The sequence below is a fragment of the Folsomia candida genome, unplaced genomic scaffold (assembly GCF_002217175.1).
Source record: "Folsomia candida strain VU population unplaced genomic scaffold, ASM221717v1 Fcan01_Sc032, whole genome shotgun sequence".
Classification (NCBI taxonomy): domain Eukaryota; kingdom Metazoa; phylum Arthropoda; class Collembola; order Entomobryomorpha; family Isotomidae; genus Folsomia; species Folsomia candida.
Genome location: NW_019091224.1, coordinates 1,592,316 through 1,664,404, shown reverse-complemented (window position 1 = coordinate 1,664,404; position 72,089 = coordinate 1,592,316). Strand labels below are relative to the sequence as shown.

At 35.5% G+C, this 72,089-nt stretch overlaps 1 protein-coding gene and 3 long non-coding RNA genes across 5 annotated transcripts; 3 read left to right on the top strand and 1 right to left on the bottom strand.

Moving 5' to 3' along the window:
- The first annotated feature begins 42,996 nt into the window (after positions 1–42,996).
- Positions 42,997–44,722, top strand: LOC118439225. Its single transcript, XM_035860344.1, has 4 exons — positions 42,997–43,375; positions 43,443–43,973; positions 44,046–44,528; positions 44,610–44,722. The coding sequence occupies exons 1-4, from the start codon at positions 43,075–43,077 to the stop codon at positions 44,720–44,722; spliced, it is 1,428 nt and encodes a 475-aa protein (XP_035716237.1). The 5' UTR covers positions 42,997–43,074.
- A 5,402-nt stretch (positions 44,723–50,124) lies between these two features.
- Positions 50,125–53,727, bottom strand: LOC118439243. The gene is made up of 5 exons (XR_004837305.1): positions 53,496–53,727; positions 52,773–52,986; positions 52,679–52,710; positions 51,446–51,512; positions 50,125–51,327 (listed from the first exon to the last, which is right to left on the bottom strand). It is a non-coding gene; the product is annotated as an uncharacterized LOC118439243 (long non-coding RNA).
- Positions 53,728–60,096: 6,369 nt separating this feature from the next.
- LOC110860384 lies at positions 60,097–64,303 on the top strand. 2 transcript variants are annotated; one of them, XR_004837322.1, is made up of 10 exons: positions 60,097–60,803; positions 61,165–61,285; positions 61,406–61,494; positions 61,645–61,724; positions 61,869–61,953; positions 62,030–62,376; positions 62,727–62,920; positions 63,595–63,716; positions 63,801–63,893; positions 63,966–64,303. It is a non-coding gene; the product is annotated as an uncharacterized LOC110860384 (long non-coding RNA). The 2 variants fall into 2 exon arrangements; XR_002548960.2 differs by lacking the exon at positions 60,097–60,803 and having other exon boundaries at positions 61,051–61,285; positions 63,966–64,301.
- A 1,892-nt stretch (positions 64,304–66,195) lies between these two features.
- LOC118439265 lies at positions 66,196–68,493 on the top strand. Its single transcript, XR_004837318.1, has 4 exons — positions 66,196–66,354; positions 67,267–67,355; positions 67,904–68,024; positions 68,116–68,493. It is a non-coding gene; the product is annotated as an uncharacterized LOC118439265 (long non-coding RNA).
- The last annotated feature ends 3,596 nt before the right edge of the window (positions 68,494–72,089 follow it).

Sequence of the window (72,089 nt, the reverse complement as noted above, 5' to 3'; positions counted from 1 at the left end):
GGGTATTGCGGGTTTTGGTAGGTTTTGGGGTAGCAAGTTTGAGCAATACCCACGGGTAGTCGGGGTAGTCGGGGTTTTCAAATTTTACAAAATATGATAACAGGGCATTGCTAGCAATTCTACAAATTAATTACTTATTAAAATATAATTAATAAGCAGTTTTATTGCGAAATTACTGAAAAACTGATTTTTTTCAGTCATTTCTGAACTTAATAGATGAGACACTGACTCAGTTTGCCCCCAAAACCCCGACTACCCCGACTACCCCGACTACCCGCAAAACCCATGTAAAACCTCGGGGTATGGGTTTTCAGTAGCAAAACCCCGGGGTTTTCTTTACCCTGCCTCAATTCGCTTTCCAATCTTCGGGCTACGTTTTCCCAACCTTTCAGCAAAAATTAAGACATAAATTGTACACATTTTGCCTGACTTAGGGACCGTTCATAAATTATGTAACGAAAAAAAAGGATTTTATATATCCCCCCAGTCCCCCACATAATTTTTGAACCACTCATTTCCCCACGTACCATGATCAAAGCGCTTGCCACGGGTAGGAAGAACGTGTAGTAGCAAGTCTTATAGTGTACAATTTTCTTGTAGTTATGAATTGTGAACCTGCAAAAAAATGGGGTTAATGAATTTTCATTTTTTTAATTTGAATGAATTTTATTTTATATGAATTTCATAGGAATGAATTTTTGAATTAACCTGCAAAAAATGTGGCTAATGAATTTTATTGTTTAATTTTAATCAATTTCATAATGAATCAGTTTTACCTTATATGAATTTTATACGAATGAATTTTATATTCTTTGAAAGGAAACACAATTTAATTTGATTTTAAAAGGATTTTAAAGTATATGTACAAATTTACATGAAAAAGCTTCCTGTCAATTTCCAATTCGGTTTTATAATTGAAGAAGTCTCATTATTTTCGAATCCATAAAATTTCCCGCATCTATCCACGTCGATAAGCAAGTCTTATCAAGATATACACCTTAAATAGTCCCATTATATTTAATAACTCATTTTCACTTACTCTTCAAACGAGTCCCCTTTACTACACTTGATATCCATCGCTTATCCTAAAATTGTCTTGAGATAAACGTCATGGAAAAGCCACACTAAATCCGAGTAGTATCGCTTATCGAAGAAATGCTTATCCAAAAAAATCGTGATAAGCCCGGACAGCAGGAAGGAATCATTAATCGCGAGGTCACTATTATTATCCACCAAATACCAGCATGGCTTTCCTCGCCGAGTTTCGGAATTATCCATGAGATCGTCCGACATCAAAAAGGCGGCTAGCAACTTTACAAAATTTTGCAAAAAAAATTCTTTAAAAACTTTTTTCAAGTTCAAAATTTTTCCAAAAAAACACTAACAATTTCGATACACCATCCAACAATGTAGCGGAGGTTGGTATCTTCTGGTTCTGGTTTCAACCAAGGCCCGAAACGCAGGAATGACACCACGCCCTCTAAAATTTCGGGGCAATTACTTGTTAACCAGTGTAACGTTCCTAGTAAAACATCCGATTTTCTAAAACCTGTTTCCCATTTACCCGAAAATCGGTTTCAAATTTTACCAATTTGGTAAAAAGTGGTTATGTATAGGTTTTCGTTTTTTTATATAAATTTCTCCGCATATTTTTTTGTCTCATGTAAAAATTAATTCTTCTGAAATATTTTTTTTTCTAAATAATCCCTAAACTTTTAATTTTATCAGATCATATTTACAATATTTTTTTTTTTGAATTAGGTGTAACCCGGTTTTGGACAAAACCGAAAGCCGATTTTGCAAAATTTCCAAAATGCGGCTTTGCCAAAATCGTCGAAATCCCGTTCTTCGTGTCTTAGCTGTTGCACTCATACATGTTCAAAAAATATTTATTCATTCATTCAAATGCTTGAAAAATATATTCCTTCCTTATGGTTTCATAATTTTCATTCATAATTTGTAAAAAAAAATATTCATTAATTATTCAACATTTATGCATTATTCACCATTCCTTCATTATTCAATTTATTCAAAATTCACAGCATTGAGCATTACATGAATTTCTCACCTTTCCCTATGTATGAAGCATTGAGCAAAAAATAAATGATGAAAAAAGTGTATTCTTTCATTAATCATTCAGACGAATTCAGTACATATATATATTCATTCAATATTCATTTATTAAAAAATCAGAATAAAATATTCAAAAATTGAATGAATATTGAATGATAAATGAATAAATGTGAACTTGTATGGTTGCACTAGTAAAAATCATGTCCCCAGCCCCGCCCCCTTACCGGATTTGCTTCCCACCCGGGACATTGTACGTCACGACGCGTCTCACCACGGCCCCCGCGATATCGTCATATTCCCCCCCGGACGTAATTTCCTCCACCATTTCGTCAAATTTTTGCAGGAAAGCGTCCTCCTCCGCGACGCTCATGGACTTCCGGCGCACCCCACGTGACATTTTTTCGAACAATAAAAATAGTCTAAATATGAAACTGATTATGAAATAGTCTATGTAATTGATGATCTAATTAATTAATTGGAATAAATTCGTGCGTTATTTAAAAAAAAATAAAAAATTGTCTAAAATTGGTGGTAAGTTTACCAAATTTGGTGTCGCTTTCTTGCACTTCCTCGACGAGCAAAGTGACCCAGTTTATGTATGTACGCGGAAGATAAACTACGTCACCAAGACGAAATAAGAGTGTTTTGGGTGCGAGTATTGACCACGTGGGAGAAATGATGAGGAGAAGAAATTGGTTTATTTCTTGCAGGTGAATATTTTGACCTGGGAGAAATTTACGCCGCAATAAATACTTCATTCAGATGGTGTATATTTCTCCCACTTTCTCCCAGTTTCTTGCACTGTTTATTTTCCAGTGCAAGAAATGTAACAAACCAGCAATAAATAAAAACATTGTGTGCAACAAATGACGGGGAGAAGGAATTAGTTTATTTCTTGCAGGTGAATATTTTGACCTGGGAGAAATGCACGGCGCAAGAAACTACGCCTCGGCGCAATAAATACTTCATTCAGATGGTGTATATCCGTATTTCTCCCAATTTCTTGCATTGTTTGTTTTCCAGTGCAAGAAATGTAGCAAACCCGCAATAAATTAATCATTAAGTGCATGAAATAACGGGGAGAACAAAGTAGTATTTTTTTTGCAGGTAAATATTTTGACCTGGGAGTAATACACGGCGCTAAAAACCCGCCGCTGTAAATACGTATTTCTAGATAGTGCATATTTCTCCCAGTTTCGTGCACCTTGATGTCCAGTGCAAGAAATGCATGTGACAAACTCGGAAGAAACGAAACACTTGCAATGCAGGTTTATCCTCACCAGGAACTAAATTCTGTAAATGGTTAAATTGTCTAGGTCAAAATTTCAGATGGACAATTTCACCTGACTGAGTGATGAGCCATAATTTCACACTCAAATTATGCCTCATTACACAAAACGCCTTATTTGTGTCAAAAGAGTAGCGTGATGCTTATTGCACACAATAAAACCTCGCTATACGTCATGTGATGCAATGCCCTCAAAACAAGTGTTAACATCAAAATTCAGATCATATTCACTCCATACTCCATACCTGTTCAAAAACTTAGTTTTCATTCAAAAGTCAGTCATCCCAAGTACTGACTGATGATTTTCATTCATTTTCGTACACATTTATTTCGCCATATATTTACCTGTGATTATTATTCAAAATGTATTTTACCGTGTGAAATTAAAATTCTGATAGGATCAAGTAATTTGTAAAAGATTTCTTAAAATGTTCACCTAAATCGATCTGCTTCTGCTTTTTTTGGCACAAATCCGCAGAAAAAATTGCGCACGAACCCACTTGTTCATGTCACTCCGTAAATCGTCTCAATTTCTAGACAAAAAGTGACTATGAAATCTGTCATAATCATGCCTGTTCACGTTCATTCGTGTGACTGATTGTTATACAGAATGATGGTGAATTTCCTGTGATTTGAGTGAAAATGACCTGTTCAGTTTCATTCCTGTGACTGATTAGTGATTATGATGATGAATGATGGTGATTTGAATGAAAATGAGTGAAAGATTCGGTCATTTCAGATCAATGAGTGTGAATGAAATTTGGATTTTTGAAATGTGGATTTCATACTCCTTTCATTTTTCATAGTATGTTTAATACATGGAGCGAAGTGAGAAGTCAGATGAAGTGGAATGAAATGAGTTTGATGATAATGAATGAATGTGAATGAAAATCATTAGTCAAAAATCGGGATGATTGAACTTTGAGTGAAAAGTGTTTTCTAACAGGTATGGTCATATGGTCATAATTTATTACTGATTTCTAAATTATGTTTTAAAAATGTACACTTCATATTTTGACACTTTTTGAAGTAGGAGATCTCACGTTTAAGAAGCCTTCAGAAAAATTGGAGCTCGTCGAAACTAGCTCAAAAATCTCGTCGCAATTAGATCAATCAAGTCATGAACTCATTGAATGCAAATTTTTGTCCAGAATTTTAAATTAAATAAGTTCCCAGAGCTGAGTCTTTCGATTGGCAGTTATGCTAAGCATTTGAAAATGGTCGATAAATAAATCTGAGGAGACTGCTGGAATCTGCTGACATCCATCCAAGCCCCTCTGTAAATACGGTTGAAATTTTGGTGACCTGTGACTGTTGACCTTGAATGACGTTACCTATGCTATTTAAATTATGACCGCTCCCACTGCTCTTGACGAAGGGTTGAAATGCGCTATCATACGTTGTTGCATGTAGTCTGGCGCCTGAGTTAGCCTTTGACCGTTATTCTAGGTCACGGTGAGGTCACAGACCCCAAGTGTCTTAAATATTCTGGAAGGTATTTGTGCGACCTTTCCAATGATATCCCACTTGTTGGGGGTTATCAGGTGAAATTTGGTGACCATTGACCTTGAATCGCATGACCTACATTATTCAGACTATGACGGCTCAAACCTTCTTGGGCTAAGCTTTCGAATGCGCTATCATACGTTGCTGTAATGACGGAGTATATACTGCCGACGAACAAATCGGCCGTGCCGAATTAAGTAATAGGATAATTTAATATTTCTTGAGATGAAAATAAATTTTTCTGAAATACCTTTGTCCCAAACTTATATTTAATTGTAATTTTGTTTTCAATTTTTACTTACAAGAATATTTGCAAACTTTTGTTAAATTTGTACTAAAACCGGTTTTGCACAAATTTGAAAATCGGGTTTCCAAAGTTTTAAAATAATATTAAATTTAAAAATACGTATTTCATTAGGGCATCCAAAACCGGTTTTTTCGATTTTGTAAAACCGGTTAAAAACCGGTTTTCGATTTACCCGAAAACCGGTTTTATAATTTTCTGAAAAAACGATTTTGTAAAAAACCGGTTTTATCACACTCGAAAACCGGTTTACGATTTTTGATAAAAATTGTTTTAGAACTACAAAATATTAGTGATTTCTCGTTTTTCATGCAAAAATCAATTGTTCTGAAATATTTGTCTCCAAATTAATGCCAAAAGTGTGTTCAACTTTTAATTTTACCACGTTATATTTAACACGTTTAAAAAATTTTGTAGAAAACCGGTTTGAAAACCGGTTTAAAACCGGTTTTGAAAGAAAATCGAAAACCGGTTCTACAAAAATTTAAAAAACCGGTTTTACGAAAGTTTTCCAAAATCGGAAAAAATCTAAAACCGGTTTTTGAAAATTTTCCGATTCTGGATGCCCTAATTTCAATACAAGTGCTTTATTGAAAATGCATTTTGTAAAAGGTTTCAGAATTTTTGATTTTTAATCGAAATAGAAAATATGAGAATTTGCAACTTAAAATGTACCTAATTTGCATAATTTGTGCATGCATGAATTAATTGATTTATTTTATAAATATAGAGCGTACTCAACCTTCGCATAGGCCTTTTTTCATTAGTTATGTACGAGAATGGGGGAACGCTCCAATAATATCGTGACCATACATACCTGTTCACTTTCATTCATTTCACTGATTATGGTGGTCAACGATGGTGAATTGAAATGAAATTTCTGCCATCTGAATTAAAATGATTGAAGGATTCCGTCATTTTAGATGAAATACTGTGAATGAAAGACTTTTTTAATTCTTTTGATAGTTCACCTTATTATTAATACAGATGGCGAAATAAGAGATTAAGCCGGATGGAGTGAAATGAATTGAATTTGAGCGAAAATGACTGAGTGTGAATGAAAATCTAGATGTGAAAGCTACCCCGCAGCCCGCATCAATCTATCCCGCTGGTCGGTCACGCTATTCCGCACCCCGCGTTAAGCTACCGCGCAACGAGCTAATAAAGCTACCGCACCACCCCCACAAATTACTCCCAAGGAGATGTAGTCAGAGTAGGTGGCTGGAGTAGGTAAACAAATAAATCCCCTGATGAATCATTTTTTATTGATGATTTAAAATCCTTCCCGTTACTAGACCTTATCAACTCCCCCCATTTAATTTATCATTTTCTTTTTTGCAATGGGGTCTTCCACCTTTTCACATGGGGACATTCCTGCCGAAGACAAGTTGAACCTTTGGACCGTCCGGAAGGAGAGGGGGTTTTAAAGACGGCTTATTGGTGCACGTCCATGCAGGACATGGAGGGATTCGTTGTCACCAACATGGACGAAACGTATCACTTCACTCAAGAAGAGCCTGGCGATATGAAAATTACCCGAATTCCTTGATTGTGCCAAAGGTAGTACTAATTTTGAGGAAGATACTAATGAAAAATATTTGTCTAATTTTTGTGACTGTTATAGACTTTGTCATTGGACCAATTAACCTCGCAATTACGGAGAACGGACACCTCTACTCTTGGTGAAGTGAATTCCGCACAACCAAAACCGATACGCCAATTAAAAAGCAAATGGAATAGTTGGGACGCTCCTTTTAGTTCGAGAAGGAAGGGTGCACGCCAATGCAAGTGGTGGGTCTGAGGAAAAGGAAAGTACGAGAGGTGACGTAACAAACGGTGAAGATGTGTATCACAGGGGTACAATTGGAGGCAATGTTGAGGGACAAGGAACAATGGAATTTTAAAATGGACAAGGATTTCTGGAAGGTTATCTCGGTGGGCTGTAGTTTTGTGGTAAATTTGGAGAAATTAATATAATTTGAATTTTAATATAATAATAAATAATAATATGAATAATATATTATAGTAATAATAATAAATTTATTGCATGTTAGCCAAAAGCCTTTGCACATCATGAATGATTATATAATATCGATAATCATAAAGTCGTTAATCGTTACAGAGGTCGACGCCGACAAATTTTCGGCGGCGGCGGCGCCAGTTTTTGGTGATTTTTCGGCGGCGTCGGCGGCGCGGCGTGGCGTCGCAATGTTAAAGGAATAGGAAATCAAATTTTTCGGCGGCGGCGGCGCGGAAAAATCATCGGCGTATGGCGGCGCGGCGGCGTGAGATCGGCGGCGTCGACCTCTGAATCGTTATAATACAGTATGCTATAATATAAATATAAATAAATAATAATACAACTAATATAATATAATATAGTAAAGTATAGTATACGAAAAATAAATAAAAATAAAAATATATATCAAAATAATAATATAATTTGTAAAACTTAAGGCTACAAAAACTTGAAATAGTCTTCTGAATTATTATATATCTTCCTTACTAAATTTTTATCTGGAACTATGATTATTAATAATCTCACCATAGGTTCTCATATTGGTTACCAGCATTAAACTGATACGGAATAAAGTAAAACTGATGATGATCTTTCGGCAAATTTGTCCTAATCAACTTCTCGCAAGTTAGGGGTCAATTTTGATGCAATGCCATGGGGGTTCATGAGTTCGAAATATAATTCTGTTTGGAGTAGAGAGACTGCTACATACATATTCTATTCAATAATTGACAAACCAGATGCATGGTTTTCACAGGGTAACCGCGTTTAGTTTGAAATATTTGAATTATCTGGTAAAAATAATAAAACCGTTGCATAGTTATTTCTTGGAGATATTCCTTGTTTTTATTTATTCGAGGTTCTTCCAAATTGGCCTCTTAAATATTAAAAGAGTTGATAGATATGTAGTACATAAGCGGATCATGGCGTTGTTAAAAACTGCACAGTATACTTTTCAACAAAATTAAAATTACTACAATTCGTTTTAACAAAAATTTAACAATGACTTCTTCACATCTCAAATTAAATTAAATCCGGTAGCAGCAAACTATCGGTGACTTGCTGCTGCTATCACAAATTTGTGGAATGTTTCCTTGCAAAGTAAATCGAGCATTGCAGTGAGGTCTTCAACTGAGGTTTTATCGATGAGCCGATTGTCCAAAATTAATTTGATCACCTCCCCCTCCAAATACTTAAGTGATAATAGAAATACGAATTATACTTTTGATAACATATGAACGGAAACTACAACAGAAAAACATGTACCGAAGCGTTTGCTAACGCAGCCTTTTGCATCAAAACGAATGCATTGTCCGCGCTGATATTCCGCATCAGAATCTCCTCACAGGAACTCTGAGCTTCCTCGTCGCAAAAACAATTCGCCTACTTCATAAGGTCCAAAAAATAATTCTGCACATTTAATACTTCAATTTTTAAAATATTTTAAAGATTTTTGTTTTTGAATGAATGTGATTAAGACAAACATTGTCGTTCTCATACACGGAAAAGGTGACCCTTCCGTGGTAAATGTAGAAAAGGAGAGCTTCAAATATGTCATACTTTGTGTCCTTGATTTCAATCACGCGATTAAATTACGCCGTAAATTAATTAACTTTAATTAACAGGAGCAAGTATTTATTATGAAAAGTACTCACGATCCTTCCGTTTCATTTCAGTTGCCGGTAAAAATTTTTTCGAAATATTCATCAAAATCCATTTATGCGCAGAAATGATTTTCCCATGCAAGGAAAATGTAACGTCCATATCTTCCTGTAAAGTACGATAGTAAAAATCATTACCAATATTTAAGCGCAACTTGAGAAATTTAATTAAAAGTAGCCTTGCCTTTCCATACATCATCGTAAACGTGACATTCCTTCCTTCTTCAATTAGACGAGCCATTGCAATGGTCTGGTAGCTGTTTTGGTAAATTTTAGCATAATTTTTGCCCCAAAGCTACACCCCACCGATGTAACCGTCCAGAAATCTCTGCCAATTTCGAAGTTCCATTGTTCCTTGTCCATTAACCTAATCGCTAGGATGGTAATGTCGCCAATTGTACCCCAGTGGTACACATCACCTCCCACCGCTAACGCCACGACCCGCCCCTTTCCCACCCCTTGCAACGCCACCTTCCGTACTTTCCTTTTCCGCAGACCCACCACTAGCAATGGCGTGCACCCATCCTTCGCAAAATATGAGAACCGTCCTAATTGCTTCATTTGGTTATCAATTGGTGTATCGGAATTTACTGCACCACGAGTAGAGGAGTCCGGTCTCCGTAATTGCGAGGGTAATTGTTCCAATAATAAATTCTGTAACATTTACAAAATTTGGTATATATTTTCTACCAGTATCTTTAGCAAAATGTGTACCTTTAACCCGAACACCGCACAATTCGGGAATTCGGGTAGTTTTCGTAACGCCCAGCTTTTGACTGAATACGTTTGTCCGTTTTGGTGACGACGAATCCTTCCTTGTCGTGGACATGGACCAATTTCGCCGTCTTCAAAATCTCCTCTCCTCCCGCTCTCACGTTGCGAAAGACGGTCCAAAGCTTCAACTTGTCTTCGGCAGGAATGACCACATTCGATAAGGTGGAAGATCCCATTGCAAAAGTTGTTGTAACTGCTGATAAGTTATAAATTAAATGAGGAGAGTTGATAAGGTGTAGTAACGGGAAGGATTATGAATCATCAACAAAAAATAATCCAGCAGGTGATTTATTTTTTTTTACCAACTCTAGCCACCTACTCTGACCGCACCTCCTTGGGAGTGGGGGTCAAATTGTGGGGGTTGTACGGTAGATTTTTTGCGCTGAGCGGGAGCTTGATGCGTGGTGTAGGGTAGCTTGATGCGGGCTGCCGGTAGGCTTGATTGCGGCTGCAGGGTAGCTTTATTCACATAAATTTGGAGGCGTTGGGTACGTTCAATTGATGGTACTAATTTTTTTATATGTGTCACCACGAATTAAATGATATTAATTTATATATTAATTTGATTTTTAGAACTAGATTATGATTTCATTTGAACGTGTGCAACTGCATGCAAATAAAAGTCATGACAAAAATTCGTAAAATTGACAAAGTCGTAAAATTTTTGCAATAAAAGCAATAATTGAATGAAATTCGAAAAAGGGGATTTCTTTTTTCCACTTTATGTAAGCTACCTACGTATATGCGTACTATGCTAGTACGGAGTACAGAAAAATCCAATAAATTTTGAAAATTCTGAAACAAAGTTACAATTATTATTTCATTTAAGCACGTTGAACAAATTTATACAATTTCCTGAATAAAGTTTATAATTGTAGATTTTTTCCCGTGATTTAAACTGATTTGCATTGTGGAATCGAGAATTCAATGAAATTCAGAAATGAAAACATACCTTTTGAGGAACAGTGATAAAATCAGTACAGAATTGTTAATTACAGCGTGGTTAAAATGTCACGGTACAATGTAAAATTTTCCGACGGGAAAAACTCGTAAATTTCCATTAGTTACCGAAATTCTGTCTCTAAAATTCAACATTTTAAGACTCAACAATTTTATTGTTATCTGTTTCATCATTTCCTTATAATAATTATAAAAATCTCAATTCAAAATTTTGATAACCGATTAAAATTTACGAATTTTTGGGATTGAAAGATTTTCCAATCCAACTAGTCCCTTTTTTACATTACCGACAAGGGAAGTTTGCCTACTGCTCGCTGTAGCCAGGGTACCTACCCACCAGCCATGTTTTTTAGAATCGACTATAAGGCCCCAGATGAAGGACTCATTCATATTTACGTGTAAAACTCATATTTGCCGCAGTACTATGGCGCCACATTTGGAGGTTTTTATTTGTTAAATTTCAAAATTTTCAAATCGTCTTAAGTAAATGAACAATAATGCGCTTTTGCACTATTTTTTGGAACAAATATCAATATTCAAACGACTCGGAGTCAATAATTTTTTAGAAAGAGTTAAGTACGAAGTACGATTTCCACGAAATTAAATTAAATTTCATTTCATTAATTTAATTTGGATCTGTTCATTAATTTAATAAATTAATGTACGGATCCAAGCTGGAGTCTATTAAATCTGTAAATAATCAACTTCCAGCGTGAAAATATAGAATATGTGACTCAATTTCTGAGCATATCACCCTCTTCTCTGTTGAATTTTGATGGATAACTATTCAACTATCCTATTTTTCCCAGTTTCCTACTCATTTCATTACGAGACAAATTAATTACCTATTTATTTATTAATTAAGGAATTCATCAAATTTATTACCAGATTTATATAATATGTACATTATTAAATTTTATAACAAAATATTCATTAATTATTCAACATTTATGCATTATTCACCATTCCTTCATTACTCCTTTTATTCAAAATTCACAGCATTAGATGAATTTCTCAACTTTCCCTATGCATTAAGCATTGAGACAAAAATGAATGATGAAAAATGTATTCATTCATTATTCATTCACACGATTTGAATAGATATTCATTCAATATTCATTTATTAAAAAATCTGAATAAAATATTCATTCAATAGAATATTATATTCATTCATCATTAATTGAATGAATGTGAACTTGTATGAATATGTAGTTGGAGATAAGTATGTACATGCATAAACTTTAGCTCTGGATAAAAACGTCATGAAATTTACAAGCGTGCCTAATTTCTCTGATTCAAAATTAATATATTAAAATATGTATGTACAAACAATGTCATTGGCCGCGGAAGCTGTGGGGACATTAATATTGTAGGAAAAGAGGCATAGGGGCATTATCCGTGGTCACTGGTCCGTATACGTACATACATTCAAAATAAGTTAATAAAAATTTACCTTTCATAACTTTGATGCTCATTTAATAACTATGCCGTATGTACCTATGTATTTCATTCCCATATGCACCCAGTGGCCGCGGAAGCTTGAGGGGACATCGTTCCCACGGTTATTCGATGTCCCCATCTTAAACAAACCACTCTCTCTCTGCCAACGTCCCCACATGTCCCCTCTTGGCTTCCGCGGCCACTGTACATACGCATGTACATAAATTGAAAACAACACGATCAAATTTCACTTGGCTGCATAATATTTTATCCCCCAACTGAAATCCCAACCCCGATCTAAATTTCTTACAATGGTTAATAATGGTATTGCAAAAATTGATTGCAAAAATTTTTCATATTAAAAAAAAATCAAAAATGTGATATTAAAATAAATAAATATTTAATTATTTTATACATCTTTACGTGAAATTGACCCAATAAAATTTGTGTATGAACATATTTATAGCATCTGTTAAATAAAGTGAGGTAATATCCGTCCAGCTACACTGTTAAAAATATGGTAGAGTCAGATATCTACTTCGTGCTGGTACTGATTTGGTAATAATTTCTTACCGGATTGGTAGTAAATTGTTCGTGAGTGGTAAATTTTTCATTACCACAACATTACCGAAGGGTAATTTCCGTTAATACCGGTGCCGGCAGAGTCACACATGTATTCCGATCGGTAATGATTTAATACCAGTTTTCTAAGAGTGTAAGAAGTGTGCTGACACGACGAATATTATTCAGTTAGCCAAGTAAGATTCTTACTTAAATAGGATTTCAACTCTTCACAAAGTCAGAATTTTTTACTCAGAAATTCTTCCAGTGATTCAGAATTCTACAACAATTTTGAGATAAATTTTTACTTTTGAAATTTCCTAGTAAAGGTAAATACAGTTCTCAAATTTTTGCTATAAATCATTGCTAAATTATGTACATATTTATATAAATATTTAGATTTTAAATAGGTTAAAGAGGAGATTTTACAGGTTATCTCTTAATAATTGTATAATTTTAGGACTTTAACGCCTCACAAAATCAGAATTTTTTACTCGGAAATTCCTCCAGTGATTCAAAAATCTACACACATTTTGAGATAAATTTTAAATCTTGAAATTTCCTATTAAGGTAAATAAGTTTTAAAATTATTGCTTCATTTTCCCCTCAGTTTATGTACATATTTGCATATTTAGATATGTATGTATAATATTCTTTTATGAGTTTAAGAGAAAATTTTTTACACGTTATCTTATCAATAATTATATAATTTTTGTGAATTTTTTTTCGTAAAAATCTGATCTATATGTAGATAATGCAAAATTAGCAGCCTCGTACGACTTAATATGTCGATTTTTCTAGTCGTATCAACCTTATAACAATTAATTTATTCAATTTTTTATACGCAGATTAATAATCCGAGGATATCTGGAAATTTGGCATGAGATAACTTTGTGCCAAATCATTTTCATTGGATAATTGCCAGTATTTTTGCCACCAGGTAAAATGATAAATATGTAACTTGACTAACCCAAATTCGGTTCGGAGTGAGCTTCAACAATTTTCGGCGGAGGTAATACTATGCAATTCTATACCGCATGGTAACAAGTTGTCTTCTAAGGGTAAGAAATTGCCTCCGGTGTGGGTAATAGTTTTATTGCTAGAGCGTTAGCATTGGGGATTGAGTCTTTAAGACTACTCTTCGGTAATGAATTATAACCGAAACGGTAAAATTGCAAAGTATTTCCGCCAGCAACAATCTTATAAAAAATATTGAGATTTTCATGCTCTGAAATTTGATATATGAATTTATTTACAGTTTCTTTGGCACACCAATTTCAATATTTCCACATTACAAACTAACTCAAAATCTGCTACGTATGTAGGTCAGTTATTATTATTTATTTTGAATTAATTTATTTACTAAAATTCATTTACACTTATACATCAGCTAAAATTTAACTAAATAATAGGTACAATTTGAAGCAAGGGAAAAAGAAAACCCTGCATATTAAATTATTCGATTTGATTTTCCGAAATGATTCGCACCATTTGCGTCATGAATTAATCGATACCAATGGTGCGACTAAGTTATTTCATAATTGACATGTGGATTTATAATTGGCATCAATTGATGCAAAAAAAAAGTCGTTAACAGACGGACAGACAGCTTACAAGCTTGTTTTTGAGGAAATTATTTCGTTGGAAATTTTAATGAAAATTGTAGTAAATTAAATCAATTAGTTGCACATGTCATGATTGGCGAATTTATTAATTTTGGTTGGAATACACCATATCTTCGTTGGATGGTATAAAATAAATCCATTATTGGATTCGGAGTAAGCTTGTGCAATATTACATGTTCAGAAATTTGATATATGTATTTATAGTTTCTACGGTATAGTCCACGTTTTAAACTTTCCATGAACCCAAAAGAGCTTCGGGGCCAGCACGTCGACGTCAAAAAAGGCGTCCAGGCACGACGCCCAAAAAATATATTACTCGAGTCAGCCGAATTATCCTATTATTTAACACTAATTTATTTTATTTTGGCCTTCAAATTATTCAATTCGTGTCAAAAACTTGGGTAATTGAATGACTTCTACGCCAAACTAGAATAAACTGGTGTTAAATTATAGGATAATTAGGCTGACTCGATTAACATATTTTTTGGACGTCGTGCCTGGACGCCTTTTTTTGACGTTGACGTGCTCGCCCCGAAGTTCTTTTGGGTGCATGGAAAGTTTAAAAAGAGGATTACCAATTGCATTATTTCAATATTACTATTTCAATATTAAACATCAAAATCTGCTCCATACAAATAGTGCAGTTGTTATTACTTATTTTGAATTTATTTATGTATTGTATGCAAAATTCATTTGCATTTACAAATATGTAAATAACCTAAATCTGAAGTAAATAATGTATACTACAGGGTGTTAATAAAGTCCGATCCCATTTTTCCTGTAAAAAAGTGAAGGCTAGTATAAAAAAAAACTACCCGTGATACTTACAAAAAATGTTCGACATATTTACCTTAGTATTTGGTCTTGTTACCATTTACTTTAACCTTGCCCTCAACTCTTTGTTTAAGGCTCTGTGCTAATTTTTCCAATGTGCCTCTGGAAATCGAATTCCATACATCTTGAACTTTTTTTTACTAGCTCTTCCCTCGTCCGGGGTTGTGGCTCTTTGTATACATTTTCCTTAAGTATGGACCACTGGTTCTTCAGGGGATTCAAATCTGGGCCGTTAGCGGCCCACACCCCCTTGCTCCAGACCGTTGAAACTTGCGTCTTGATGAGACTCAAACTCGCTTTTGCTGTATGGGCTATAGCACCATCCTGCATGAAAACTATTTTTCTTTCATTCGGAAATATTTCCTTGTTCCCCATGCTATCGAAATAGATAGGTAATATTTTTTCCATATAATGCTTTGCATTGACTGATTGGCCTTTTGGTATGATATGTAGAGGGGTCACGCAACGTGCACAAAATCCACCCGCTACCATAACTTTAAGCCCGAATTTTGGGATCGCTCTTGATGGTACATCCGATTTGTTTTCTGTCCTGTAACGAACATTTTGTTGGTTCAATTTTGGATATAGTTCAATAATAGATTCGTCAGTCCAAAGGATGTGACTGCGCAATTCTTCACCAAGTCTTTTTTCACTCAAATGGGCACTTTTCTGAAGGAGTTCTTCAAATTTCAGACGGTCATCGATATATTTTTGTGACATGAGAGGTTTTTTTGGTTAGTTTGTAAGCTGTGTGACCCCACTTCGTAGTTTTCACAAATTTTTGCACGGTCACACAGTTAATTTGCTTCTTCTTCTCTTTATAGCGTTTTGAGTCATTTAACTCCCTTGCTCAATTACGTAATGAACTACCGGTTTTCTTGCAAAGTCTGTTTTTAATCATTCTTTTTGTGGTAGGTGACACCTTTCTGGGTCGCCCTGGTCGCTTTTTGTCGTGGACAAAATTTTTATTCTTCCATTTCCAAACAGTTCTGCGGCTGCAGCCCAATTTTTGCACAATTTCTGTAGGTTTAAGCCCCTGCTGATGCAATGTTTGTATCTCAACTCTAAGATGCTCATGACTTACACGTTTAGTTGTTCCTCCCATGGTAAAAATTTGAAATAAATAACTTCACTGGTTCAAAAGTTCCAGCTGAATTTGTAACAACCACGCTCCAAAAAATGCATGGGATCGGACTTTATTAACACCCTTTAAAAATTTGAAATGAGTATACAATTAGGCTACATAATTATTTGGTAATTAGGATATCGCTTTCCACATGATGCTGGACTTACGCATCAACCACAAATGAAGTCTCAATTAACCGGAGAAGCCATCCCCAAAGGAAAGGTCGATCAAGGACAATATGACTGAATTATTTTGGCATCGTTCCCATGTAACTAAGGTGAATTTTATATAGAACACAATGTCCTAGAAAATTTCGAATTAAAAAATTTTATTATTCAGGCCTTGCGACTTGATTACTCCTTCGTTCGACGGAAGATCGTCGACATACTTGGTATAGAAACATCAAATATAGAAGAAAGCTAAGACCTAGCACTTTGCAAATTTCGTTTATGGATTGAAATTTAGAAAACTTTCGTCTGAACCAATCTGCAGATTTTTAAGTTGAAGAGTAATTCATATTTATATAGTTACGTTAGAGATGCATGTCACACTCTAAATAAAAATGAGTAAAATTACTCCAGGTTGAGTTAGAAACACGATGACACAACCAAAAGGTAAAATTTGTCCAACCTTGTGCGAAATTTGTCCAAAGTTGTGTAAAATTTGCTCAACGTTGGGTAAATTTTACCTTTTGGTTATGTCATCCTCTTTTTTTACCAGACCTTGAGTAAATTTTACTTTTTTTTATTTAGAGTGCATTTTGTTTCGAATGCACATGTTAGTTGATTTACTGCAAAATGGTGCGCTGAATGTTTACTATATCGGTTTATTGTAAAAGCCATATTCTGCATATGATCTACATATATCTAAAATTTAAATGCATGTGTCAAGTATGACACTAATGACGCTGACGCGTAAGGAAGAAGTCAATTGCACGCACAGTTGATTTTCCAGGTTGCCATATCCTTCGTCATGCAGCCATGGACTTGTTTTGAAACAACCCGAAATTTGGTTAGCTGTTAAGAATTTTACTAGTTGACTTGTGTAATGCACAAAGGAAAGTTTAAAAGTTTCATAGCAAAACTAGAGTAGGGTTGATATAATTACCAACACTGGTAATTATCCGCGGTTCTGGAAATTAGCCGATTTAATTTAAACCTTTCCGCAACATAGTGTAATTAACACGTGTAAGTCCGACAAGCACTTACTACTGGTGGAAGTTACACCGGCAATATGTTCTTGAAATTTTAACATCTCCTTTCGTTTCTCTGACAAGGCCGAGTAGTCGAGTTTCTGTGTACAGCCATTCTGGTCACTTCAAAATCACTAGTAAGTTTGAAAATTCGTTAAATAAACGGTTACAGATTCCGGGTTTTCTGAACAACCCTAACTTTGTTAATAATTCGGAATTTTGGTGATAAGGCGTCGACTTGTGTAATATACAAAGTTCAAGAGTAGTGTGGAAAAAAGACGACCGTGGAAAGGGTGATCGTTTGTATGAAAGCCAAAACTGGTAATTATCAACTCCACTCAGGTGCTAGAAATTATCTTGTTTCATTTTAGCGATTTCGCGACATGGGTGAACTGAGTTGGGAATGTGTGGTAATTACGACAATCACTTTCTGGCCAGTGGACCGGCAACATTGTCGACAAATTTTGGCATTTTGTTTTGTTCCTATAAAAAGTCCGGAGTGGTCGATCGATTAGTTTAATTCGTCTTCTCGTAGTTGAGGTGCAGTATCAGGGATGAATATTTCGAAATGACTTGGAACCACTAAAGATTTAAATGCTTCCAATTTAGCCTCCATTATTTTGTGTTATTCAGTCTGTGTAATTTTGCTTTTGTAATTTTGCCGCGGTTTTTAATAGAGGGACACTATTATCAGCCCTTCATCCGCATTATTGGATGAATTTGTAGTGGAATTTCCTGAAGAATTTGAGCTTGAAATTGTACTTGATTGGTCTGAGTCACTTTTCCGAGGAAGTACATTTGGCCCCTGTTCAATTGGACCCTTCCTTAGAATTATCGGCGTAAAGGGCCCTTAATGGTACATGGAGCCTGCTGTGTTGATATTAAGGTGATTTGGCTGAGCATTATTTTTGCTGTTGATGTCATGCTGAAGGAATTTGGACTTCAGAATTTTTTTCAAGAAACCATCTTTTCATTAGTCCTTTTGCACATATCTAATATAAATGTTTATAATACTCGGCATGGCGGATTTTGAACAAGTATGTAACGTTGCATCAAAATCTTTATCTAAAAATCGTCGTTTAATATGTTAAGCGAAACGTTTACCGTTTAAGGAGTCTCAGGCGGATTGGCTCCAGGCATTGGTCGATTTTAGGAAAATGCCCTGATCTCTTCTTCAACACTTCCTCCAATATGACCTTTTGTAGTAACAGAAGGGTGTCGCTCATCCGGGGAAGAATCAGAAGAGAGAACTTGCCTCCTATTACGATGTGCACCACTAGTGGGTGGCTCATATGGAGCAGTGTTTGGAACATTTTCGACAGTAGGCGCATGGTACGTCCGGTATTCCACACCTCGGGAGCGTCGCCGTGTTGCTGCGTAGGTCGATATCCACCATAAATTTTGAATGGGAAAGGCCATCTTTCGCAGCCAGCCCTTGTAGACATAAGAGTGAACATCATCATTTTATCGAGTTTTTGACATTGTGCCAAACGATCGATGGATATTGGTGTGAGTTTTTTCCTTAGTCTTGTCCACGATTTCAAAATTTTGGTCGGTATAGGAGGAGGAAGAGTGGAGTTTAACGACAGAATCCAGTCGTCATAAGTTGTGGATTTAATTGATTTGCAGAACGACATTCCCGTAGCAGATTTTGATCTAGACCTAAAAAACTGGTGATAATTCGTTGGTTCTATATGAATGCTTTCTTTCGTTTGATACGAATGGAATGAAGTGAGTATTTGTTGGAAGAGTAGGTATTGTTTTTGATTGAAATTTCGAACATTATAGAATTTATTAATTTTATACATAATACAGAGAAGTCTATAATTATTCATACTTTTTGGAAATATCCATCCTATGTCACCCTAGATGTCACTTGCCACACTATCATACTTGTATTATGTATGTATGTGTAAGTTATATTACTGAACTTCTTTAGGCGCAACGCCCATAAAGTTACATGATAAAAAGTTTATCTTATCGGGGTCGTTCTCACCATATACCCAGATTGAGTTCATCGTCCATTACTAGTGACCTAATCCAATAAATTTTCTTTAAAAATCAGCGATTCAATTCTTTTATCTTTTAGCCACATTTTTTTTACTTCATTTACACATGTCGTGTCTAACAGAAATGTTTGTCATAATCAGTATGACGGATTTTAAACAAATAGGTAACATTGTATCAAAATCTTTGTTTGAATTAATAATTTTATTCTTTGTACTTATGACAAAGGGAGATACCACAGATTTAAGGAGGCTCATACGCCATCAGATAAAATATTTCCATTTTTGATGGATTCAACATTATCCAGAGTGAAGTAAATGCTATCTTTGTTTGCAATCAATAAGTGGGTCCCTCGAATTGGGATTAATCCTTTTGCGTATTCATGTGACGAGTGTTTTGGTGCATTGGGAGTTGGAGTCGCTCGTACAGATTTTGTCGAATTTGCAATGGTTTCGTTTGGTTAAGAACTGCGTGATGAGTCACTGGACACCTGGCATTATGGCGAAACTAACACTGTCTTAAACGGCGACACATTTTCCAAATTTTTAATCTCCAAATAATTCCACTTGTTTGAATGAGTGCATTGGCATCTACTTTAGTCACTTCGTCTTGAGACATTATGCCAATGTCACTAATCGTAGCTGACCGGTCCAGATTCTCCCGGTATATTTCGATTAACGATTAACGATTTCGAATCGATTAACGCCTTTGGCCCGGAATAAAAGCATATCATCTGACGTTAACCTCGTCGCAAAATCTTCTCTGTGTAGGTAAACCGAGTCGAAGTTGTACAAAACGTGGAGACCGCAATCATAAATGTTTGTCTGCTTTGGAAAATTATCCAAAATAACAAGTTTCCATCTCCTTTTCCCAATCTCGAATTCCACTGCTGTTAAAATTGTCTTAATTTAATTTCTTACTCGTTTTAGTCTTTCCTCGTCATAGCCAATGCTGTCAAATAAATAGCATGGCGGATTTTGAACAAGTAAGTAACATTGTATCAAAATATTAATCGTTAAATTGATAATTTTAGTCTTTGTACCTATAACAAAGGGAGATACCGCAGATTCAAAGGGGACAATTTTGTAAATTAAATCAGGGTATAAGAGTGAAATTAAAATGTTTTCGAGGCCGAGGCGGTCCATAGTGCTATATAATTTAATAATTTTTTATTAACTAATCCAATTTAATTTAAATAAGCTTGTCATCTTAACTACTAAATTGTACATTTGACATTAATCTTAATTTTAGTTCTGATTACAGATATTAGAGACATTCATGAGCATTACCTGGCTATAATTTTAAAAAGAAGGGTTAATAAGTTAAATATTATATTATTGAATAATAAAATAATGTTTTTTATTATTTGACGAAAATTAGTTTTATGGCAAGTTCGCCATTTCCACAATTTAACGCTAATCATTGTGATCGGCAGCAATAATCTATCTTTTATAGCTAGATGGGATAATTTATCATTTAATTTTTTTTATGCTAAAATATTTAAATCAGGTTTGCAAAGCTAGGAGGCTAGAATTTTCATTTAATTCCTGCATGAAAATGGTAAAAACAGATTTAATATGTGCTCATGGGAATCAAAATTATAACCTCCAAACTTTATAAACCTAAATTATGGATGTTTAGATGCATTAAAATCTTCATTTTTTAAAAAACACACGGAAATGAACATTTATCAAAATACGCATTTATACATTTGCAAAAAAAATCAAGATATCACAAACATTTCGCTTACTACGGTATATTTTGAAGAGCGTTTAATAAATTTTGGATTTGACTCACGATATAGTATAATTAATAATAAGACACATTTATGTAAGATAAAATGAACAAAAATGTATTATGATGAATAATTTTTTCCCGTTTTTAAATTAAATGAAGAAATATTTTGTGAAAGAAGTTGTATCTGGTCGCATCATAATTAAATAATTAAGTAATTAAACCTGTAATCCGGCATGGTCAAAATATTTTGTTAAAATACATTGGGCGTACTCACAACGAGAACCCAGACATGCAAAAAATCTCATAAAATTAAAAGAAAACTCTACTACTCAATCATCCCATCTCAACTAAAAATCAACTCTTGTTCTACACTCTTAGAAATCTTGTATTGAATCGTTACACTCACAATGCGATGGTGTGAAGTGTAACCGTCCGATTTGATTGAAATTTTGAAATTAAGTGGTCCATGTCAGTACAATCAACGTTTTTTCAGGTTGTTTGTGCGATGGTGGGAATTTTGCCAAATATTTGAAGGCAAAGTCGAAAAACGGGCGATTTTTACAAGGCGGAGGAAGCAAACTCAACTTTCATTCTCTTCCCGTGCTAAAAATCACATATTTTTCAACTTTAACCTCCAATATTTTGGCAAATTCTCACCATCGCACAAACTGCCTCCAGAAACGTTGGTTGTGTTGACATGGACCACATAATTCCAAAATTTCAACCAAATCCGAAGGTTACACTTCAGACCATCGCATTGTGTTGTGAGCTCAAAAAATACTGTATTATTTTGGCAAAGTAATTTGATCATCCGAGGTCACTGACCTTGGGCGAAGATGCGTCATAAATTTCGACGCGTCTTGTCCTTCTGCAGGTGGGAGCAGTGGCGGCGGAAGCACGAGGACATTCTCCCCGCAGAAAGTCATGCAAATCCTATTAATAAGCCCCTCCTCTTCCTATTTCAGAATGCTAATGTCCCCATATGCCCCCCCCCACAAAAAAACAACAAGCTCCTCTCCGCGACGACCCGTGTGCCAATCCACCAATCCCACGTTTCTGGAAAAGTGTGACAACCACGTGGTCAGTCCGTCGAGTTCCAGACCAGATTTTTTTTGTGGGTGAGAGAGGACGCTTCTTTGAGGTCAAGACGATGTTACAAAATTACATAAAATCTGTTTTCTCTTTTGTAGCATACAAGACAAAATTCCGGGCATAAGGATAGATGGAAATTTTCCGCAAGCAGTAAATTGTACATATTTCCTGATCATGTTCTTTTTTTACGCGAACGAGTTTTCGGCTAATTTGCAACCGGTCAAAATCACCAGTGGTGACTTTGACCTTCACCAGGGTTTGGAAAACCCCGGGGTTTTAGTAGAAAAACCCAACCCCGTGGGTTTTTGGGTTTTTTGTGGGTTTTTAAAGATTTTGGGGCAAGTTGAACTAGAATTCATAAAATTATATATTGGAGAAAAACTAATTTAATATACGAAAGCATCCAATTTTTACCGTTATCATTGACTTGTACTGTTACATCGAAAATTCATGTTTAACCTGGAAATATGCAATGATATTTGGAAATTTAAGTCGCACATGATAATTCTCAAAATTTTATGATAAAGCAGAAAATGAAGTTTAGCATTGATCTAGGTTGTGGTTTAAGGGATTTTGTTTCAATCTGCCTCAAAATTTTACAAAAACGGCGGAAAAACCCACAAAAACTTGCAAAAACTCCATTAAGCATTAGGGTTTTTTCGGAGATTTGATCCCCACAAAAACCCACAAAAACCCCAAAAACCCCAACCCACAAAAACCCGGCTGGTCACCACGTGACTTGGAACTGCACACGTGCCATGCCATGTGCCAAGGCAGAAACGCGTACGGACACGCAAGGTTTTTGCAGAACTTGCAAGAAGATGTCAAGCATCAACCAGATTGAATCCTTTACTCACCAGGGCTTGTTCCTTGGGAAAGTATGCAATTGCACAAATACATACATAAATATCCCAAATTTGCTCGAAAATAAACAAATTTTTGCTTTTAAAAATGACATGCAATTCTAATCCTCAATTTTTTTAGTTTAAGAACGGCCAAACTGTTCGTCAGAGGATTTTCGAACCTCCCTCAGCCTCAGAGGATCACTTTCTCGCCACAATATTTCAAGTATATAAAATATAACATTTCGCTAAGATATGGTGCTTTAAATTGCACAATAACCTACATACATATGCGAATTTTAATCGCAATAAATCTAATTTTTGATAAAAATGACGTATATAATTCGGATCCCAAATTATTTTTTTTCAGTTTTTTAGAACGGTCAAACTGTTCGAAGGAGGAATCTCCAATGTCTCCTACAATGCAAGTCTTTTACGTGTACAACTCAGATCTGGTTGGGACCAATTCTATTTTGTTCACTACAAAAAATAAGCATACCCGTATTTTTTCATTTTTCATAATGCGCTAATTTGAGCGGTAATTTTAAACCATTGGTCAGCCAAAACCTCGGTTTTTAAAAATTCTGTAAATTTTTGAATTTTAGCGCGAATCCAAAAATTCGAAAACGTGTGTCTTCAGAATGACTTACTTGACTAATAAAAAATTCAAATGCATTACTTTTTGAAAAATTAAAAATTTGAACGAGTTTATCATTTTAATAAATTTCAAAAACTGGAAAAAAATTTTGAAAATCAAATTTCGAGACAATTGGATTTTTCATAAGTCAGGTAAGTCATTCTGAAGAGACATGTTTTCGAATTTTTAAATTCGGGCGAAAATTTGAAAATTTACAAAATTGTAAAAAAATAGGTTTTGGCTGAATAATGTTTTAAAATTCTCGCCCCGCGCTCAAATTAGCGCATTATGAAAAATGAAAAAATACGGGTATGCTTATTCTTTGTGCTGAACAAAATAAAATTGGTCCCAACCAGATCTGAGTTGTACACGTAAAAGACTTGCATTGTTAGTCTCAAAGGATCACTTCCGCCACCATATTTCCCCAAGTATAATAATAATTGATTAATTGCATCATAGCCAACAGCCTTTGCACATCATGAATGGTTACATATTGAATATCGTAAAGTTAAATAAAATTAAAATAAGTAATTATTGATCAGAACATAGGTCAAAATATTTGGCAACTTTGTGCCAAAAAAGAAATAAGTTATTCAGTACTCTATCACTATAGGCCGAAGAAAAAAGAGCAATATAAAGTTGCATATTAGTAAATTCAGTTGGATTAAAATTGGGAATTAATGGAAAAATTAATGATTGTCGTTCAGATCTTAGAGAAGTACAAGAAAACATAAGGTGTTCAACAGAACAAGTGTCACTACATAGGGGGCAATTTGAATTTAGGGGGACATAGGATTCTCCAATTTTAATGCTAAATTTATTTAGGCGCAATTGGGTCATCAAACTGCATTTTTGGATCGAGTGGTTCATGTTGAAATATCCTTCTGTAGTAGATTTCAGTTTGATGAGTTTGTAGTGTGGAATGAAGCTGGAGTTTTGCATCCTCGAGACGTCCTGATTCTTAATATGCAGTTCATAGTTAATTAGGAGGGTTTTACGCATAGTCACAAGGGACGTCAAAGTTGATGGGAGGTTTTCACATTTTGCGACCTTGAGGAGATTAAGAAAATCTTCGCCCCAGCAATGGTTTCTTTGCATTGGTGTCGAGTTTAAACGTGTCCATTTCATTTGTATGATCATACATTGCCTTACGGGGGAGTCTTCTTTTTTTCTTGATATTCTTTCCCAGAAACCCAATGTGTCAGCAAGATGTTGCAGTCTTGTGTCCCGCGCACCTGTTTTCAATCGAACAAAGTAATCAGGGGTAGATGGAGGAAGTCTGAGTAGTTTCTTCAGGAAACGGATTTGCAGTTTATCGATGTCGTCCACGAATTTCATTGCCCATATGGATGAGCCATAAAGAAGAGTTGCCCCTGCGATGGAGTTAAATAGTTTGAATTGCGTAGATAAGGGCGGAACACCAGATCTTCGTGTAATATTGAGGACTTTCATCACTGCAGCAGTCGCTTTCTCTTTAAATTCCTTGTGAGCTCGATTGAAAGTCCCATTTCTGTGCACTGTCACTCCTAGATAGGTGTAAGAATCCACAATGTCAATAGCATCATCGTTCCATTTGAAAGGTGGGAGGTCACTGGATCTTCTCTTGGCGAAGATAACAATTTTCGTCTTAGAAATGTTGCACTGTAATCCACGGTCTTTAAAAAACTTTGCAGCAACATTGATTTTTCCCTGAAGGCTATCCGCAGAATTAGCAACGATAACGACGTCATCAGCAAACATTAGAATGTGGAAATCGGTTGATCCAATTTTGACTGGCGAGATGCCACTTTTTTTCAGTCGTCGCGCAAGACCATCTATGAAAAAGTTGAAGAGGCATGATGATTGCGGTTCCCCTTGCAGAACTCCTTTTTGAAAACGGAAGGATGTTGTAAGCCCATTTGGGGTAAGGATTTGTCCACTAGCTTTGCGGTAAAGTGATGTAAGAACCTTCAGGTATTTAGAACTTACTCCTCGCTTGCTTAGAACTTTCCACATTCTATCGTGCAGGCAGGAATCGAAAGCCATTCTCGCATCGATAAATATCGCGAATAGTTTCCCACGTGGATGTCGGAGTTTAGATTGAATGAGGGTAAGGAGACAGAATATTTGTTCTAAGGTTTCCATATTCTTCCTAAACCCAGCCTGGAAAGGTGAGAAGTGTCCATATTTTTCAGCCCAAGTCTGAAGGCGATTTGATAGGATTGTGGTAAAGATTTTTAGGATTGTAGAAGCTAGAGCAATGGGACGGTAGTTGGAGGGAAGTTGTGGGTCACCTTTCTTGAATATCGGGCGAAGCATTATTAGAGTCCAGTCATCAGGGACAACTCCAGTCGTATAAATATCGTTGAATTTTGCTGCAAGTTGGTTTATTGCTGTTGGTGTTAGCCACTTCCATACCTCGTTTGGGATGCCGTCTTTTCCTGATGCTTTCTTTAACTTCAGCTTTTTAAGAATGAGAGATACTTCGAATGTAGAGATTTCATGATCAAGTTCTTCCACTACCCTTGGTTCAAATTGGAGAGGAAAACTATTACTCTGAAATATGGAAGAGTAGAACGAGTGCCATTCCATCGGTTCAATCGGGTAACTGACTGAAGAGTGTTGTCTAAATTCTCGAACAGCTGTCCAGAATGTCGAAGAGTTCTTGTGATTTAGTAAATTTTTGATTTGGTCTTGCTTTATTGACTGCTTTTTTTCTTTCTTTAACTTGGTATATTCTGCCCTCAGTGAGTGGTATTGTTCTAGATCTTGCTCCTCGTTCGATTTCCTTGCTACTCGTAGCATCTTGCTTACCGCGGATTTGCTTGCCTTGCATTCATCGTTAAACCACTTCGGTTTTTTGCGGTATATTGCTGGAAGTTGGATGGTTTGTGACATTCCGAGGCAGTCTAGAGTATTCTTTACATTTGATAAAATGTCACTGCTTTCGCTACACTTTTCATTCAGCGTCTTTCTAAATTCAGCGCACTGCTCGGGTTTCCACTTGGTTTTATTTATAACACAAGTTTCAATTCCTTCGTTACGAGATGGCGATGTTGATTGGATTTGAGTGAAAAGGTTGATATTAATTGGTTGGTGGATTGAGACAATTGATTGTTTGACATGGAAGTGATTAATGTGTTCGAGTACTGAATCCGATGATATACAGAGATCAACTGAGCTACGACCATTTGCATTCTGAAAAGTAATATCACCGCTCAGATCTCCTTTCCAAAAACCGTTAAGGACAACCAGGTTCGCAGATCTGGCGGTTCTAATCAGTTTCTTCCCACGATCGTTCAGTTGTAGGTCTTTTGATTGTCTGGGATAATATTCTCCATCAATTAGGTTGAGAAGTAGGCCAATCCGCGCATTAAGATCACCGATTATAATCGTGTGCTCGGATGTGTTTGCAATTTTCTCTATAAGGTCGCTGAATTTAGTGTCTCCATCAATATTAGGTGCGAGATAAGATCCGATAATTGTGAGGGAGTCCGGATCGAGGTGTTGAAGCAAGCAGAAGTTCCCAACCCACCTTAGTGAAAAGTGCCTTTGTTCAAAATTGGATTTTTGTATCTAATATATCGTGGGGTCTAGTCATCAGCAAATCCGCCAGCCAACCCGTTAACCACTGCGGGAAAAATTTTCCAACCCAAGGGAGGGAACGGAAAGGGAACGGAAGCCGTCGCCTTCGATAGTCACAGTAGTCAGAACCTTCCGCAAGAAGGGAACGGAAAGGGAACGGAATCCGTTGCCATTGCCAGTCACAGCAGTCAGAATCTTCGCCCCAAGGAAACGGAAAGGGAACGGAATCCGTTGCCATTGCCAGTCACAGCAGTCAGAATCTTCGCCCCAAGGAAACGGAAAGGGAACGGAATCCGTTGCCATTGCCAGTCACATCAGTCAGAACCTTCGCCCCAAGGAAACGGAAAGGGAACGGAATCCCTTTACCTTCATTCGCACAACATGAGTGACGATGAAATGAAGAGTCCTTCGAAAGGATCAAAACTACGTCATAACTTAACCCCATTCACGACTCCAAAAGGACGAGGTGCTAAACGGCTCAAGGAAGACTATGAAGAAAATGACGACATCGAGCAACCCTCCAGTAGAGATCTCCTTCTTGCCCTCGCGAAAGATATCAGAGAAATAAAAACCGACGTGGCCGAGGTCAAGGCGCGAACAAAGGATTGGGGCAAACAGATCTTGGTTCTTAACTCTCAAGTCTCAGCTCAAGCGAAAATAATTCAACACCAAAACACTAAGATTGACTCCCTGGAAAAAATAGTGGATGACCTTTACAATCAAGTCAACGCCTATCATCTTATCTTTAAAGGAATTAATGCCAAAGGTCCACAAGACGCTAGGGATCAGCTAAACAAAATCTACAACAACATAGGTGGCGCCACTCCCAACATTACTGACCTCCGAAAACTTGGAAAAAGCAACAAGATTCTTGTGAAATTCAACTCTTCAAAGGATAAAAACTTTCTGTTTACCAATGCCTTGAAGCTTCGCACCCTTGGAATCTCAATCGAAAACGATCTCTCGCCTTCACAAAGAGAAACCAAAAATGTACTTCTGCGACAACGACGGGAACTACTTGACAATCGAGTGGCTTCATCTGTAAAGGTGTATGCGAAATCTCTACTGGTGGATGGTAAAGATTGGTACGATTATAACAAAGCGACGGGAATTGTTGAAAAACGCAAAAGTGTCAACAACAAAACCCGACCCACCCAACAACAATGAGAACACAGCCCGCCTTTCGCACAACTACGCCAACAAAATCTCTGGACATTGAACATTACTGCGTGGAATATCGACGGACTAATCAATAAGGATCATGACTTTTTTGAATATATGACGAAGGAAACCCCGGATATTTTTATTTTTCTCGAGACTTGGTGCACCGAAAAGGAAGCATGTGCTAAGCTCTCGAATTTTAACATCACGCATACACTAGTGTGTCAAGACGCGGAAAATTCGAAGAGAGGAAGAAGGAAAGGAGGAATAGTTATAGGAATTCAAAAGCAACTACAATATGCTGTAATTACTAAACGACGCGGCTGGATTGAAGTTACTATAGAAAATGTAATACAAAATGAAGCACTTACAATTATTTCCCCAAGTATATAAAATATATCATTTCGATCTTATATAGCCGAGTCCTTAAATTAATTCAAGCCTTCATTTTCTTAAAGGTGACCACGGTGCAGCAGATTTATTGACGTCTACCCAGAGGTGGGCAAGATCAAAGTTTTCGAAGATCAAGATAAAAGATCAAGATCAATTTTTGCGCCCCACAAGATAAAGATCAAGATAAAGATAAATCTGCCGAATACTAAAGATAAAAGATAAAAGTTCAAGATCAAATCCCAGATCAAAATCAAGATCACAAGATCAAATAAATTCCAGATATGTTGCAAATATTTTTTTATACATAAACCGATACATACAACTAGGTGTAATGTACCTAGTGTGCACTGTGCACATTACAAATACTAGATAAGTAACGAAAATTGGTTGTCTGACCAATTTTAGTTATTCAAAGCTGACAGCGTCAAGGTTGTCATAATTTCGTATAGTTATATAATACATAACCAAACGTTTTAAGTTGCCCTTATACTTCATTTCTTGGTAAATTACCTAAGTAATAGTTGAAGTATCCGGTCGACGGGCTAACAATATTCGCATTTAGGAAATAGATCGCCGTTTGAAGAACTGGGTCCATTAATCAGTAAAAAAAAATTAAATCCCGTCCGAGTGTTTTTCGTTTCCATGAATGTACTTTGAGTAATCGAACAAGGTGCTATTTTTAAAAATATCAATGTTTCAAAATGCTACTTTTCATATTTGGGATTTGATCTTGAACTTGAAGATCAAGATAGAAGATCTTACAGAGCTAGATCAAGATCAAGATCAAGATCAAAAGCTCCAGCCGAAGATCAAAGATCAAGATAATATCTTGATCTTTGATCTTGATCTGCTATCTGAGATAATGATCTTGCCCACCTCTGCGTCTACCACGCTATAATTTGACAGAGAACGCTGCCATCCACCGCTTCATGATCCGTCCAAACAGTGTCCGCGGAAGGTGGGGACAGAGGGACAATGTCCGCATGATTATTCGATACCCGTATCATTATCAGAGTCCGGGTAAATATGTTCTTAAAAACCCCGAAATATTTATGTAAAATGTTTAATCAAATCGCCAAAATATGTATATAAAACATATTTTTAATTCGCTTAAAATTGCATCAAATTTAGCTTATTTGACTGCAGAAACGCGAAAAAAAGCTTTTACATCTCAAAGTGAAAACTAACAACGTTTCCACTTCCACATGCTTTGGTATGATTTCCACGATTATCTGAATTAGTAATGCATTGTAAATTTCTTAGGTTTTTCTAAAAGAATATATACTTTTGGCAAAAACCGCCGAAATATGTAAAAACATATTTATGTATATCAAAAAATGCTCGTTTTCAACAAAATCCCCGATATATGTAAGAACATATTTATATTATGAAAACGTCGAAATATGTAAAATATGTGAAAACTTTTTTTTGACCGTGTGACCTATGCATGACCACAAGCAAGATCCCAAAGTTTCAATTCGATCGGGCTGTTATTGAAAAAGTTTCAAATACATACATAGCCGGACTCTGGTCATTATACATAAACCCCTTCCTCCCCTATCCCAAAATGTTTATGTCCCCGGGGACGACTTCCGCGGCCACTTTGTCCAAAACCGATGTTGTTTTTCACTACTGTACCGAACTTCCAGTGGAAAGAGACGGGTTTTTGCAGGTTAGAAAATTAATTAATGTATTATCATTAACATAAAAAGATTTATAAATATTTTAACAACTACATATTTTAATAAAATATTTAAATTTTTTGAAATTTTTTTAAACATTCATAGCTTTATAATCATTTTAACAACTTTAACACATATATTTGCTCAAGGAAATTGGATCGGAATAAATTCCATAACATAATATATAATTTGAAGAATAATGTTAAATTAAAAGTATGTATAAATATTTGCGCATTTTTATCAAAAATATTATCTAAATATTTCACCAATTAATTTTCGCACCCTCTAATTACAACGGGTAAAAATTTAACCCGAATTTCCACCCCGAAAAAATAAATCTACACAAATCACCATCTCAATGTAACCTAGGATTACAAGACTGATGAATGATGCCAAAATCAACATATTTTTAATCATTTCTCCCCTCTGGAAATTTATTTTAAAATTCTGAGTGACAAAATTTGCCCTCCGTGAGTTGATTAACGAAATGAATGTGTTTTTAAGCCGGTTGCGATTACTTGAAATTTTTCTGAAGGCTTCATAAACTTAAGATCTCCTCCGCCAAAAAGTGTCAAAATCTGGAGTGTATAAATATTTACAAAAAATTGTTAATCATTTCTCGTCTTTGGGAACTTATTTTAAAACTCTGCCCGACAAATTTTCCGTCAGTGATTAATGGAATGGCCTAGAGTTTTTTTGACGAGTTCCAATTTTTTTGAAGACCTCCTAAAAAACTTGAAATCTCCTCCGCCAAAAAAAGTGTCGAAATCTGTAACGCACATTCTCAGAAAGAATTGGCAATACTACTCAGCTCTACAAATCGCCAAAATTTTAAATCATATCTCCCCTCTGGGAACTTATTTTAAAATTCTGCCGCCAAATTTATTGAACAGGTATTTCCCAATTTTTTAAACTATATATATACACTCCAGATTTTGACACTATTTGCCGAATGCAATCTTTTAGGCAAGAATTATTCCGAAAAATTGGACCCCATCCAAACTTGCTTAAAAAACTCACAAATCACTAAAATTCCTGATCACATCTCTCCTCCAGGAATTTATCTTAAAATTCTGCCCCACAAATTTTTAGTCAGTGAGTAATTAATTCATGAAATGGCGACGAATTCTTAAACTCGAGAAGAAACTAGTACAAATTTTGCAAATTTCTGGAGCAGGTGGTTGTCAAATTTTCAATTGGAATTGAACGGCAACCAAAGGAACTAGTTAGTTTTAAGCACAATTTTCTTCCTTCCGGGTTAATGAATATATGACTGACTATCGCCCAAACCGTTAAAATCGCCAAATTTTTAATCATTTCTCGGCTCTGGGAATTTATCTTAAAATTCAGGACGACAGATTTCTAGGGTTGTCGTTTTTATCCGAGATTATCCTATCCGATCGGATAGGATCGGATAATGTCGGATAAAATAAGGAAAAATACGATTCGGACATCCGTCGGATAGGACAATTGTTTCAAATTATCCGACTCGGATTATCCGATGTTGTCCGTCGGATATCGGATAATTTAAAAATGACGAGTTCAGTGTAATTTGGACACGTTGTATGTGCGAAAGTAAAGTAAATATTCCAGCTCCAAATGTATTTCATTTTCATCCATGCATATATATATTTAAGTAATTCCAGACAAATCTTAGTAAAGTTAGTAGATGTAAAATTATTAGAATTTCATTCTCTTAGTAAAATAATGAAAATGAAGAAGGTGGCAAAAGAAGGTAATTGATATTGTAGTCGTGGTAGGTGGATAATTCGTCGTCGGCCTTATTGAAAAATTATGTTTGAATGAAATTTGTGGGTAAACCATAACTAAGGCGAAATTTTTATGGAATTTGGTAGTGAGTAGATAATTCACACTCGCAAGTGGGGTAACATATTATAACTAAGGATGGAGCTTGTCCGTTTCAAGCGAATATATATACCAGAAGAATCGATCTTATGTATTCGAGTGCCGCTTGGGGAGAGCCAACCAAATAACTCGGTGTACATTTGGCCCACCTGGGGGATGGCACCTCCGCATCATCATCATCACCACATCTCCTGGCATCAAAAAATGATGATGAAAGCACATAGGTGGCGGTGGCACCCCGATTTGTGCACAATACAAATATATGTAATACTTACAAATATTTCCAAGGAATTTGAAACTCTAGGATGTTTTAAAATATAGAAATATTTTGTAAAGCAAGAAATAATGAAAAGTATTGTTAAATTATGGCGTATGTACACATAGATAGTTTTAATCGTAAAATAATTGGCAGACATTTCTATGGCGTTATATGTGAAATGATAGAAAACTCAATACCGTTTTGGATAATTATTGTAAAAATTCAGGATGAATCAATTATGATAATTGTGAGTGCTTGTCAGATATCAGACTTTGTGATACTGATTAACTTGAGCGTGGTCAATAAATACTTCTGGGAGTGAATCTGACTTTTCCTTGAGACAAGTTTTCGTGTATTAACGAGTCAGAGTCTAGATTGGGTAGATTGAGTAGTCTTTAGAAAAGTATGATGATTTTTTTTCAATGAGACGTCGAATTCTACATTAATTAACCAAATAGCCTAATAACGATGCAAATTAATTAGTTTCCTGCTGCTACTGTTTCGTCCTACTCTCCTCTTCCTACTACTCCCCCGCCTCCAGTGATCGATTCCATAGCCGGCACATCGGGGGACCTTAACCGTCCTTTTTCCGTTTGGAAGCTGAAGCCACACCGACTCGGGTCGGAATTTTCATCCGAGTGGAACTCAATCCAGACATGGGAACATATGTAGACAATGCCCGGAGGCGGATTCATCCTACAAGACTTTTCCAGCATGGGGGACGTCTGATGGCGATCGTCAAGGTCAAGGTCGAGGACTCAAAGCTGGATTTGATGAGCGGGCGAATAGTCGAGAATGCAGATGTATTTAGTGGACAGAGAGAAAGCAGATTTAATTAGTGATTAGGGTCACAGATTAATTTGGACAATTAGCTTGGTACTTTACTGCATTAAAAGCGACAAAGTTTACAAAATTTAGGAAGATGCAATTGATTTCTGTAAAGTGTGTTACATATTATTGCGTAATTAGATACATAATTAATGTAATTTTGTAATATAATTTAATGTAATTTTAGTCCATTAAAAGCAACAAAATATAAAATCTACGACTAGTGTTTCTCACGGGTTCGGGTCCTTACTTCGGGTTTCGGGTTCGGGTTCGGGTTCGGGTTCTGCTTCGGGTACGAAATTTAAGAACCCGAAACTTTCGGGTTCGGGTTCGGGTCCGAGAAATGTCATGTCAAAATTTCGGGTTCGGGTCGGGTTCGGGTACGGATTAAGAACCCGAAACCCGAATCAAGCTTTTTTGGATCGATATCACAAAAAGATATTAGAAAAATTGTTGAACTACATGTGCTTCAGCGGTTGCAATACTGAAGTAAGTAATTCAAATTTCTAGTTGTCTTAAATTCGTTTAATTTCAATGGTTTCCAGAAAGGTAAACGATTTACAAGAGCCTGATTCAATTAGTGTTATGGTGCGAACTATAAAAGAAATCGAATTTTTATCCTAATTTTGCTATGCAATTACCTGAATCATACCTAATTACGTAAGTAATAATATTGGAAACGTCAAACTGGAAACAATTATCCAATTTTGGACTGATTTTCAAATTTCTAAAGGTCTCGGAAAGCCACTCTGGGGCAGTTTTTGAAATATAAATATTGTTGATTTTTAAGCTTTTAAATAATTTTTAAGTACAAATTCAGCCCATGCCTTAAAATTAAAAATATTTTCGGGTTTTCGGGTTCGGGTTTCGGATTTGAACCGCCAGTTCGGGTTCGGGTTCGGGTCCCTGCAAACGGGTATGGGTTCTTCGGGTTCGGGTTGGCCTCGGGTTTCGGATCAGTGGTGCCGGGTTCGGGTTCGGGTTTCGGATTTGCAAGAACCCGACCCGTGAGAAACACTATCTACGACGTAAATTATTTTCTACAAAGCGCGTTCAGCACGTGGCATAATGCTGACAAAATCTTCTAGACAAATCGCTACAAAATTATTTTGTAAAAATTTTGTAAATTTGTAAAAAAATACGTACTTTACAGAATACAAAATAGCACAAGCGCAAAAAATGTATTTCCTTACTCGATGGATAATTCAGACGAGCAATATTGTCCAGTCCAAATTGGCATCCAACGCTGCTGGATAAACAGGGGATTAGATCTCTTAATCTATCCAACCAGTTAAGAGACCCCTAGAGTTGACATTGATAAGGATGAAAAATATAGTTCTTGCTAATAGAGGACGGATATGTATTTACGACATATTCGTGAAATATGTATTTAATATTTATGAAAAAAGCTAAAAAAATTTTTACGAAATATGAAGAATAATCCAAAACTATGATTTTCAGTCAATTCAATCTGTAAAATTTTCTGGATTTTTTTGTGACTCAAGGTCTCATCGAAATATTCACAAAATATGTTTTTTTTATAATTTGTTGAAATATCGTATCGCAGAGTTCAAGTATTAAAAAAGATTTAGATTTAAAATGAAACACATAAAAATGAAGTCCTTTACATCTCCATTATATGAATTCGGGCAGAGTGTCGGACCAATCCTTGATAGACGGCAAAACGCTTCTTGCAAAAGTAACACTCGTGCCAATTCGCCGTGTTGTGGCGTTTCACGTGTGAAACTAGATTTGCTTGGGTGTGAGTCTTAAAATTGCATTTGTCGCAGGAGTGTTTCTTCTCATTGTTTGGGGGATGTACTGCCTCAATACAATTTTGGCATGGATAATTCCTCTGATCTTCATGGGTCTTCTATAAAACGAATATTCGCATTAGAAAATTTACACCAAGTTTACCCCGCAAAATAATAATATTAATTAATAATAATATTAATAATATTAATTAAAAATAATAATATTAATTAATAATATTAATTAATAATAATATTAATAATAATTATTAACAATTCTTAATAATTATTATATAATTATTAATAATTATTATTAATAATTAATAATAATTAATAATAAAATTATTAATATTGATAATATTTTAAGATACGGTATAGCGGTTTATAGCGGTTTAAAACACGGAATGAATGCAATTTCACTTTTCATTTCAATTAAAAAATCTCAATTTCTTCGTTACCCAATTTTGAAATTGTAGTTTTTATTTTTTGGGGAAAGATTGAGACTTAAAATTGTTCTAGATCCCAACCAAATGTTAGTTTTTGAACGAATTCTCCCTGCTTTTGTATACATTTTATATTTAACTCGTTCAGTTGAGAAATCCACAAAATCTACATATTGTTAATTTTTGTTTGTCAGAAAAAAGTTTCGAAATTGCTGAATTTTTTTCTGGGAATATTGAGTCTTGAAATTGAAATTTGCTAGAGTTTATACTCCAATGTCCAATTTCGTAAAAATATATTGAGCACGATATTTCACAATTAGATGTCTCTCGTTCTTCCTAGTAAGGTTCAAGTCGTCGATAAAATTCATACTTTTTATGGATCATTTAATCGATTTGTAGGATTTTTCCATTTTAGGAAACTTGAGGCTTGAAATTTTCAAGTTTCTAGCCAAATGTAAATTTTGGCCCGCCCCCTCTCCTTTTTCCGTTAATTGCCTCAACGCAGCAAACCGACAACTTATGGTTGTGAACGGTAACTTACTAACTGATTACTAAAAGCAAATCAGTTAAAAACTAATTGATAATTAATTAACTTATTCAAGAAAAAATAAATAACGTATGGGTCAAATTTATAGTGCCCGACCAGAAGCAATAATTTTCGCAACTTCAAAATTTGCAACCAATCGATTTTTTCTTTGGCTTGTATACAACTTTTAGAAATGTCTTTTATATGATGGTATTTGTGAATCTAAAATGTCGTATTTTCGATTTTAGAAAACTCGTGAAAAATTAAATGGCGCAATAATTAATCAAAAGGAACAAAAATTGAACGTCAAGTGACACGTTTGCCCTAAATCAATTCCACATTTTTAAATTTAATTGAATTTATGAGATTTACAAATTTATATAATTGCAAAAAGTGAAGAAAAATGGTATTTGCACAAGACATTCACACAAATTTTGTAAAATATATAATTACCAAATTGTGTTTAATCAATTCCGTTGAATCGCATTGCAAAAATGTGACGAATTAAAAGAAATTTTGCAGCTTTTGCCAATTGGAAGAATTATACATATTTCATAATTATATAATATAATAATATAATATAGCATAAGATAATACAAATATAAATAAATACTAATATAAATAAAATATAAATAAATTTCAATAATAACATAATTTACAAAACTTAAAACGACAAAAACTTAAAATAGTCTTCTTAATTATAATGTGCCTTTCTTTTTTATCTGCAACCATGATGATTTATACTATCACAACACATTCTCATATTAGCTACCAGTATTAAAATGATGCCGAATAAATTAATACTGATTATGATCTTTATGTAAATTTGTGCAATATACTCCATGCAAGTCAAGTTTAGGGTCAATTTTGAGGATCAAGCTTAGTTCGGGGTGCGTGGTACGCGATAGCTTGGTGCGTGGTGCAGGATGGCGTAACCGACCACTAGGCTGCCGGTTAGCTTGATGCGGGATGCCGGTTCTTCATGCGGGCTGCGGGGTAGCTTTATGCGTAGTAACTTGATACGGGATGCAGGCTAGCTTCGTGGGGGCTGCGGGGTAGCTTACAGCAAGATTATGGTTTCATTTGAACGTGTGCAACTGCATGCAAATAAAAGTTTTCAGCATTGACGTTCGAAAAATTTTTGCAATAAAAGCAATAATTGAATGAAATTTGAAAAAGAGGAAGTTCTTAATAAATTTTTCCAGTTAATGTAAGCTACCTACGTACATATGTAATAAGCTAGTATACTCAATACAAAATAAATCCAATAAATTTTTAAAATCCTGACAAAAAGTTACAATCATTATGTCATTAGAGCACGTGCAACGTTGAACAAATTTTTACAATTTGCTGAATACCAGATTTTTTTCCCATGATTTAAACTTATTTAGATTGTGGAATCAAGAATTAAATTAAATTCAGAAAAAGAAACATATACGTTTTGACGTACAAACTGATAAAATCAGTACAGAATTGTTCTGTCCTGATACTGATTCTGTACAATACCCACCCTGCTCCAAAATCTTACAAAATCCCCGCAAAAACCCACAAAAACCCGAAAAGACCCCATTGAGCATTAGGGTTTTTTCCAGAGATTTGATACGCCAAAACCCACAAAAACCCGGGGTAGCGAACCCTGCCCACCATGTTTTTTTTAAAATCGACTAGGGCCCCGAATGAAGGTCTATTTCATATTTACGTATAAAACTCATAGTTGGCGCAGTAGCATTGCGCCACATTTGTCCGTTTTAATTTTTTAAATCTCAAAATTTCCAAAGGTCCTTAAGTAAATGAACAATAATGCGGTTTTGCACCATTTTTTGGAAGAAATATTAATACTGAATCGAGTCGGTGTCAATATTTTTTAGAAAGAGTTAAGTCCATGAAATTAACGAAATTCCATGAAATTAAATTAATTTCCACGAACAGATTCAAGGTGGAGTGTACTAAATCTATAAATAAGTAATCAATTTCCATCGTGAAAATAGAATATGTAACTTAATTTCTCAGCATATCGCCCTCTTCTCTGATGAACAAAGGGTGGAAATGTATGTGCCTAAATTCCGCAAAATATGTATGTATGTAATATGTGCTTAAAAAACCTGAAAATATGCACACAAAATATTTTTCAACTTCAATTTTCTACTATATTTATGAAATATAATTTTGAGAAAACCATAATTTCTGAATGATGAAAAATATTTTTACATAAAAACCTTCGAAATATTTATCTACTAAAATATGTAGTTTTAGAAAAATACTCGAAATATACAGGAAAATATGTATATGCACGAAAAATCCTCAAAATATGTATGAAAATATGTAATATGTACGAAAATCCTAACATATGTAAAATATGGGAAACTAACTATGTTTGAATTTTTGCGATCGTGCTTAGCTGGGAGGTCTGCATCCGAAGTTTTACGATCTGATTTGGTATGAAAAAGTTAGAAATTTTTACATATGTACATATCCGCCTTCTGCTGAAGAACTTGTGAATTTTTATGGATAACTATTTAACTATCCTATTTTTTCTCGGTTTCCTACTCATTTCAGGAGGCAAATAATTCCGACGACTTTTTATTCTTGAACCAATCGAGACATTTACCTGGATAAATTTGTCATCCAATTTCTCAAAATTACAAATGTAAAAGTGGTCCAATTTTTAGAACGTGATCTTTCCAAGAAGACTTTTTAGAAAGATTCGAACTTTATTCGAAATTTATCATTCAATTACCTAATGAAAAAACAATGTCGTTTTACACAATTTTTGTGTGGATAGTCTCAATACTAAATTGTTTTGCAGGTACATACATATTTACATAGGTAAAAGTGGGTGAAACCAAGATGATTAATTGTATTCTAAATTTATCATGACCATATTTGTCCTGACTAAAACCGGGACATTTTTTGGCAAAAAATAATTTGCATAATAAATAGTGCTTGGCGAGAAAAATTGCATATCTACTGTTTTGCAAAAAAAAATTGCATAATATCTAGTGCTTGGCGGTTCAGATATCACTGAATTAAAAAATAAAAAACAGGAAAAGCAATTAAGTAAATATCACATGCACGTTACTGTATGTATGGGCTAAAATCTACTTTTTCATCAACATTTTCGCTAAAAAGTGAGATAATGTAATTTTTTCCTACGATTTTAAAAACCCGGACAAGTTTTTAATATCTCGATATGGAATTGATGCAACACCAATGCTAAATAATTTTACGCAGGGAAATTAATTTATTTTCATGAGTAAGTAAAGTATTCATGGATCGGAAATATTTCATGGAAACGTTCATATCCTCAGGATCAAATTTATTACCAGATTTATATACGTATGTAACTCTAGATAAGTATGTACACTCTTAAAAACCCGGTTTTTAATCGGCACTAAACGGTATGCATATGTGACTTCACCAAATGGTGATACTGTTTATCACCGCTTGGTGATAAATCTTGACCGCATGGGGACAAATTGTCACTGGCTGGTGTTAATTTTACTACCATTCGGTGAGACAGATTACTACCGCATGGTGAAGTCACATATACACACCGTTTGATCACGATTAAAAACCGGGTTTTAAGAGTGTATGTATATAAGCTTTAGCCCTGGATAATAACGCCATAAAATTTACACGTGTACATAATGCTCTTATTTAAAATTTATATCTTAAAATTTGTACAAACAATATCAGTACCCGCGGAAGCTGTGAGGACATTAATATTGTAGGAATATGGGGCATGTGGACATTACCCGAATCCATCCGCGGCCACTGGTCCAAACACTCAAAATAAGGTAGTAATGAATCATTACCATGCGGAATCACTATGTGGCTCTACCACGTCGATTACGATTTGTCGTAGAAATGGTAATAATAAGTTCAGGGAAATTCAAATTTAATACATAATGGTATTCACTTCTTTAATATTTGGTAATGAATTTGAATTTCCCTGAATTTATTATTACCATTTCTACGACAAATCGTAACCGACGTGGTAGAGCCACATAGTGATTCCGCATGGTAATGATTCATTACGACCTTATTTTAAATGTATACATATGTACGTACACTCAAAATAACTTCATACAAATTCACCTTATACATAAATTCTAATCGTCACTTTGATGCTTATTTAATAACGTTTAGAACTATGCAGTATGTACGTATGTACTTCATTATCGTATGTATGTACGCAGTGGCTGCGGAAGCTTGAGGGGACGGAGGGACAACCCAGCAAACGACATCACATCATATGATTGTCTGTAGATTGCCACATGATCATCGATCCATCGTGGACTCATCATAATCTTAGCAATAGATCTTATGGCGATCATAAGACCATCATATGTAAGATGCCTATCCTGCTCCAGGTTCACTTCTCTATGATGATCATTCGATGATCATAAGTTGATAGGTTTATGATGACAACATCTCATCACCTGTAACTCACTCATACTGTGTGATAGAGATAAGACTTTAACAGTTCCTGTTGCAATTAGCGAAATTAACTACCATATTTTTTACAATGGATAGAAAAAGAGCCATTCATTCACTATCAGGGCGACAAAAGCTAAGAAGAGTGAATATGGAGATGGAAGAGCTTATTTCTGGTGAATTTTCCAGTTCATTTGTTCCCGAACCTCCGTCATCCAGTTCAGATAAAGAATTAATTGTGAATATTAATGAGGGAAAGGATTCATCTACGTGTGAAAGTTGTTCATCGATAAGTGAAGATTCCGAGACCTGGGATGCGTATCTGTTTAGTGAAAGCGAGTCTGACAGTGAAAGTGATAATACAAATAACAATAAAATCACAGAAATAGGAAATCCTCTCCAAATATGCAACTCCAATAAATCCAATATTCAGGAAATAGATGTTGATAAGATCAGGAAAGCTTTGTCCAACTGGGCTGTAGTAACAGGGGAACGGGGAAACAAATTAAGATTACTTCTGCTGGAACTCAAGAATGCGGGTATTGACGGGCTTCCGAGTACTCCTGACTCATTACTGCATATAAATAGAAGGGCAGTAGATTTGGAAAGCTTTTCAAACGGAGAATTCTTCTATTTTGGGGTTCGGAAAATGATAATGTATGAGATCAACTCTGTCCAGGACTGTATAATTCAGGATCTTGTGTTAACTGTCAATGTGGATGGCATCCCTCTATTTAAAAGTGACACAACAGAATTTTGGTGCATTCTGGGAAAATGCAACGTCCCTCACACATCCGTGTTTCCAATTGGGATCTGGTGTGGCCGTGGAAAGCCAGACGTTAAGCCATTCCTCTCAAAGTTTGTGGAAGAAATTAACCAGTTAACGTCTGAAACATTTTGTATGATTGGTATGCAACCAATCAAGCTAAATATGGGGCCAATACTTGCTGTCGCCCCTGCCAAGGCATTCTTAAAGTGTGTTGTGCAGTACAGTGGGTATTATGGCTGCGATTACTGTGTACAGAAAGGAGAATATGTAAAATCGGTGGTTTTCCCTTTGGTGAAAAGTACCCTTAGAACAGACTCATCATTTCGCCATCGACACTATCCAGAACACCATAAGGCTGAGCGAAGTCCTCTAGAAAATGTTCCGGGCTTGGATATGATTTACTCCTTTCCCCACGATCCTTTGCACCAACTTTACTTAGGTGTTATGAGAAGGAACCTTTACATGTGGTGTGTACAACGAAAGGGAAAGTTCCGCCTCCGCCCTCCTCTTATAAAGAAGATGAGTGAAAGAATGCAAAGCTATGCAAAATTTGCCCCCCTGGAGTTCAATAGGAAGCCGAGGGCCATCCAATTCCTTAAGCAGTTTAAGGGTCAGGAGTATAAGCACATTCTCATCTACTACTGCTTTCATCTTCTTAAAAACGTAACTTCCGACGATCAATATCAACATTTCCTTCATATGCACGTTGCCTGTTACATCTTTAGCTGCCCTGAACTCATATCAAAATTCGGTAATCAAGCAAACTACTTCCTATACAAATTTGTTGTTGAAGGAATGGCAATATATGGAAGGGAATATGCTGTTTACAATGTCCACAACCTTGTCCATCTATGGGATGACGTAAATAAATGGGGAACAATTAACGATTTCAGTGCTTTTGTGTTTGAGTCATTCTTGGGAAAGCTGAAGAGAATGTTAAAGAAGCCAAATCAGCCACTCATGCAAGTTGTCATTTCACTTCTTGCCAAAATGGATAACACTGACAAGTTGGCCCAAAGCAGAGAAAGAAAGGAGGCCCTACTCAATCCCATTGTTACCGATCCGGGAAAGTTTTCCCGACTGGAGACAAACATATTCACTATTGATTGCTTAAAGGATGGGAATAATATTGTACTCTTATCGGATGGATGTGTTATGTCTGTGGAATACTTCAGAAGACAGGATGGAACAATTCTGCTCGGAGGGTATTGCTTTGCGGTGTTAGAAAGTGCTTTCAAATATCCGATTGACTCCAAGCAATTAGGGATATATAAAGCAACTGAATTGGAATTGGATATCAGAGAATCTACGATAAGTGAAATCAGTGCGAAAATGTGTGTCATTCCAGACGAAGAAGACAAGGACAACACAAGAGACAATGATCACATTCTTCATCTGGTTCCGCTTTGTAGTACAAGATGAGATTTGAGGCTGATGAGGAATGGAGGGCTTGTTTGGTGGGAAATGGTCCGCTCTTTCTTTTCTTTCTTCTCCTTCTTCTCCTCAAAAGCTCTCGTCCCTCCTTCCAAATAAGAATTTAATTATTTCTAAAAATTCCTCAAAACCTCTCACGTTAATAAATTGATTAAATTATTCCAAGTAGGTAGGAGTTGATATAAAAGATTAGGAAACTATTGCAATTGGTAAATAATTGTTTTTTAAGTAAAGTGCTGTGTGCGTTGTCATTAACAATCATCAGAAAAAAGTCGGATACGGATAATGGGTTTCAATGTTGTATATCACTATCTGGATGAGGACAAAATACAGAAGGAGTTTCTTATTGTTTTGGACCTCTGGATAAGAAAGGAAGAGACAAAAAAAGTGCTATGTGACGACAAAGGTAATCCTCTTTACCACGACAATGGTGAGGTGAAGGAGGCGGTATTCAACAGTTATGTCTTCAAATGGCCGACTACCTCTGGCCCTTGGTCTAATACGAAATTGAGGGAACTCTACCGAAAAAAGGAGATCCCGGACTCTACATGGGAAGAATATAATTGTTGCTTTGTGAAGAGAAAAGGTAGGTGGTGATTATTGTGGATGTGATAAATTTCAATTTAGATGTGACAAGTTATTGTAAATTTCAGAAACTTATGCAACTGCTGAGAAGATACTTCGGGCCTGCCAGGAAGCAGAGCGTAAAGGGGAAAGCATTGCTGAGGCTGCCAAATCTGCTGACGACGAACCACCGCCAAAGGAGACAAGGAAATTTCGAGCCCTAAGAGCCGAGGAAGCATCAAGGAAAGTAGCATGGCCTCCAAGAAGGAAGAGGCGTTCTGGTCCCAGCCTTTGTAGAGTTGAGGACCTTCATAGCCCTACCATTTCAGACTCAGAGGATGGCAGCCCTCCCCATCACAAGGGTACCGACTTAGAGTCCGATGATGACTTGGACGATAGTGTCCTTCAATCCAATCAGAATGCCCTTACCTCCCTACAACAATCCCTCAACAACACCAACTCTACACCTAGTGCTTCCCCACTGCTACCTCCGCCATCAACCCCACTCGCCTCCACCCCCAAAAGAAGGAAGATGAAGGATGAGGATGAAATCCTAAGGAAACTGTATCCAGGTGTAGACTTGGACAAGCCTATAACAGGAAGGGATTTTCTGAAATGCCGTAAGTTGTCCCCTTTTTTCTCATTTTATAAATTAGTTATTTACATAATAATAACTAGCTCTATTATTTTAGATCGCATCTTAATGAAGGCTGTTCTACAGTTGAAGGGAACATACTCTTCCCAACCATTGTGTGAGAATGAGGTTTCCGGCGGAACTTCCGAGGAAGCAGATGATATTTTGCGACAGTGGCCTGTAATGGACAAAGATGCCTTCACTACTCTGGAGGCAGCCCTGTTCTCTAGACGGGAGGAAGAAGTGCAGTTGGAGGGATCCGGATCCTCCAAGAAAGGGAAATATAAATCCATGGTATGTGATTGTCTCCGTTCTCCCAACTACGTGTTACAAGTAAAAATTCTTCTCATGTTACAGTTGAAGGCCATCATTGCAGAAGAAAAGTTTATTCACAAAAACGTGGAGGGAATGATTCCCAAGTTGTTGAAGGCGATGTTTTCAGTTCAGGTACAACCTCACTTCGTGTTCAGCAGTAAGAGTACTACCAAGAATCCAGATACTATTCGCTTCGAAGTGACTGAATCATACATGGTGGTCAAAGGTAATGGGTATGGGGCTACTTTGATTTTTGAAGATGGATTGCAGTCACTCATTGTTTCTTTTTAATTCCTACATTAATTAGATGTTGTTCTACTAAAACATCCCAGCGCCGACATTCTCACTATAAGAGAGAAAATAAAAACTTGGTGGGATCATAAAAGCGACAGAACTAAGGGGATTGCAAAGAATGATTGAATTTGAACAGATTGTGTGCATGTAGCATTGAATTCCTTGACAACTCAATATTTCCTACACGTGGTGCCTATGACTATTTGACAATCCCTCAAAAATTTTATTGAGCTTATCAAAATGTTATCACCTTATCGAAATTAATAGAATCGTTAATATATTGTAGACTAAATCGTTAAACAATTTGGGATGTAAATAATTAATGAACAATTAATTATTAAATTATTGAGTTTGCAATCAGTGTACAATTAATTCATACAAACCAGTTGATCATCCATCGACCATCATCACGATCATCTTCATGATTATCATTATGGTCATCTGTCGACCATCATTTCGAAAATCTTCATGATTATCGTTATGATCATCCGGAAGTTCATCACAAGATCGTCGTATAGCCCATCATATGATATGAATAATCGGACATTTGGATAATCTGGAGTTCATCATCTTGATCATCTCACACGATAGTCATATGATGAACATATCGTTTGCTGGGAATGTCCCCACGGTTGTTAACTGTCCATCTTATACAACTTCTCCCCTCCCTTCCCTATCCTACAATGTTAATGTCCCCGCGTGCCATCCGCGGCCACTGCATGTACATAAAATCTGGAGTGAAAAACAACACGATCAAATTTCACTTGGGTACAAATTTCGTCGCCAAGTGAAATCCCAACCCCGATCTAAATTCATTTCTTACATCCTGTGCAATGGTCAATTCCATGGTTGCAAAAATTTATTGCAATAATTTTGCTACTCATGCATACATATTTTTTTTTAAATCGAAAATTTAATATGGAAATATGTAAATATTTAACCTTTTCATGAAACTGACCCGACAAAATTTGTGCATGTACATATTTATAGCACCCGTTAAATAAAGTGACGTAATATAATATCCGTCCAGCTACACTCTAAGAAAACTGGTATTAAATCATTACCGACCGGACGATTTACATATGTGACTCTACCGGCCCTGGTATTAACGGAAATTACCCATAAGTAATGTCGTGGTAATGAAAAATTTAGGAAGAAATTTATTACCAATCCGGTAGGAAATTATTACCAAATCAATACCAGCACGGAGTAGATATCTGACTCTACCAGATTTTTTAGAGTGAAATGTGCTGACATGACGCATATTTTAAGATGTATGTTGCCCCACCTAATCTGCAGATTCAGTTAGCCAAGCAAGATGCTAACTTAAATAGGACTTTAACTCTTTACAAAGGCAGAATTTTTGACTCGGAAATTCCACCAGTATTCGCAAAACATTCGAAATTCAATAAACATTTTGAGAAACATTTATAATTTTGAAATTTCCTAGTAAAGGTAAACACAGTTTTCAAATTATTGCTCTAAATTTCCCCTTAAATTGTGTACATATTTAAATATTTAGATCTTACCTCTTATCTCTTAAAATTGCATAATTTTAGGACTTTAACTCTCTACAAAGGCAGAATTCTTTACTCGGAAACCCTAGTGATTCAAAATTCTACACACATTTTGAGAAAAATTTATAATTTTGAAATTTCCTAGTAAAGGTAAATACAGTTTTCAAATTATTGCTTCATCTTCCCCTTAGATTGTGTACATATTTGCATATTATATGTATGTAGGTACAACATTTTTTAGGAGTTAAAGAGGAAATTTTACAGGTTATTTCTTAATAATTGCATAAATTTGAACTTTAACTCTTCACAAAGTCAGAATTTTTGACTCGGAAATTCCTCCAGTGATTCAAAATTCTAAACACATTTTGAGAAAAATTTATAATTTTGAAATTTCCTAGTAAAGTTAAACACAGTTTCCAAATTATTGCTATAAATTTCCCCTTAGATTATGTACATATATACATATTTAGATATGTACATATGTATAACATTTTTTATGACTTAAAAATTGGAAATTTTACACGTTATCTCTTAATAATTGTATAATTTTGTTATGAAATTTTTTCTATGTGGAAATCCGATTTATGTTTTTTAATCCAAGTACATACATATTTCGTACATACTTATGTAAATAATAATGTGAAATTAGTCGTCGCGTACTGCTTAATACGTTGATGCAATTCTAAATATTCGTAACAATTAATTTATCCGATTTTTATTTATATGCAGATTAATAATCCCAGGATATCCGTGGAAATTTGACGTGAGATACCCTTGTGCCAAATCATTTTCATAGGAGAATTGCCATTTATTTGCTACCAGGTAAGATGATATATGCGCAACTTGACTAAACCAGATTCGGTTCGGAGTGAGCTTCAATAATTTTGCGATATGATTCTTACCAGCGGAGGTAATACTACGTAACTCTATACCGCATGGTAACATATTGTCTTCTGAGGGTAAGAAATTGCCTCCGGTGTGGGTAATATTTTTATCGCCATAACGTCTGCATTATGGGGGCTGGGCAGGATTAAGTTTTTATATACCTTTATTTTTACCTATATATATGTATACTACCCTTCGGTGATGAACTATAACCGAAACGGTATTAATACACTTAGAAAACTGCGGTATTAAACCGGAGTACATATTATGTGACTCTACCGGCACTAGTATTAACGGGAATTACAGTAATGTTGTGGTAATAAACAATTTACCACTTAGGAACAATTTACCAATAATCCGGTAGGAAATTATTACCAAATCAATACCAGCACGGAGTAGATATCTGACTCTGCCAGATTTTTAATAGTGTAGTACCTCCGCTGGTAGCAATCTTATAAAAAATATTTTTAGTGCTAGAGGGGGCTGGGCAGGATTAAGTCTTTATACATATATGTACATATACTACGCTTCGGTGATGAATTATAACCGAAGCGGTAGAATTGCATAGTACCTCAGTCGGTAACAATCTTAATTGAGATTGTCTTCCTCTGAAATTTAATATATGTATTTACAGTTTCTACGCCAGACCAACTGCAATATTTCCATGTTACAAACTAACTCAAAATCTGCTACATATGTAGGTCAGTTATTATTATTTATTCTGAGTTGATTTGTCTATTTATCAAAATTCATTTGCATTTATATATTAATACATAAGTTAAAATTTAACTAAATAATAGTCACATTTTGTAGTACAATTAAACTACATATATTTATTAAGGGGTGAAGCGAAGCGAAATCCATATATGAAAATAACTTTTCTGTCTGTCTGTCTGTCCGTATACGATAACTTTAGAACGGATTCGAATTTGGATATGCAGTTTTCGCCAACATGTTTCTAATTTTTGAAGTACGGATGACTTTGAAGCGAGCGCTGTAGGTCATTAGGTCACGGCGCCACGGGGATGAAACCAACGGTCAAACGTGTCGAATATTTTGTTTCAACGGTTTTAGACGTAATTTTGCGTGGAAATGTCAGAAATCGGTATTGTTTTGACGTACAATGACCGTGTCGCTTCACTCCTTTGCTACATTTCTTTTGCTACGGGTTATTATTATTTATATTGAATTGATTTATCTACTAAAATTCATTTGCATTTATATACATAATTTAAAAATTGACTAAATAATCGTTAAAATTTGAAGTAAGTACAATTGAGCTACATATTTCTTTTATAATCAGGGTAACGCTTTCCACCCACATGATGCTGGGCTTACGCAGTGACCACAAGTGACGTCTCAACTATCCGGCGAAGCCATCCCCAAAGGAAAAGTCGATCAATCAAGTACATCATGACTGAGTTATCGTGGCATCGTTCCCATGCAGTTAATGTGAATTTTAAATACAACAAAATTTCCTACAAAATTTCGAATTAAAAAAATTCTATTGTTTAGGGATTTCGACAATTACTCTTCCCTGGGCTGGAAGATCGCCGACTTACTTCGGAAAAAGCAAATACAGAAAAAAGCTAAGACTAAGCACTCTGCAAATTTCATGTATTGATTAAACTTTAGAAAACGTTCTTTAGAACCAATGTGTAGATTTTTATGTTGAAGAGTAGTTAATATTTATATAGATACGTTCAGTGGCGGCGGAAGTTGGGGGGACATGTGGGGACTTTAGCATTGTGATAGGATGGGGAGGGGCTTGTTAACATGGGGGAGATAGGATTTTACTGAATTTCTGGAGGGACAATGTCCCCCGCTTCCGCCGCCACTGGAAACGTTAGAGATGCATGTTAATTTGTTTCAAATGCACATGTGAGTTGATTTACACTCTTAGAAATAGGGTTACGATTATAACCAAAAAGTAAACGTTTGACTCTACAGCCGTGGTTAAGAATTTGTCCCTAATTCATTATAAATTTATTAACTCCTTCACAATTGAACACCAAGTCGGTGAAACTTCATAATTACGCGATGACAAATTTATAACCACGGCAGTAGAGTCACATATTTACATACGTTTGCTCTTTGGTTATAATCGTAACCTCATTTCTAAGAGTGTACTGCAAAAGGGTGCGAATGTTTAGTACATAATTCAATATCGGTTTACTGTAAAAGCCATATTCTGCATATCATCTACACATATCTCAAATTTAAATGCATGTGTCAAGCATGTGACACTAAAGACGTTGACGCGTAAAATGTCAATCGCCTAGGAGGCCATGCATATTCTTCATCATGCAGGCACAGACTTCCGAAAGCTTTTGTAGTCCTTGTACCACCCGACACGTAGTTTACGGGTTTAATATGAAGAAAATTATTTCTGAGCTTTTAAAAGAATTTTTAAATAGTTAAAAGCTCTTGGTGTACAAAAGTTCATCAAAGATGCAGACATGCGACTTGTATAAAATGCCGTCTTGGTCAAAGTATTGAACTACAAAAGGGTACACTGTAGCCAATGATTCACCCACTGATAATGCATAATCAGACGAGATTAGTCATAAAATGTGCAATAATTTAGAAATGAAAGACTAAGTTTCAATTGGTGAATAAACACTGAGGCGCAGATTGGATTGTCATTGCAAAGCAACGTTTTTTGACGTCCATTTGTGAAAAGTTATAAGTTTATCGAACAAGCAAATTCAAAATAGTTTGCACACCTTGAAATACATCTTTAAATTAAATATCCCGTCTTGAAGTTGACTTTTTTCAAAACTTTAGCAACCCTAAATATAAAACTAAACTATTGGTCAGAGACTTCCAACACCTAGATGGTCCTTCTAATTACCTCCATAGAGTTCTTGGTGTTCATAAAAACATTTGGGTTTCGAACATAGGATCGATCCACTCGAATTCCTCTGACGTGCCTCGTTTCCTTTCATTCTTACTGGTGTAATGCTCTCGGGTTCTGTCTCGATAGTGGTTGAAAGGTCTTTCCGCATATTTTGGATAGGTTGGAAATTATGGTTATTATACAGCAATCTCTGGTTCTCTCTGCGATAAATGGGGTCGTAGGCTCCCCCCCCCCCCCCGAGCGAAAGCATATTCGATGGAGAGATTCATATGTGCGACACCCTCATAATTTAATGTTGATATCGTGCTGGTGGCCATACCGTTCTCACAACAGATTAAAATTGGCTCTACTTAATATTTCTTTATTTTAGTTGACCAATGATAAATGACTAGTTGACAAATTGGAGTTATACAAATATTTTACGTTACCATTTAAACGTATGCGAATATAATAAATGAAGTTTTTACGATACAATTGTACGGTAACTGTTACAGATTCCGGGTTTTGTAAACAACCCGAAATTTGTTAATAATTCTGAATTTTGTTAATAAAGCGTAGCTTTGTGTTATGTAGAAAATAAAGTTTAAGAATTGCGTGGCAAAGAAAGCGGATCGTTTAATGGGAAGCCAAAACTGGTAATTATCAACTACGCGGAGGCGCTGGAAATTATCAGGCTTCCCGAGTTGGGGTAAATTAAGTTGGGAATCGGGGGTAATTAAGACAATGACTTTCTGGCAGGTGGAATGCATACCGGCAATATTTTTGATAAATTTCGACATTTCGCTTCGTTCCTCTAACAATGCGAGTGATTGAGCGGGAAGTTTAATTCGTCTTTTCGTAGTAAAGAAGGTGCAGTATTAGGGATGAATGTTTAAAATGATTTGGAACAACTTTAGCCGCTAAAAATGAAAGGTCGCCAATATTAGCTGTGGTTTATGCGTAAAGGTGGTTTGATTCTTCTGATTAAGATCAGCTTCCAAGTCCAAATTTGTCTTTTCAAAACGAACCCATTTACTTGTATCAGTTCCAGTTTGTAATTTTAAATTGGTTCTAAATCTGTTGTTTTTCTGAATCCGATTGAACTAAAATACAATCATTATTGTCGGACACGGGAGATGTCGAACCAGGGGTTTTTGGGAGTCGAGTTTTTTATCGTCTCCTGCACAACGTGTGCGAATCTCATGTGATACGGCTCTTTATGCTGTTGCGACCTCTAACGATACGAATTTACCTACTAGGTAAACCTCCATTGACCTCTTATGGGACAATTTTGACTCTTTCTTCTTCTTCGATTTCTGTTGGCTGGCAAGCAGAAGCGCCCTATCGAATAAGGTTGCGCATGTTTGACGACAAATTCCTGTCTGATTTTTTTCTGGTGTGAACAGACTGCTTCAGATCTTTGAAGTAAGTTTCAACCTTTGTTCCTGTGATTGTCTCTGGTGGAATACTCTCGTGCAATGAGAATTCAACTGCAATGAGGATTATACGTAGAGGATTATACGCTTTTTTAACCTACATTTTAGTAGGAGTGCAGGTGCCAATTTGGCATTTATTACAACGAATTTAGCAGTATATATATGGTTTTACCTGGAATTAGTTGATCCTTCCAGGCTTGTTCTTGCATATGGTTACGACAGGTGTGATTTTTCTCCTACTGTTAAATACAAATAATTTTTAATTTGCACCAAGCACGAAAGATCGACAGATTTTTAACTTTTAATCCATTCCACTTGGCACTCCACAGCGATTCATTTCTTTTACCTTTACCCATCTTTGCATTAGTCCTGTTACACATATCAAATATACTTTTTTCATAATTAGGATTTTGAACAAATCTGTAACATTCTATCACAATCTGTATAATTTTTATATCCATGATAAATGGTACTACCACAAATTTAATGAGTATATTCTGAGTTGATGTTAAAATAACATTATGATCGGCAGCAATCATTTTTATAACTAATGAGGATAATTTATGATTCACATTTGTATCCTTTTCTAACCGGCCTGGCAATTAACTATGAACTGGGTAATTTTTGAAAATAAGGAAAAATAAGGTAATATGTATCACGATGTAAATAACTATCAGGTCGAAATTACTATTTATGTTTGGGAGCATTTCCGGTTCCTGAATTATTTTCGGGACCCAAAATATGGGACATTATCGAATTCAATAATTTTGTAGATAATACAGTCTATAATCATTCATTCTTTTTGGAAATATCCATCCTAAGTCAGACTGATTGTCACTTGCCACGCTATCATACTTGTATTATGTATGTATGCTTGTATAAGTTTTATTACTGAATTTTTTTGGGCACAACGCCCATGATAAAGTTGCATGATAAAAAGTTTATATAACCAGGTTCCTGTTTTATCGGATCTGATTTTCTTTAATAATTCCAACAGCAGCATTGAAATCAAGAACACATTTATGTCACGCAGAACTTAAAGTAACCGATACCTTTACAAGGTTTATTTTAAAATGCATTTGACAAATCATAACAAATGTTCCAGGTAAGTCGGGATGGTTCCCGAACTGCTTCCCAAGGTAGACATTATCACACCATATACACACATTTAGTTTATCGTCAATTACTAGTTACGTAATCCGAGAATTTTATTAATTTTCTTGTAGAAATCAGCGATTCATTTCTTTTACCGTTTAACCATATTTTCATTACTTTCCTTTTGCACACGTCTAATATAAATGTTTGTCATGATATTAGCATGGCGGATTTTGAAAGAATATGTAACATTGTGTCTAAATCTTAACCTAAAAATCGTCATTTAATATGGTATGGAAAATACGTTTACCTTTTGGCTGTGTCATCCTCTTTTTTTACCAACTGTGAGTAAATTTTTCTTATTTTTATTTAAAGTGATAGATTTCAAACATAAATCTGCTTACCGTCCTCCTCCTCCTAGTACAAAATGGGGCCCTCCATGTCCATTGGTAAATTTTGAATTATAGAAATCAGAAGAAATTCTAGCTCCGCTTCCAGTGGCGAATGAACTACTTTGATTGGTGAATGATCGTCTTCGATTACCGCCATTTCTTCTAAATTTCGTAATTAGGTCTAAAATATTTTAGTTATCTTCTCGTCGTCTTGTCCAGAGCAATTCTGGAGTCAAAAACATGCAAAGGATACTTTGGATTAGGGAATTTTCATGAAATGCAATAAACGTTCATGAACAAGATAAGTGTGCGGTTTAAAAACCCTAATGGTTAAGGTTGTTAAACATATGACACCATAATTTATTTTTCGGCATATTTAGTGCACAAAATATAATTTTGGGATACGGTGAAAAATCGATACAACTCGGTTTTCATAGAAGGGTCCGATTCTGAATCCATTATTTCATTGTTCTATATTTAAGTCTAAATAGTTTTTTTACCACGAAATATGTACAAAATAATTCTATTTTCGAAAAGCCTTAAATATTTTATTTACTGATAAATATTATTATCGTTGGGAGGCGTGGAGGCAAAAATATTTATCGGTGCAGTTTGATTAAATGGGAAAGTCGACGACATAACCGGGCTGATTATTTCATATTTGAGCTTACTTGAAAGTATCTTTTTTAAACACGAAATATATTGTTCAAATATCTATTTCATATTTGAACTTACTTGAAATTCAGACTTCGACTTTTCATCGTGGCACCTTAAAATTAGCTTTTTCAATCCGCGTCGTTCCATTCCATGATGAACACTTGTGAGCACAATAATCTTGACCTTGCAAGTTGCACTCCTACTAAAATGTTGGCTTACAAAGCACGTATAATTCTTTATGTAGTTGAACTTCATTGCACGAGATTATTCCACCAGAGAGAAGTGTTACCTATTTGTTCAAAATCCGCTATGCTGATTATTACAAGTATTTATATTGTTCCATCAGAAATAATCACAACAACAAAGGTTGAATCTTACTTCAAATATCTGAAACAGTCTTTCCACACCAGACAAAATTCAGACCGGAATTTTGCGTCAAATACGCAGAATTTGTAATACATTTAGTCGATAAGACGCTTCATCTTACTAGCCAATAGAACTAAGGAGGGGAGCTTCACATTGTTGACTCACCGATTGCCTCCAAATTTTTACACAATTTATTACCATGTGAGAGAAGTGTACATGTCGCGCCTTTTGACTCCATGGCCACAAACCCCTTCGTTATGTCGATTTGAAATCTTCATTTTGCCCTATTTTACGGTCTAAACTTTTATGTATGCCGATTCTTATGGTTTCAATTTTTTTAAATTCTGTTTTCGCCGATTTTCTAGATATATTATAGTCGTTGTTGGGCATATCATGTGACCCCCATGTGACCCTTATACAGGGGGTGTGGTTAACCACACCCTCATTTTTAACTCTAATATACTCGATATGGGTATCATTTAAAAGCTATTGGCAACAACTTTTCAATGATATATAACATAATAGGTCTGTGACCCTCCCCCTGACCTTGGGGTGGGGGTAAAGCAAAGGTCAAGTACTATGCATTTTTGCGACAAATCATTGTTTTTGATATCTGAAATGATCCATTATTACTTGTAAATCATTCCTGTGGGAGTGGCCCCCATGGGAGGGAGTGACCATTTTTGGCATAAATAAGATGCAACTTTTGTTTTTTAAAGTAATCTTGATGATACAATTTTATCACACCCAAGCCGAAGGCTTTTATTCATTAACTAAATGGCTAAGAGTTTTCAAAATTTGTAGCAAATTATTTTGTATTACCAATTATTTAAATTAAACAAACCTGTAAATCACCAACAAGTACATAAAAAATGAAAGATACTCAATGTTCCGCAAAATATTTGTATTTTTAGAAACGAAGCATCAAATTGCTTCAATTTTTTAGTATTGGTTTGCTGATAAGAATTTGTTAGTGAGGGTATTCACGCGTGCTTTACAATAAAAAAAGTAAAAAAAAATAGTAAAAATAGTAATAGTAAAATAGTAAAAAAATAAATTCGCAAAATTTTTGGTTTCAAATGGGTTTGCAAACTTGAGCATCTCAAGGACAAGTTATTGAAGAGCAAAACAGTTCGCAAAAATTAAATTATTTTATGTTGCGATGCGAACTTGCCAAGTACGCCGGAGTACACTCCGTATTATTTTAACAAATTATGGTTTGAAACAAATTTTGAAAGGTTTTAGGATTATGTACGCTGATAGTTCAATTTCATGGAATACACAGTGTTAGTAAAACGAAAAAACTCGAAACGCACTGTGTCTCTTTCAAATACTGTCTTGGAAGTGTGATGATTAGCAATTTTAGACTATGTGTTATTCGGCGGATATATCCAAAGCTATGTTATACAAATTTCAAAATATCATAATCTTTAAAATCCATTCTTAAATTTAGATTTAATTTAAATATGTACTTGAATAAAATATGGGCTAATAAATTAATCCGATTAGATCTCCACCTTATCACTATGGTTGAAATTTTAAAAGAAGAAACCTTTACTATCCTAGCTTTGCTGAAAGGTGAATTGGCCGATGTGCCAAAACTCGTTATGGAAAAATTTCAAAACCGTGCCAATTATTCAGTTTTCAACCGATTTTCGAATTTCCGAATGTTTCGGAAACCTCTGGCCGTGGGGCAAATTATATATTCCCAAATTTTGAAAATTTTGATTCCTGGATTGGAATGCCCTTGTCCGTGCGTCAAAAATGATATGCTATACGACATAGTTTCTCCATCACAGGCCAAAGTGCCGGAAGCCACACCCACTGGGAGGTGTGGTTTTTGAAAACTTGATACTTTATCCTAGGTGCCCTTGGTTTTCTGATCAACATGATGTGTTGCATGACATACTTACTCAAACTCATGCGAAAATCGCTGATAACCACACCCACTGGGGGTGTGGTTTTTAAATTATGTGCAATCTATAAGGTCAACGGTCATTTCGACAAAAAATGACAAGTGTGCAGATAAGAATAATTTGTTGGCGTTGCCTGAAATTATAAAAATATTCGGCCTATTTTTCTGACCTCCTGACCTTGATTACAGTGGGTGGGGTCAAAATTTTCAAAATTTGGTAATATTTGCCCCACGGCCAGAGGTTTCCGAAACATTCGGAAATTCGAAAATCGGTTGAAAACTGAATAATTGGCACGGTTTTAAAGTTTTTCCATAACGAGTTTTGGCACATCGGCCAATTCACATTTCAGCAAGAATTAGTTTCTTCTTTTAAAATTTTCACCATAATTAATAAAGAACTTGAATAGGTTCCTCGAATAATTGAGCAAGAACAAATGTCATATTTCCCAACCGTGCGTGGCAACCTCTAGTTTAAACTTTAATAATTCTCAGAATGCTGTTATGTTCAATGTTCGTACAAATTATTTTGCTGGGTTTAAAAATTTCTTGTTGATTTGACATTTTACATTTATAAAAGATGGCAAGTACTGAAGGTAAATTGAAATATTTGCATTAGTAAATATATAAATTTATAAAATTCGTCATTGATATTTAGGACAAGGGGTTGAAGATAAAATTCCTAATCCCTACGGAATTTTGTTACAATTCACCAAAATAGTTGGAGAACACTATCCAAATTATCCAAAGGTATACCACCAAGAAAAGATAAATGTTAATATATACATTGTATCATTTATACAGGACCTGGCCCCCACGGAGAAAGAAATTTTATTCGCAGAAAAAATGTTTGACTCTTTCTTACAAAATCTGCAGGAATTTGTTGTGGAAGAAGATGAATGTTTGACTTTAGACGGTAATATTTTATTCTTGTTATACATATTCAAATTCAATATTTAAACCATGGTTTAGTTTTACTGATTTCTTTGTACATATTTAATTAATTAAAAAAAATATATTTTGTTTATTCACCGCAGAAACGACATTTGCATGTGACCACCTGTCTGACGGTGATGAATACGACCAAAATGAACAACCCTCCGAAGATGATGACTGCGACCAAAATAATGAGCAAGATGAACAACTCTCCGACAATGAATCTGACGAAGATAACGACCAAAACGAGCAGACTGATGACGATTACCTCGTTGAAACTCCAGCCAAAAAGAGTAAATATAAATTTGTCCCCTTTGATCGAAAACAGGAAATACTTGCTCTTTGGGAATCTCATCCAAAATGGTCCGTAACGTCTTTAAAAAAACATGGAGCAAAAGAAGTTCGGAACAAGCAAACTTTATACCTTTGGAAACGTCAAGTGAAAGAAAAACAGGACAAGAAAGAAAAATATGCAAGAATTAGTCAACATGTTTTTAACGAAATGACGGAAGCCCGAAAGTCTTTCAAAATTATTCGTGCGTCTCATTTAAGGTATTGGGCTATGCAAAAGTACATTGAAATTGGCGACGACAACTTGAAATTTAAAGTATCGAAAAGCTGGTTAGATAGATTCAAAATAAAACATGGAATTTCGAGTAGGAAAATTAACACCTTAGTTAGCAAAAGGGAAATAAAATCAGAACAAGAAATCTTAAACTCTGCAAAAAAATTTCAGGAAGGAATTAGAAATATTTCAAGTCGTTTTGATCCTGATCACATTTTCAATACGGATCAGTGCGGCTTTTCTTACGAAATAACTTCGCAACGAACCCTTACTAAAAAAGGTGAAAAAAATGTAATGGGGTATGCGCAGTCGCCGAAGAATTTATCTACTCATTCATATACAGTGCAGTATTTAATTAACCTTGCAGGAGAAGTAGTTGGTAATGTATTCATTTGTCTGCAGGAAGCTCAGGGCAAATTAGGTCCTAGTGTTAAGAAAGAAGTTGAGTCATATTTACCAAGTAATGTCACTTTAACATGTAGTACTTCTGGTAAATTGTCAACATCTTTGAATGAATATTTCATACAAAAACAGCTACTACCTTTCGTCACCAAAGACTTTCTCTATATAATAGATAGCTGGGCAGGGCAGACAAATTTTGAATCCTATTCCAAATATTTCGGAGAACAGAATGAGAAACCTAACATAACACTAAAAATAATACCGGAAAAATGCACACCTCTGGCCCAACCTTTAGACACAACATTTCATAGACAACTTAAAATTCTAGCACGTGAAATTCTAGCTGGATTGGAAGTATTTGTTAACTCGGAAGGTGTGAACCAGGATGATAATTGGACTACTCGCAAAGGAATAATTAAATTACAATCATTACTACATTTTATGATATCGGCCCCAATTTTCAAACCCATGTTACAATATGCCTGGTACTCTAGTGGCTTGACTGACGTGAAAGTAGATTTCTTAAATATGAAACAGGTATGTTTCAGCTTCACTGAAGACGAAGGAAAATTATGCGAATCTCCTGGGTGTGACAAACCTAGATTTATCAAGTGTGCTCGATGTAGGAAACGGTTGTGCATTTTTGATCTGTGGGTAACAAATCACTTTTATTTCTGTGAATGTTCACCCTTCAAAGAATAAATGTCATAATTGTATACTACTTAAAAATACCTTATCAGTAGACTACTTTAGTTTGAGGGTAAGTTATAGCGTCAATGTATTTGTATTGGTAATGAAACCTGTCAAAATAAAATTCAATAAATTTTGCATTTATGTATATATTTTGGACAAAAGTTGACTGGCTTATATTTCACTAAAAACATAAAAACATTGGAAACCCCCAGAAAAATAACATATGTACATTTAAAATAATTCCGTGCTAATTTAGCGCAGTTCAGGGTGTAAATATTTATGAATTCCCGGTCGTGGTGTAAATCATTATCACCGCATGGTGGCAAATGTTTACCGCATCACGATAAACTGAAACCAAAACAGTGAAAAATTCACACCAGAATATTGAAAAAATTCACAAAAATAGTGACCAATTTACACCAAATTGACACCACGAAATTTGTACCTGCGTGACTACGCCGGGATATTTACGGTGAAATAATAAGATGTCTCGTGTGTTGTTGTTAGATTAATGTTGTTAGGATTTTATTGAGTATCTTTCATTTTTTATGTACTTGTTGATGATTTACAGGTTTGTTTAATTTAAATAAACCGTTGTAACGTTAGAAGTAGCTCACCCTGTAATCCAAATTTTGACAATATTTTGCACCAATGGTGCCGCATATGCGGATACAATTGATACGCAATTTTGGCATAATTTTGCATTAATGGTGCAGAATAAGCGGACAAAAGATGCACATCGTGACAAATTAGAAGTAAAAATTCTAGTTATTTTTTTCGGGCCTTATGCACGTTTGGTGTGTTTTGCATCTATGTTCTCAATTGTTTGGCACTATTTTGTGTTACCGACTGATCGAGACCAATGGTACTACTAATTTGCTAAAATTTGCACATGGGGCAAATTAATTAGCATCAATTGATGCAAAAACTTCGCGAACAGACAGACAGACAGACGGACAGACGGACAAGAGGAATTCAATAGCTCCTCTGGTACGCAGGGTGAGCTAATAATGGATCATTTCAGATATCAAAAACAATGATTTGTCGCAAAAATGCATAGTACTTGACCTTTGCTTTACCCCCACCCCAAGGTCAGGGGGAGGGTCACAGACCTATTATGTTATATATCATTGAAAAGTTGTTGCCAATAGCTTTTAAATGATACCCATATCGAGTATATTAGAGTTAAAAATGAGGGTGTGGTTAACCACACCCCCTGTATAAGGGTCACATGGGGGTCACATGATATGCCCAACAACGACTATAATATATCTAGAAAATCGGCGAAAACAGAATTTAAAAAAATTGAAACCATAAGAATCGGCATACATAAAAGTTTAGACCGTAAAATAGGGCAAAATGAAGATTTCAAATCGACATAACGAAGGGGTTTGTGGCCATGGAGTCAAAAGGCGCGACATGTACACTTCTCTCACATGGTAATAAATTGTGTAAAAATTTGGAGGCAATCGGTGAGTCAACAATGTGAAGCTCCCCTCCTTAGTTCTATTGGCTAGTAAGATGAAGCGTCTTATCGACTAAATGTATTACAAATTCTGCGTATTTGACGCAAAATTCCGGTCTGAATTTTGTCTGGTGTGGAAAGACTGTTTCAGATATTTGAAGTAAGATTCAACCTTTGTTGTTGTGATTATTTCTGATGGAACAATATAAATACTTGTAATAATCAGCATAGCGGATTTTGAACAAATAGGTAACACTTCTCTCTGGAATAATCTCGTGCAATGAAGTTCAACTACATAAAGAATTATACGTGCTTTGTAAGCCAACATTTTAGTAGGAGTGCAACTTGCAAGGTCAGTCAACAGGTGCCAATTTGGCATTTATTATAACCAATTTAGCAAAATTTATATGGTTTAACTTAGGAATTAGTTGATCCTTCCAGGCTTGCTCTTGCATTTGATTACGACATGTGTGATTCTTTACGTCTACTATTAAATACAAATAATTTTTAATTTACACTAACTATGATTCTAACTATTCCTTGTAAGCTCAAAAAATCGACAGATTTTTAACTTTTGGTCCATACCACTGGGCATTTCACATCAATTCATTTCTTTTACCTTTACCCTTCTTTGCATTAGTCCTTTTGCACATATCAAATATAATTTTTTTCATAATTAGGATGGCGGATTTTGAACAAATATGTAACATTGTTTCAAAATCTCTATAATTTTTGTACCCATGATTAATGGTACTACTACACATTTAGTGAGTATATTTTGAGTTGATTATTGATATTTTGAGTTACAATTTAACATTATGATCGGCAGCAATAATTTTTTCTTACAGCTGAAGAGTATAATTTGTAATATACATTTATAAACCTTTTCTAACCGGCCTGGCAATTATGAACGGTATAATTTTGGAAATAGGGAAAAAATATGGTAATATTTACCACGATGTAAATAACTGTGTGGTGAAAATTATTTTGATTAATTGGTTTTGGGAGCATTTCCTTTTGAGACATCAGTCTTCATAGCCTACCCAAGTTTGACAATGGAACCTTTTTTCAAGCTACACCGGGATCTACTAGCTAGTTATGTCAGATAATCAAGCCAAAAATTAGAAATCACGTGACACTTCTCTTTCCGTTGAACGGCCCCTTTCAAGAAAAATATTGGGGGTCAAAATTCGCACTCCTCCCGTGGAGGAAAAAGCAAGAGAAAAATTGCTCAAAAATTGAAATTTGTGGCCAATATTTTTCTTAAAAGGGGTCATTCAACGGAAAGATAAGTGTCACATGACTCCTAATTTTTAGCTTGATTTTTTACGTAACTCGCTACTCGATCCCGGCGTTGCATGAAGTAAGGTTCCATTGTGAGAGAGATCTCACCTTCCTAACCACCAAGGCAGAAACTGGGAACATTTCCAAGGTGCTGTGAACGAGTGGGGGGAGGGGGGGATTGAACTAGATTGAATTCTTTGCTCTCAAGGACTGGGACCTTGCCCCCGCAATGTGAAAATGGAAAAGTATGCAATTATACAAATATTTACATAAATATGCGAATTTTACTCGAAAACAATCAAATTTTTGATAAAAATGACGTGTGTACATAATTCTGATGCCTAATTATTTATTATTTTTTCCAGTTTAAGAACCATCAAGGACGTTCTTCGTGAGAGGAATCTCCAATGTCCCTCAGTCTCAAAGGATCCCTTGCGCCACAATATTCCCTCAGGTATAAAAAAATATATCATTTCGATCGGAAACGAGGCCTTTAATTGCGCAAATACATACATAAATATGCTAATTTTACTCGAAAATAATCTAATTTTTGAGGAAAATGACGTAATAGTATGTAATTCTGATTGTCAATTATTTTTTTCAGTTTCGGTCAAACTGTTGGAAAGAGGAATCTCCAACGCCCCTCAGTCTCAGTGAGTCACGTGCGACACCATATTTCCTCAAGTATATCAAAATATATCATTTCGATCGCAAACGAGGCCTTAAATCACACAAATACATACATAAATATGCGAATTTTACTCGAAAATAATCAAAGTCTTGCTAAAAATGACCCATGTAACTTTGATCTCTAATTGTTTTTTTTAGTTTGAGAACGGACAAGTTGTTTGTGAACGGAATCTCCAATGTCTCACAGTCTCAGAGGATCATTTACACCACGGTGTTTCCTTAAGTATATAAAAAAATATATCATTTCTATCGGAGCCGAGTCCTTAAATTAAATAATTCAAGTCTTCATTTTCTTCAAGGTGACCACGGTCCAGATTTATTTATTGACGTCTACCACGCCAAAATTTGAGAGAAAAAGGTGCCCTCCAGCGCTTCATGATTCGCTTTCCGCTCAAACAGTGGCCGCGGAAGGGTGTGGACATATGGACAATGTCCCCACGATTATTCGATGCCCATATCATTTTATATAAATAACTCCCTCCCCTATCTATATTATAGTATTAATGTCCCCACATGTCTGCATGGCTTCCGCGGCCACTGCGTCGTCCAAAACCACCAATGGTGATCCACCATACTTCTTCACTACCGCACCGAACTTCCAGTGATCAAAGACGGGTTTTTCGAATCCTTGGAAGACGCCCTTGATGTGAGTGAATGTCCAAAATTATGAGTTTTTTATCCCAAAAAAGAAGTACGTACATATTTACGAAAGAAAACGTACAGATATTATTTTTGCAAAATCATTCAAGTTTTAATCAAATTTTTTATCATATTTATTTCGTCTAAAATCGTTGAAATCTTGGCAAAATTTATTTTTACAAATGTGGCTAAAATACATATGCACACAAAGTTTATAACTAGACATATGAAAAAATGTAGTCAACAAATCACATCAAAATCTCCACAAAGTGTGACCATTATTCCTCATCAAGTTCAAAAGGACTCAAGTAATTGTAAGTACTTGGCTTAAATAATTAATTGTAAGTATTTTTTTAGCACCTCAAAGCAAACGCTGCCTTCTTCAACCCCACGGACTGTTTCGTAATGAAAACGTCACAAACCTGCATATCCTCAACGTGCAAATGATCCCATATACCCGACTAGAAACCTCTCACAAATTTTCCAAACGTATTTCCAAAAGTGAAGGAGTTGAAGATTTCTGTGACTCACAAAGACTCGTACTTCCACCAGTGAGTACTTACCATTGGGGAAAAACTCTTGTGAAAATACAGTATTTTGAGCTTGGTTCTTCCCGGGACTAGAATTTCCGGGGCTAGGACGGCCAGCAGTGTTTCCGGTGCAAAAAGTAACCACGTGCAAGAAATAACTGGGAGAAAGTGGTTTCTTGCAGGTATTTATTTTGACCAGCAAGCAATGCGAGAAACTACGCCCCACCGCGATTCCGTACGGTGCGTGGCTTGATGCCGCATATTTCTTGCACTTTCTCCCAGTTTCTTGCACCTCGCATTTCTTGCCTTGCTTATGTACTTGCGCTGCAAGAAATGTGGCAAACCCGCCTAAAACGAAACACTGACAGCCACGAAAAGACAATGATCTTCATGAAGAATGCAATAGTCATGCGAAAATACGTGTTTTATGAAGTCTTTCTCGCGTCAAAATACATACGTTATTTTTACAAACGCGTGAAAAAACGTATTTCGAAAGTGATAAAATCCTAATTTCTTCACAAAATATGTACGCATTTTCATATGACTGCTGCAGATTTTCGTCTATTTATGATTGTCGTTATAAATAGCTCAAAATATGGTATTTTCACCAAGTTTTTTTTGCCTACTCCTGTTACTTACACATTTTTGTTAAAATTTAAAATTTTCGTCATAATTTCATCTTTTTTATTATGTAGGAATGCCATCCATCAGGTTCAGAGTGGACGACCTATTCCTTCCCCATTGTGAAAAAGTAGAAGGACGATTTAAAAGATATTTTTTTAGGGTATTTTCGATGTCAACCTTTGGAATTGCCCAGGTTTTCAGAAAGACTAAATTCATGACATCATTCAAAATTTTATTCATAATTTTGATTTTGACGAACAATTTTATTTTTTCTCAGAAACCCAAAATTTTACCCTTTACCTGCTCGCACATCTGCCAAACAACGTGCACAAATCGACAATGGAAGCAGTCATTCAAATTGATTAATTAGGTTATTATTTTGTATTTTTTTTTAAATTTTGACAAATATACTTCCCTTGATTTGGAAATTATTTTATTACAGAATCTCCTTTTGGAGAGCGTGGCCCCCTTTTTGCAAAACTTAACGCTGGAGAAGCAAATCTTTGACGGGTTGTCGTATTTAGACTGTGGGGAAGAATCTCAAAATTAAATTATAATAATTGACCACAATTTGGCTAAAATTTTGTATTTATATCAAAATTCACTCAATCTCAAAAATAATCAGTTTTCCCTTCGAATCAATTCTCATTAAAAGTCTGAAGCTAATTAATAAAATCCGCGATTTAAATGTATAATTTTTGTCTGAAAATTCCTTCGCTTAAAAAAAAATTGGAAATTAATTGCACTCGTGCATCATCCAATTACCTCATCAATTTTGCTTGATTCTACAAAGACTTCGCATTCCTGCAAATTCAAATTCGAGTCTAATATTATTAAAATGTTTGCGCAAAAGTATAACATTGGGTTTAATGCCTTATCACTAACAACGTAAAAATCCGCACATTTTTAATCATTTCTCCTCTCTGGGAATTTATGTTAAAATTCTGAATCACAAATTTACTCTCAGTGGGTTGATTGATGGAATGGTGTTAATTTTTTTAAGCCAGTTTCGACGATTTCCAATTTTTCTGAAGGCTTCTAAACCTTCAAATCTTCAAAAAAGCGTCAAAATCTGGAGAGTAAATATATTTTCAAAAAATTGGGAATTACCTTCTCTACAAAATCATCGTCCAGAATTTTAAAATAAATTCCCAGAGGAGAGAAATGATTACAAATGTGCCGATTTTGGTGATGGAATTCTACATTAATCGCACGAATCTCCTCGCATACCGTGAAAACATAATATTTCAAAATGGGAATGATAAAGCATATTTTCTTTCGGGACATAATTTCTCTACAATTTTCATGAATTTTGAAATAGTTCATAAAAATGTTCAAATTCAAATTTATTACAAGATTTAGCTGTACATAAACTTTAGCTGTGAACTAATGCCATAAAATTTACACGTGTAATTATTTTTATTCAAAAGTTATCCCTAAAATACAAACAATATCAGTAGCCGCGGAAGCTGTGGGAACATTAATATTTTGGGAAAGGGGTGAAACAGGCTTGCATAATGTTGACAGGTGATGGGGCATCGACCCACCGTGGGGACATTGTCCGCACCTCTCCTAATTGGCAATTCAATAAGTGTGCATATCTATCATATAAGTGTGCATTCATATCTATTGCATAAACACCATTTAACATACCTGAACTTTTTACATAATTAAATTTCACATACAATAATGGTGTTATGCAAAAGAAATTATGCAATTTCACCGGGGACGGTCCGCACCCTTCCGCGGACACTGGTCCATATATGTATTTAAATACATACACGCATAATAAGTTGAGGAAAATCGCCTTAAATCGTAATCATGTAAAGCTACTTTCATACCGTGTAAAACCACGCAGTATGTAAGTATCTGTTCATTCACATAGGGTAGCAAGTGGCCGCGGACAGAGGGGAAATGTCCCCACGGTTATGCGATATCTCCATCGTCCTCCCCTCCCCTACAATGCTAACGTCCCCACACCTTCCGCGGCCACTGTACGTACATAAAATCTTACGTGCAAAACAACTAGATCAAATTTCACTTTGGTATTTCATCAACCACGCGAAATCCCAAGCCAGATCTAAATATATAAATTCGTTTCCTTCTTCCATCAAGGTTTGCAAAAATTGATTGCAATAATTTTTCTACGCATGGATATTTAAAAAATCGAAAATTTAATATTCAAATAAATATTTAATTATTCTACCAAACTGTCCCGACAAAATTTGTGTATGTGCATATTTAGGAGGACCCATATTTAAAGTGACGTAATATCCTCTCCCAGCTACGACTGACAATGGAGGTCTCATAACGTATGCTCACAGATTTGGACCAAATTAGTGTCAATCGATCACAAATATAATTAGTATGAAATTTGCAAATGGAACTATCTGCCAATGCGCAGGTTTGGCGGAGATATTTGCATAAAAAGAGGAGAAAACGCACCAAAAGGCTGGCATATTTTTCATTTGCCAAATTTCCTGTGCATTTTTCCTCTTTTTATGCAAATATCTCCACCAAACCTGCGCATTGGCAGATAGTTCCATTTGCAAATTTCATACTAATTATATTTGTGATCGATTGACTCTAATTTGGTCCAAATCTGTGAGCATACGTTATGAGACCTCCATTGTGAGATGTGCTGACATGCCGCATACTTTTAAGTATATGCAGCCCCACCCAATCTACAGATTCAGTTAGTCAAGATGCTTAAATAGGACTTTACTTTTCACAAAGTCGGAATTTTTTACTCATAAATTCCTCGCAAGACATTCAAAATTCTTCACAAATTTTGCAATAAAGTTATAACTTTGAAATCTCCTACACTAAAGGTAAATACAGTTTTCAAATTATTGCTCTAAATTTCCCCTTAGATTGTATGCATATTTGCATATATATGTACATACATATGCATGCATAATATTTTTTATGAGTTAAAAATTCGAAATTTTACAGTTTATCTCTTAATAATTGCATAATTTTAGCACTTCAACTCTTCACAAAGTCAGAATTTCTGACGCAGAAATTCCTCCAGAGATTAAAAATTCTTTAAACATTTTGCAATAAATTTTAAATTTTGAAATTTCCTATTTAAGCGTAAATACAGTTTTGAAATTATTACTATAAATTCCCCATTAAAGATTATGTACATATTTTCATATTAGATATGTACCTATAACATTTTTTATAAGTTAAAAATCTGAAATTTTACAGGTTATCTTAACAAATTACAGAATTTTTATGAAATTTTGTTAATGTGGATATCTCATTTGTATTTTTTATCAATGTAGATAGATAAATACTTACAATGGAGGCGCAAACCATGTTCAGCCCAGATAATTTTTTGACCTTATTAGTTTGAAAGAGCAAGTCTCTACAAACACCATTTGGTTCGGCACTTGGGCAGATGCGTAAATTTCATCACGTTATGGGCGCCACAAGTTCGCAAAAACGCACGATTTTTCGGGCAATGCCCAGCGCGAGCGTGCGTTTTTGCGAATTTGCGGTGCCCATAACGTGCTGAAATTTGCGCATCTGCCCAAGTGCCGAACCAAATGGTGTTTGTAGAGACTTGCTCTTTCAAACTAATAAGGTCAAAAAAATATCTGGGCTGAACATGGTTTGCGCCGCCATTGTTAGTACATGAATAAGAATGTGAAATTAATCGGCTTAATACGATGATGCAATTCTAAATAGTCGCAAAATCCCTAACAATTAATTTATCCAATTATTTTAATATGCAGCTTGATCCCAGGATATCCGTGGAAATTTGACATGAGATAACCTTGTGATACATCATTTTCATAGGAGAATTGCCATTATTTGGTACCAGGTAGTAAAATGATATATCATTTTAAGGTAGTAATGAATCATTACAAATTGTAATTTACAATGCGGAATGACCATGTGTCTCTACCACGTCGGTTACGATTTGTCGTAGAAATAGTAATAATAATTTCAGGGAAATGCAAATTCATTACCAAATATGAAGGAAGTGAATCCCATTATGCATTAAATTTGAATTTCCCTGAAATTATTATTACCATGTTTATGACAAATCGTAACCGACGTGGTAGAGACACATAGTCATTTTTTAATGATTCATTACTACCTTATTTTGAGTGTAAATATGTAACTTGAGTAAACCAGTTAGTACAAATTTAACAAATTGACTTATCCTGTTCGATTCGGAGTGAGGGGGGCCGTCCATAAATTGCGTAACGCAAGAGGGTGGTCGAAGGCTCTAATGATATCGTGCCTATGGTACACACATGTTAAAGGGGGAAGGGGGGGGGGGTCTAGAAAATCGCGATTTTTGCGTTACGTAATTTATGGACGGCCCCTAAGTATAATTAGCCTACATATTTATTTAATAATCAGGGTAACGCTTTCCGGGCTTACGCGGTAGCCGCAAATGAAGTTCGTCAATTCATCCCCAAAGGAATGGTCGATCAAGGAAATCACGACTGAGTTATTTTGGCATCGTTCCTATGCAGCCAAGGTTAATTTTAAATGCAACAAAATTTCCAAGAAAATTTCGAATTAAAAAATTTTATTATTAAAGCATTGCGACTTGATTATTCTTTCATTAGATGGAAGATTGCAGACCTACGTGGGGAATATCACCTCCAGAAGACAGCTAAATAACATTGAAAGTATCGTTTATGGATAGAAATTTAGAACCTTCCTTCTGAACCAATTTTGCATTAGGATTAATTTAATTTTAAATTGAACAACAGCTAGATACGATGGATATCACGTCACTTCAAATGCACCATTTATTTGATTTACTGCAAAGGGTGCCCTAAATGTGTACTATGGTTTACGCACTAAAATTAGACCCTTTTGGTATCAGGGTCTAATTGTAGAATACACACGTTAGTTACTAGCTTGAATATATATCTATTTATTGTAATTGACGGACTCTCGGTATACCAATACAAGCGGATTCGTATGGACCTAATAACGTACCACGACTTGATCCCGGTTTTGAGGAATCGTACTTTTCGTTAAAGCTGCCCCAATGGGCGTTGTGATTATCGAGCTAAATTTTGTCCGCACATTTTCTAAACATTTCGTTATATTTGTCTTCCTCTCGGTCTCCATTGCTGATAAATTCGCAGATCTCTTCCGCAACGTTGTGATCATAAATAATTATCATCATCAGCTCCGCCAGCAATTACGTCCATGAGTGGCATCACATTTTGAAACCGATTTTCCCCCGTAAAAGGTGGGAGAAGGACAGCGAAGAAAATTGAGTATCCATCCAGTACCAGTTGCACTATGAAGCTTGTTGAGGTTAAGAGAGACCTCATTTTTAGATAAGTTCTTTTCTTTGGGAGACTTTCTAAGAAATAAATAATTAGATAATTAGTAGCGTTAAATTCCACCTGGTTGTACAGGTATTGCTTGACCAAGTCGAATCAGGCAGCGGATGCTCCATTGAGGTAACGGCCGAAATTGTCCACCTTGAATTTGTCTTGCTGGTTTGCCATCATCCTATCGTAGTGGCTTAGAAATTTACTGACGTCCGAGCCAATGCCCGCATCGAAGTCACGGACTTCCTGTGGTCGAGAGACTGCGGATATATTCGGGCTGCATCCAAAGTGTCTGGTGTTGTGACCTGATCCGCTTTCTTCTCCATTGTTGTTCTGCTCCTTTCGTCATCATCGCTGGGGCTTTCCTCTTGGTATGCAGCAATGGCTCGTAGGACATGCGTCTTATTTTACTAGTGGGGTTGGCCTAAGGGGTATGACTTGCCTATCTAGATGTTGCATTGCGTCACGCATCCTCTCACGTGATTGCATAATTTCCAAGCGCAGAAGTACAGGTGATAATTAATGGCGTTCTGTCAGGCACCCGAGGACTGGCAGATCATTTCTAAAAGCTTGAAAATTGGGTTAGACAGACTGTTAGATAAACTGTTACAGATTCCGGGTTTTGTAAACATCCCGAAATTTGTTAATAATTCGGAATTTTCTTAATAAAGCGTCGACTTGTATATTGTACACAGTGTAAGAGTTGCGTGGCAAAGACGACCCTGGAAGAGGTATCGTTTATAATGAAGTCAAAACTGGTAATTATAAACTACTCGGAGGTCCTGGAAAGTATCCGGTTTCATTTTAGTCATTTCGAGACTTCGGGTAAATTGAGCTGGGAAATGGTGGTAATTAAGACAATTACTTTCTGGGCGGTGGACCGGCAAATCTTGACATTTCGATTCGTTCCTCTAACAAGGCGGAGTTAGTTTAATTCGTCTTTTCGTTATTAAGGTGCAGTATCAGGGATGAATATTTCCAAATTACTCTGAACCACTGAAGATTTAAATGCTTCCAATGTAGCCTCCATCATTTTATCTTATTCAGTCTGCGTAAATGTGCTTCTTATCTTAATTTTTTGATCAGAGAGGGTTATCGTTCGACGGGCTATTAGCATCCAAATGATCCGCGGTTTTGAATAAAGGGTCATTATATATTATGAGCGGGCCTTTCATCCGGATTATTGGTTGAATTTGCAACGGAATTTCCTGAAGAATTTGAAATTATACTTGATTGATCTGAGTCATTTTTCCGAAGAAGTACATTTGGCTGCCCTTCAATTGGACCCTTCCCTAGAATTATCGGCGTAAAGGGCCCCGAACGGTACAGGGAGCTTGCTGTGTCGATATTAAGGTGATTTGGCTGACCATAATTTTCGCTGCTAGTGTCATTAGTTTCCAGCTCTACAGACTTCTTCGCAAGTAATTTTTTTGAGGAAGTTTGGAACTTTTATTGGTTGATTTTGAAAAGGTGTTTGAGCCTTGCGTTTGCACATGTCCAATATAAATGTTTGTAACAATGAGCATGACGGATTTTGAGCAAATATATAACATTGTATCAAAATCTTTATCTTTAAATTTATAATTTTCTTCGCACCTATGATACAAATTGTACTACCACACATTTAATGAGTATGATTTTAAGTTGATTTTACAATTTAACATTACGCATTATGATTGGCAGCAATAATTCTTTCTTATAGCTGAAGAGGATAATTTATGATTTAAATTTTTTAACCCTTTTCTAACCGGCCTGGCAAATAACTATGAACTGGACAATTTTAGAAATAGGGAAAAATCCTCCAATTCTGTCAATTCGGTTAACGGAATTCGGTTGTCAAAAGGCAGCGGTGTAAAAAGTGTAGTCAGGAAAGATTTCAAAGCGATTTCAAAGTTTTGGTCCGTACAGGAGGAGGAAGAGTTTAATGAATTGAATTGAATTTATTAATCCCTTTTTTGGCCACTCGGGCCCATAAAGGAGCGTATAATGAATATAGGTAAATAATGGTAATGCTAAAATTGCATAATTATTAGGCATAAAATTGTTTTGTATATATGATTATACATAAATAAGTGGTACACAGTGAGAGGAGACAGAGGAGAGTATTTATTGGAAGAGAGTTAAAGCTGGAGTGATGTACAGATTCATAACTAATTACATATACATATCTACGTAGGCATACATATACCTAACACTACCCTCTCACGAAAAAATTTTTCTTCTGAAAAATAGTCTGAAAGAGTGTGTAGGTTTGCAAACTAAAAATTTCAGTAGTCACAATTTGAATTAGAAATTTTGAGGGTTGGAGACATAGGTAAAATTCATGGAAAAATGAAATATGAAATGACTCCAGAAAACAAACATGAACAAAGATTTTGCATGAATAACACTGAACAATTTAATACACATATCGAATGACGCAGTAATTTTGCAGGGCTGGAACTTGAGAAGATGGTATGGCTCGCAATCGGTGGTGGAATTGTGTCATCTCAGGCGTGGTGGTGGTTGACTCATATAAAACTTGCAGATTGGGACAAAACGATGAACAAAGAAAAATACATTTTTATGGTCGTGGTATGTGGTCCATCGGGACATCGGAGATACATAAATACGCAGACTTGTGAGGGTTTTCTCTGGGTGACCCATAACCGGACAACTCGAAGACGCAGGGTTTTCTGTGGGTGACCCATAACCGTGACGCGTTAAAAAAGGGGAACTATGTACAATGTGGATTTCCATACTTGATCACGCAAATAATATGTAGACGTTGCTCATTACAAACATTAATCTCAAGGCGTTATATTTCATTCTGAGCCTGGGAAAGTAGTGACAACGCAGATCGAGCACAAAAGTTCAGCAGAATTTTGAGACAAAGTGAATCAGATTACATTTTTGCAACAACATTTGATAAAAAATTGGGACAATTTTCCAGACGAAATGAATAAAAATGACTGTTTTTTCATATAATATGCAGAAATTTTGACAAATTTTGAACGAATTTTGATGACAATTTTTCAGAATTTAAACGGAATTTTTTTACAATATTTTTACGATTTTTTAACAATTTTGAAGGACAATTTTGCATATATTTTTTTTGACGTGTTTAAAACAAATAACGGAATTTTAAATTTTGCATATTTGCTCGAATTATGAAATGTAAATTTTGGACTGGAGATTTGGAAATTTTAAGAATGGGGGAAGATTTTCAGGGTGGTTTAGAACCAATTTACAGACCTGATAGCATCCGG

What these genes read in the sequence shown, in the direction of transcription:
- LOC118439225 (XM_035860344.1), top strand. Translation starts at nt 43,075, where the DNA reads ATGGGTTTCAATGTTGTATATCACTATCTGGATGAGGACAAAATACAG. An exon ending in TTGCTTTGTGAAGAGAAAAG is followed by an intron (nt 43,376 to 43,442) that starts GTAGGTGGTGAT and finishes TGTAAATTTCAG; the next exon opens with AAACTTATGCAACTGCTGAG. An exon ending in ATCATACATGGTGGTCAAAG is followed by an intron (nt 44,529 to 44,609) that starts GTAATGGGTATG and finishes TACATTAATTAG; the next exon opens with ATGTTGTTCTACTAAAACAT.